Source organism: Vidua chalybeata, chromosome 29 (assembly GCF_026979565.1).
Source record: "Vidua chalybeata isolate OUT-0048 chromosome 29, bVidCha1 merged haplotype, whole genome shotgun sequence".
In the NCBI taxonomy this organism is placed as follows: Eukaryota; Metazoa; Chordata; class Aves; order Passeriformes; family Viduidae; genus Vidua; species Vidua chalybeata.
Window position 1 is genome coordinate 3,340,662 of NC_071558.1, and position 66,667 is coordinate 3,407,328.

The window sequence follows — 66,667 nt, forward strand, 5'->3', positions numbered from 1 at the left end:
ACAAAGAGTAATTTTAGATGATTGGCCCTAAAGCATTTACAACATAGTGTAGCTAAAGCTGATAAACCAAGAAACATTTTGAGTGTATTAGAATAAAAAAAATTAAAAGTTAACTTCTAATTAGAAATAAATTAGAATATTTAGTAATACTAAATTATATTTATTTAATACTAAATATAAATAAACACTAAATTATAATATTTATATAATACTAAATATAAATTATAAAATCTATATTGTCTCACTCTTCTCATAAAACTAAAAATAGAATAAAAATTTTAAACCACCTCCTAATTACCCCATCTCTGAGTAAAAAAAAAAAAATTAAATCCAACAATCTCCCATCACTGATGACTTCCACCCTGTAATTCCTGCAAGGAGTTTCCCCGGAACAGCTCCGTTTGCAATTCAATGTGAGAACACTTCATTATCACCACTGATGGAGCATCAGATGCTCCTCATTTGTGGGAATAACTCCAGCAAGAAGCATCCTCCTCACTGAGGAAGCGAATCTGCTGCTCCAGCTCTTTGAGCAGGAGAAAGGAACGTGCCAGGATATCCGAGAGAACAGGCTTTCACAATTCCTTTCATCATTTCCTTTAATAACTTCCCTGTTTCCCAACGGGCTCGGCAGCGTTGGGGGTGTCAGGGCGTAACCAAGATCCCTGACCTGTGTCCCAGGGAATTCCCAAGGGCGGGATGGAATCTTGCAGGTTTAATGGCCCTTGCTGCGTTTCTCCACGAATGTGCCCAGCTGCTTTTGGCCTCCTCCCAGCCTGGCACAGCCTCGTTGTCCTCAGCTGACCCCCCTGCCAAGGCAGCTCTTTCCTCCTGGTTGTTTACAAAACCAGGAGAACTTGGGAAACCCGAGCTCCATCTCTCCTCAGACCCCTGCCAGGAGGACAGGCCCTGGCACAGGTGCCCAGAGCAGCTGTGGCTGCCCCTGGATCCCTGCAAGTGCCCAGGACCAGGCTGGATGGGGCTCGGAGCCACCTGGGATCACGTGAGGTGTCCCCATGGGCAGGGCTGGGACTGGATGATCCTCAAGGTTCTTTCAGCCCAAACAATTCCGGGATTCTACGATTCCGTGATTCATTCCCAAATTGCTCAATTTAATGTTTTTAAGGCACTTCACTCCCCCTTGGCTCAGAATCTCACTCTGATTTAACTCCTTCCATATTCTCCCTGCCTCAGGCCATTCTCATTTCCTAGCCCAGCCCAGTTTGGTGGCTTCCATGGATGTGAAGACCCTTTACCACCCTCCCATCCCCAGTTCCCATCCATCAGCTTGGCAGTTCCTGGGAATGCTCCTGTCAGTTCCTTGGAACAAACAGCTGCAGGGGCACCTTCCTCTTCCCAGAACTGGGGAGGAGCACTCGTGGGGACGTGGCCAAGTGTCCTGGAGCCCGGGATGTGTCCAGGATGAGCCACTCCCCGCTCAGCCCCGGCAGCAGCTCCACGGAACGTTCCAGAGTGGAGCTGGGAGTGGGGCCCACCGAGGACACTGGACATTGTCCAAGGGACACCTGAAGCCACCCACAGGACACGAGCTCTCGGCGCTTCTCCTGGCTCCCAGCTCCATCTGGAGGATCCCATGGAGCCACTGCTGCCCCAGGATCTCACCTTGCTCTGTGACACGGGCACTGTCCCCACGCCTGGCACTGTCCCCACGCCTGGCACTGTCCAGCTGGGTGTCCCTATGCTGGGAATTCAATGCATCCAGAAATGTTCTCCTGCTGGAGGTCACCTGGTGTCACCCAGCTCCTGTCCAGGGATGGTCCCCAGCCTCCTGAGCAGGATGCCCATTGCAGGGTCCAGCAGTGTCCCTTGTCCCACCTATCCCAGCATGATCCCAAATCCTGGAGCTCCAGCTCTCCCCATTCCAAGCCTGTGGCAATTATGAGGTCCAGCAGTGCCTTTTGTCACACCAATCCCAAAATGTTCCCAAATCCTGGAGCTCCTGCTCCACCCATTCCAAACATGTATATATAGCATATGTAGAAATTAAATTATAATAAATTATAACAATATAAATGAGAATAAATATAAATTAAATAAATTTATATTTAATATAAAATCAGATTAAATCATTAAAATAGTTATTACATATATTATATTATTTTATTTATATTTAATGTGTTATATGAATTATGAAATATGAAAATATGTATTTTAAAATACACATAATAAAAATAGCAGCACAAGCTGGAAATTAATAGGATTTTAACCACCAGAGAAGCTGGTTCTGAAAACCCCAAGCCTTTCTTGCCAAGCCAGGCAAGAAACTCTCCCAATTCCAGGATGGATTTGCACCATTCCTGGTTCGTGGGAGGACAAGGACAGGAGTGGACGAGGCTTTAATGGCCAGAAATCCGTGTGTACAAACATCAAAAACAGAGCAAACAGGAGGGGCTCGAATTCTTCACACAAAGCAAAATTCTGATTTAATTGGCAGAACAGGCTCGTTGGAATTTCTGTCTGGAATATTAATATCTGACTGGATATTGTGAGGGAAGGGCAGGCAAGGAGAAAAAGGAGGATGTCAAGAGCAGAGGTGCACACTGAGCAGGGGGCTGAGGGGGGAGGAGGCATTTAATGAGAATTGAAGAGGGAAAAAATGGGAGTTGCTACAGCAGAGGCACCATGATTGGCTGGGAAGAGCCATTTGAAGCATTTAATTCTTAAAAAAACCCACGATTTGGTGGTAGCAAGGGATTTCTCTCCCAGGTGGAGTTTGGGATTTCTCCGGGAGCCTCCTTTCCCTTTCCCTTTCCTCTTCCCCTTCCCCTTTCCCTTTCCTCTTCCCCTTTCCCTTTCCTCTTCCCCTTTCCCTTCCCTTCCCTTCCCTTCCCTTCCCTTCCCTTCCCTTCCCTTCCCTTCCCTTCCCTTCCCTTCCCTTCCCTTCCCTTCCCTTCCCTTCCCTTCCCTTCCCTTCCCTTCCCTTCCCTTCCCTTCCCTTCCCTTCCCTTCCCTTCCCTTCCCTTCCCTTCCCTTCCCTTCCCTTCCCTTCCCTTTCCTTTTCCCTTCCCTTTCCCTTTCCTCTTTATCTTCCCTTCCCCTTCCATTTCCCATTTCCCTTTTACCCTTCCCTCTTTTCCTTTTCCTTTTCCTTTTCCTTTTCCTTTTCCTTTTCCTTTTCCTTTTCCTTTTCCTTTTCATTTTCTTCCTTTCCCTTCCCTTTTCCCTTTTCCCTTCCCTTTCCTTCTCCCCTCTCCTCCCTCCTCTCTCATCCTTCTCTCTCATCCTTCTCTCTCCTCTCATCCTTCATCCTCCTCTCTCATCCCTTCTCTCTTTCTCTCCTCTCCTCCTCCTCTCCACTCCCATTTTCCCAGGACTCAGCTCTGCCCACGGATAACTCCTGTGAAATCCCAACGCAAAGCTTCTTCTTTTTTTTTTTTTTTTTTTTTTTTTGGGGGGGGTGATTGGGAAGGAATTTGGGCTGTGAAATCGGGCTTAAAAACGAGCAAAAACGACCCCCTTAAGTGTGGAGTCCTGAGCCGGGCTTAAGAGGCTGCAAATCCCCGCCTGCCACGGCGGGGGATGACCCGGGAGGCTCGGGCTGGTCCCACCCCAGCTGCCAGGGCTGCCAGCCTGGAAATAATTTGCCTTTCCTCTAATTAATGACTCCCGTGTCTCACCCAAAGTGTCGGATCTGCTCCTTCACATGGAAAATTCCCCCTGTCCGTGCCCATCCCGGCTCTTCCTGGGAACAGCCAGGAGCTGGAACCGCTGCCTGAGGAGCCAAAAGGCCTCAAATCCCAGCTGGAAAAGGAGGTGGGAACCCGGGGGAGATGGGGCTGAGGTTTGTGACACCGCGAGGGGGTGAGGCAGAGCTGCCCTTCCCCCACAATTCCACAGAATTCCACAGAATTGCAGAGAATTCCACAGGTTCCCACAGAATTCCACAGAATTCCATAGGTTCCCAAAGAATTCCACAGAATCCCACGGATTTCCACAGAATTCCACCAAATCCCACAGACTTCCACAGAATTCCACAGATTCCCACAGATTCCCACCAAATCCCACAGAATTCCCACAGAATTCCCACAGAATTCCCACAGGAGCAGAACGGTGTACTCTCAAATCCAGGAGGAGAGGAATTTAAAGATGAGAAAATGAAGTGATGCTCATGCAGCAGGAAGAGAGGGGAGGGTTAGGTGGGATTTTGGGAAGAAATTGTTCCCTGTGGTTGTGGCGAGGGGCTGGGATGGATTTTCCAGGGAAGCAGGAGCTGACCCAGCCCTGGAAGTGTCCAAGGACTGGGCTTGGAGCAGCTTGGGATGGTGGAAAGTGTCCCTGCCATGGAAGAGGGGTGGGATGAGATGATATTTAAGATTCTTCCAACACAAACCATCCTGGGATTCTGGGGTTCCAAGGGAGAGTGAGGAGCTCGCTGCTGGGGCAGACAGAGGAAAATCCAGGGTGAGAAAAGCACTAGAAAATGGCAAAAATCCTTCAGCAGAACCTGCTGGCAGCACACAGGGACATCTCCAACATCCCTGACCCAACAACTCCCCAGTGTTCCTGCCCTGGCCCCACTCAGCAAAGCCAGGAATGTTTGGGATCCTGGGCTCTGCCATGAGCTGTTCCCTGACCCCAGGCTGAGGACAAATGTTGTTTTCTCGTAGGAGCAACGCAGCTGGAAGGCAGGAACCAAAATGTTTATCAGCGATTCAAGCTCTGGAGTCTCACTTTTTGGAAAGATGATTTTAAAGCTGCGTTTTTAGATGATAAACTCCTTTGGGAAAGTGAATCTTCAGGAGGGGCAGCTCCCTGTGAGCAGGTCAGCACCCCAGGATGCTGGGGACATGGCAGAGGGGCTTAGGAGGATTTCAGGATGGAGGTTTAGGAGGTTTAGGTTGGATTTTAGGGGAAGGTTCTTCCCCCAGAGGGTGGCAGAGCTCCCTCCCAGGTACAGGGTGGGAATTCTGGGGCTGTGCAGGGCCCGGGGGTGGATTCAGCCCTTGTGGGGCCCTTCCATCTCAGAATATTCCATTATTTTAGGAGGATAAAATCCTTTGGGAGAGCCAGGCACTTTTCTGAGCTGCTTTTTTGGGATGAGCTGCTCTGAGCATCCAAAACTCTTCCCTTTCCCCCCTCCCCTGAGCAGGAGCCGTGTCCGGCTCCTCCCGGACTCGGCAGCATGAGGACTTCCTCACTTCAAATTTCCATGAAATGTTGTCCTGGGTCAGGAAATTGGGATCTGAGTACATTAGACTCAGTGTATAAATATATAGAAAAAAAAAAAAAGAAAAAAGAAAAAAAAAAAGAAAAGAAGCATTTCTTTGATAGTGAAATATTGATCTAGGCCCTGTTTATTACCTGGAATAAATCAAAAGTTATTTCTCCCTGTAAGGACTTTGCCTGGATGCCTCACCAGTTGTCATTTACAGTGTTTAAAACTCATTTTCTGCCCCCACAGAAGCTCCTCCAACCTCGAATTTCACCCAGTTGTTCAAGGCATTTTCCCCAGAATAACAAAAATCTCATTTTGGAGCTGAGGACGGCAAATGTGGATCTATAAAATGTCAATGTTTCATGGATTAAACCAGAATTTCACTTAGGACACACTCGGGGAATAACCAGGAATTCCTCTAAACAAGGTTCTGAATTGTGCTCTGAAGTGGGAGAGTTACCAAGGAGAAAGTTCTGCTGCATTTATCTTTTTTTTCCTGTTAATTTTCCTGACAGCTTTTCAAAGCCCATTTTCTTTTGGCCTGTGGTTTTTTTTTTTTTTTTTGTTTTCTTTTTTTTTTTTTTTTTTTGTTTTGTTTTGTTTTGGGTTTTTTTTTGTTTTTTTTTTTTCTCCTTGGTTTGTAGTTCTCTTTTGACATCAGATGTGCTCATATTAAATACACATATAGCATTAAATATACAGTATTATTAATAATATATTAATTAAATACTATAATAATTCATATCATTAATTATCATTAATGATATAATATCAATTAAATAAATATAATATTAATATATTGCAGGATTTTCCCCATTCCCAGAGCAGATTTTTCCCGTTCCCAGAGCGGATTTTTCCCGTTCCCAGAGTGGATTTTTCCCATTCCCAGAGAGGGGAGGGAGGAGGGGAGGGAGGAAGGGAGGGAGGTGGCGATGGACCCAGCACCACAAATTCTGCTCCTCAATCTGAGAAGAATTATCTGCAGGAATTTGATTGAGGCCATTGGTGATGGAATGATGCCTGAGGATTTTAGCTTTTCTAATTGTCATACATTTGTAATCCTGCAGTTCTATAGTGTAGAACTCTAATAATATAATAATTCAAATATAATAATATATAATATAATATATATAGCTGTAATATATATAATATAAATATTTAATGTATCAGTATATAATATAATATAATATAATATAATATAATATAATATAATATAATATAATATAATATAAATTATGTTATGTTATATTTGCAATATAATATGTAAGAATATACTATATATAATGATATTATACAATATATAATATATAATGATATTATATAATATATAAGATATAATGAATAATACACTATATTACATATTATGTTATACATTTTAATGCATTATATTCTAATTTATAATATATAATATATATGATCGATAAATATATATAATAAAATGTTATCTATAATATAAATATATTATATATAACATATATTATAGAATATAGAATATAGAATATATATTTTATATTATATAAATAATATAATTCTTAGTGTATAAATCTAAACTCCGTATGAGGGTTTAGAGAAGAATTCTCTGCAAGAACTTGGGGCTCTGCAACCCCCCCGCTCTTCTCTGCTCTGCTGCTGCCAACCAGGAGTGAGTCCTGCAGGGTGGAAATGGGTTCAGGGGAGATGAGAAACCCCAGATGAGAAACCCCAAATAAGAAAACCCAAATGAGAAACCCCAAATGAGAAACCCCAGATGAGAAACCCCAGATGAGAAACCCCAAATGAGAAACCCCAAATGAGAAACCCCAAATGAGAAACCCCAGATGAGAAACCCCAGATGAGAAACCCCAAATGAGAAACCCCAAATGAGAAACCCCAGATGAGAAACCCCAAATGAGAGCCCAGCTCGGGGATTCCTCCCCGAGCACCAGCATCAGGTTCTGGCTCCTGACTCACAGCAACGTGACTCAGGAGGAGCTACCAAACCTCAAGAGAAGCAAGGCAAGGACAAGATATTTCTGTGCAGAATGATTCTGTGAAATCAGCTCGGCTGAGAGTTCAGCAGTTCCATAAGAGCCTGCACTGCTCTGGAACCAGCTCCAAAACCAGCCTGGCATGGTGCAAGGTGGGCTTGATAGGAAAGGAGGTGCAAGGGTGGAGTAAGCACCAAAATATCTGGCGGGCAGCTGCAGTGAGCAGCCAAAAAGCCAGATGGAATTGTGATTCCTAGATGGAATCACACTCCCTGCCCCCCAGGGCTGCCTGCTCAGGTGAGAGGGATCAAAATGCCACGAGGTGACAACAAGGACGGGAATCAGGGACAGGAACCGCCCCCACGCCAGCAGGGTGGGACACAGCTCGGAGCAGCTCCGTCCCACACACTCCTCGGAGCAAGGAGAGGAGCAGGGAGGCTCCCCTTGGCTCGGTTTTAGGTGGAATTTGGGAATTCAAGTGGCTGGATGCTGCCGAAGAGCAGCCCCTGCTCAGCTCAGCGTGGAGCAGGGAATCCAGGACTGAGGAGTGCCACCAGACAGGAGCAAACACTCCAACCCAGCGTGGGGCTAATGAAGGGCTTTTTCAAGAGCAAAATCAGCCAAGGTATAAAAACAAACAGGGCTGAGCGTGTCAAAGAGGCAGCAGGAACACACGAGGTGCGACAGAGGTTAAAGGAAGTGATTCTGGGCACCGAGGATCTCACAGGGATGCTGGAAGCATCTCCCACGGCTTCCCTGGAGATTTCTGTGCCTTTGCAGAGCCTCCAGGGAGATGCCATCCATGCCTGGGGTGGCATCAAACGTGGTTGCTTAAAGGGAAATGTGTTATGGAGCCCATTTGATGACTTGGAAGGATTCATTCCAACTTCCAGCCTCGATTCCAGAGACAGCAGGCACTGGAGGGACTGCAAAGGGAAGGCAGGAGCTTCTGGCCTGATCCTAAAAGTCAGGAGATGGGTGGCAAGCCAACAGATCATGAAACTCAGATGATCAGAGAGGAAATTCTCAGGAGCTGTGTGGAAAGAATGGTCAAACAGATCAGATTTTTGAAATCCGGGGGAGTAGAGGGGGAAGATCACACCTGGCATTGCCCAGGGATTTGGGAAAGTGTTTTATTTCCACATTCCAGCTGGGCCTGGGTGGAAAATGAACCTCGGGGTGGTAAATCCTTCCCCTGAGGGGCTGGGATGGTGTCACAGGTGCCCAGGGCTGCTGTTCCTCACACAGCCAGGTGTATCCCCACACCGGGCACAGCCCTTTCCACCGGGCTGAGGGATGCTCCAGACGCCTGGGAGGGTCTGGAGGGCTGGGACAGCTCCCAGAGAGCGAGAAGGTGACACAGCTTTGACTCCCGTGCTGTCACCCCGCGACACAACCAGAGACACTGAGAGCGGCTCGGGAAACGGGAGCTGAGGAGCTCCGTCCTCTCGGCTCCGTGCGGGGCAGCTCCCGTTGCCGGGGCTCCGGGACGCCTCGGCAGAGCGGCTGCGTGCCACCGGCTCCCCCGGCTCGTTCTCGCTCGCTGCCAGATGCTCCGGGGCTGAATCACAGCGATTTGTTGTGGCGAGCGTCGCCTCGGCACCTGCTGCACGCTGAACACCTCCTCTCCCTCCTCTTCCTCCCTCCTCTTCCTCCTCTGCCCTGCCCGAGTGATGCCGAGTGGGTGCTGCACCCACGCGGGTCGGGGACAGCCGCCCGCGGGCTCCTGCAGGAGGCAGGGAAAGGGTTAAAAGCCGTGCCTGGAGCCCCCGGGGTGTGACAGCGACAGGGGACAGCCTGGGGGGCTCCGGGAGGGGCTCCGAGCTCTGGCACAGCCGTAAGGACGCGGCTCGAGCACGGACATCCCAGGGAGGCTGGGGCATCCCAAAAAAAACCCCAGGAGAGCCAGCGCCACCCAAATCCCCCCTTTCCCATAGGGCTTTTTCTCAGAGCACTTTCCCCAGTGCTGCGTGCGGGGCCAGGAGCCACTCACACCCCCCAGACCTGCCCCAGCCCCCCCATCCCATCCCACGGGAGCCTCTCCGTGCTCCAGGAGCCGAGCTTGGCTTCTCTCTGCTGCTCCCACATCCCGGCGCTTCCCGAGCCCTTCTCCAACCGGACAAGGAGCGAAAACCTGGGAAAAGCCTCCCGTGGCCTCACCTGACCCCAGATCTGAGCCCAGATTTGCCCCACGACGCTGTGGCAGTGGCATTGTCACCTCCAGGGCCACGTCCGGACAGCCGGGATGGAGCTGGAGGCAGCGCGGGGATGGGCTGGGACCGGCACCGAGCTGTTCCTGCCTCCCACGGGCGCTTCCCGAGCCCTTCTCCAACCGGACAAGGAGCGAAAACATGGGAAAAGCCTCCCGTGGCCTCACCTGACCCCAAATTTGCCCCACCGGGCAATTTTAGGCACCTCCAGGGCCACGTCCGGACAGCCGGGATGGAGCCGGAGGCAGCGCGGGGGTGGGCTGGGACCGGCACCGAGCTGTTCCTGCCTCCCACGGGCGCTTCCCACGGGGATTGTGACTAACGGAGCCATCCCTGGCACAGCGCCGGTGCAGGAGCCTCGGAGCAGCTCCTCAGAGGAGCCCGTGAGGGGTCGGTGCCTGTGGGAAATGGATTTGTGGAGAGTTCTTAGGTTCATTAGAATAAAAGTTTCTAAAGCGCCTCTCGGTTGCCCCATCTCTGGGTCAGAAAAGGGAATTGTACGACAGGTGCCGACCTGGGGAAGGGCTGCACGTGAACACTCCCACAAGGAGTTAATTCTCCTTGGGAAACGAGCTGGGGATGTTCCCCCGGAGCCCTGAAATCCTGCAGAATTGGAAATGCCTGGGCTGGCATGAGCCAGAGCCCGGGGGTGATGGGTGAGACACGGCTGGGTGAGGGTGCAGAAAGGAGTTGCCAGGGAGATGGCAGGGGACAGCCAGGACTGGACTGGGACTTTTAGGAACTGGCACAGAACGGGCTCCAGCTGCGAGGAGCGTCGTGGGACTGGGTGGGACAAGCTGCAGGGACAGGGACGGTCTGGGCCACGCAGGTGACACCCCAGCACAGGTGACATCCCAGTGAGGGTGACAACCCAGCACAGGTGACATCCTAACATGGGTGACATCCTAACATGGGTGACATCCCAGTGAGAGTGACAGCCCAGCACAGGTGACATCCCAGTACAGGTGACACCCCAGCACAGGTGACATCCCAGTGAGGGTGACATCCCAGCACAGGTGACATCCTAACATGGGTGACATCCCAGTGAGAGTGACATCCCAGCACAGGTGACAGCCCAGCACAGGTGACACCACAGTGAGAGTGACACCTCGGTGATATTCCAGTTCAGGTGACTTCCCACTGAGAGCAACACCCCACCACGAGTGGCACCCTAGCATAGGTGACATCCCAGCACAGGTGACACCCCAGTGAGAGTGACATCCCAGCACGGGTGACACCCCAGCATCTCTGCTCCGGCCCCTCTCCCTGCCAAGGGGACCGTACCCCATCCACCCAGCTGGGTGACAGTGGCAGGGCCCATCCCGGGGACACCGCGAGCCCAGCGGGGACCCGACCCAGCGGCGCCCTGCGGTGGGACCGGTCCCGCTGCCGCCGCCAGACCGGCGAGACCCCCTGCCATGGCGGGGATCCCTGAGGCATCGGCGCTCCTCTCGGGGGCGGGATGGAGACCGCGGGGACCGAGCGGGGACCGAGCGGGACCGAGCGGGGCCGAGCGGGGACCGAGCGGGACCGAGCGGGGCCGAGCGGGGCCGAGCGGGACCGAGCGGGACCGAGGGGGGCCGAGCGGGACCGAGCGGGGCCGAGCGGGGCCGAGCGCGGCCCCGCTCCCGCCGCCGCCCCGCGCGCACCTGCCTCCCGCGGGGAGCCGCGCATGCGGCGCGCACCACCGCGCCCCAGCCCGCGGGGGGGGCCGGCGGCCGGAGCGGGCGTGTTTACACGGGGGCCGAGGGGGGCGGCATCGGCGCGGCCCCCCCCCCGCCCTTCCCCCCCCCCCGGCACGAATGGTCTCTTCCTCGCGCTCTATTTAATCCCCGCCGCTGCCGCACCGCCGGCTCCAGAGCGGAGGGAGCAGCGGAGAGAGCAGCGCCCGCCGCCCGCGCTGCGGCTCGGTCGCGCCGGCCCCGCGGGCTCCCGCCGCCGCCACCATGCAGCCGCCCGCCCTCGGCATCCTCCTGCTCATCGCCTGCTTCGGCAGCGCCCGCGGAAACCTCTCCCGCGACGGTGAGTGGCGGTACAGCGAGCGGGCGAAGCTCCCTCCCCGTCCCCGCCGCTCACGGCGGGGGGATGCGGGGAACCGAGCGACAGGTGCGGGGAGCGGCGGCGGCGCGAGCGGCGCCGTTATGTGGGTCAGGCAGGTGCCGCCCGCCCCGCCCCGCCCGGCCCTCGGGGCCCGCCCCGCCGCCGCCTGCGGGTGCGGCTCCCCGGGCGGCTGGCGGGGCTCAAGGTCACGGCGGCGCCGGTGCTGCCCGTCGTGTCCCCCCATGGCCGCGGCGGAAGGTTCCAGACAGGCCCCGGCGGGCGGCGGCGCTCGGCCCCCCCCGGCGCTGCCCGCGGAGAGGGGAGGGGGGCGGATGGAGAGTCCCCGGTGCGGCGGAGCCGCCCCGCCGCGAGGGTGCCGGAGCTCGGCAGAGACACACGGAGGGGGACAGACACCGCGGAGGGCCGGATGGAGCCCCCGGGGGAGCGGCGGTGACATCCCCGCCGCGGTGGGGCGGATCCCCGGTACCTCCGGTGGGAGCCGCCTCCCCGGGATGGGCGGGGGGCTCGGCAGCGGCGGCCGCTCCCCGTCCCGCCGGGATGTGCGGGGCGCGGCGGAGCGGGGCTCGCCAGACAAAGGGGGTTCACCGGCGAGGGTGATTTCTGTCGGGGCTCGCCGGTGGCAGCGCCGCGTCCCCCGTCGCTGCGGGTCCCTGCGGGGTGGCCCCGGTGGCTCGGACCCGCCATCCCTGTCTGACTGCTGGCGGCTCCGTTTACCGTGTCGGGAGTCGTCTGTGACAGGACCGATGCTGCTGCGTGTGTTTGGGTGGGGAGGTGCAGCCGCCGGCCGGGGGCTGGGCTGGACCCGCCGTGCTGTGTTCTGGGGGTGCTGGGGGGGCGGCTGGCGGTGCCTCCGGTCTCCATCCGCATCCCTGCGGCCCATCAGGAGCAGGGAGGGGGTTCTGGAGCAGCATGGAGGGTCCCGAGGGCTGCGTGGGTGGGAGGTGACACGGTGGGGACAAGGGCTGAGCCCGCAGCCCCCACGGCTCCCCCGCACCCATCTCTGTTGCTGTCACAGCCTCTGGGGGCTGGTGGCTGCGTTCCCATCCACGAATCCCAGGATTTGTTCTGGTTTTGGCCACGGTCCTCCCACGGGCACCTGAAAGAGTCACTTGGGTGTGGGTGATGCTCAGCCCCACGGTGTGGGGACACCCTGGCAGCCCCAGTGTGGGGGTGCTCAGCCTGTGGGGCTGGGGATGGCCGAGCATCCCAGGAGGGGAGGTGGCCATGACTCGGAGCTGTCCTGGGACAGGACGCAACCCGGATGGTGACACTGCAAGATTTCCTCCTGGGCTGGCCTCTGCTGTGGCCCAGCCCTGGCCACCAGTGGCAGGGTCCAGCACAGCTGGACAAACAGACCCCCAAAAAAATCCCTCAGGAGCAGAGGAGATGCTTGGAAAGAAGTTGTTGTGTTTTCGTGGTTGGTGCCTCATCCTGGAGCCCCTGAGCCATCCCAGCGTGACATCCCCTCCTTAGCACCTGTCCTGGGGAGGGATGGAGTCTCCTCCTTGGAGAACATTCCTCCAGAGCTGTGGATGGCTCCACTACAGCCATGGCAGGGTGTGGAGGAACCCCTGGAAGCCACCCAGGCCCTGCTCCTGCACAAGAGGGCCCTGTCTGAGCTCTTGGCTGCCGTTGTGCTGCTGTCGGCACATTCGGCTGTTTGGGCTGGTGCGTGGTTGTCCTTGTGTGAGGATCATTCTCTCTCTGCAGGGTTATTCCACTCATGAGTTGTGTAACCCTTTTGTTTGGACAATGCCCTGGGAGGCCACCACGGGGCCAAAACCAGATGACTTGGGGCTTTTTTTTTTTCCCCTGGGGCATTGGAGGACATAGGGAGGTTTGCAGAGAGGCAGGTTCAGGCCACTGTCCCTGTTCTGCAGGGTGGTTTTGTCTCTCTGGAGCTGCTGGAGCTCTCTGCTTGCCCAGGCCATCCAGAGAAGCTCCCTCTATCTTGGGGAGATGCCCTGCTGTCTGGGGAGCAGCCTCCCAGCCTGTCCTGCCCGTGTGGGATGGGGTCTGGCAGGCTGGGAGAGGCTGAGCTCCCACGGGGCTTTTGCCATGCCCAGCCTCTGAGCAGGTGACATCTGCAGGTCCTGCTGGAATGTGGGAGAGCCCAGGGGCACGGTGGGGTGGTGGGAGCCTAGTGCTGTCTGGAGCAGCAGAATTCTTTGCTTGGTGCTTTTCCCCAAGGAATGTGTACTTTTCCCCCTTCCCAGTGCCATTAGGGCTCTCCCTATGCTCCCAGTGCTTGTGCCAGCAGCAGCCCTTGGCTCCAGAGCTGAGGAAGCGGTGACAGCCCTGGTGAGGCACGAAAGGGAGGGAGGGCGACCTCTCTACATCACTCACTACCTGCTTGGCCTGATTTTGGATGACTTGGATCAGCTGCCTGGGGGAAAGGAGCTGTTCCAGGGCTGGGATCAACACTCAGCCGGAGGAGGGGAGGGAGCAGAGCATCCCTGTGCAGGCAGCCGGCTGGAGAGCATGGAATCCACCACTCAGCTGTCTGGCACAATGCGTTAGGCTCAACAGGCAAGGCTGGATTTTAGGACAAAGCCTGGGATCAGGCTCTGCGGAGGTGCCCAGACGGTGAGGGATGTGCTGGCACCACAGCCAGGACAGGAATTCTGCCGCTGGCCTGACAATGCCATGGGGTTTGGCATGGCCAAACCTCTGTTGGTGCTGTTTGCTGGGAGCCTGCCTGGCCTGCAGGCTGGAGGAGAAATCCCAAAGGAATGGGGCCATGGTGCCGGAGCACGAGCTGAGCAACCCCAGGTGTGGGTACCCATCCTCCTCTGGAGGGAAAAGCACCCTGTTTGCCCAGGGTTCCCTGCCTGGGAGGTCTCCTGCCTGCAAGATGCTGCCTCTTCTCCCTGTGCCTGATGTTCTCGCCTCTCCAGGGGTGTTGGGATCACCGCAGGAACCGGAGGCGGCTGCATCTGGGGAGTCACCTCGGCGCTGGCACGGCAGCCGTGCAGCCAGATGGAGGGAGATGCAGCAGAGCTGTTCCTGTTTGTTTTCCCTGCCTTGGTTCCTAACCTCGTTTTATGCCAATCCAGGCTGTCTCATGCCCATCCGGGTCCCTGCAGGAGAGGAGCAAGGCAGGATGTGGATGCGTGTCGTGGTGGTTTTGGTGGTGGGAGCTGGGAGCTTGGTGGGCTCTGCTTGTGGTGTTGGGCTTGTTCTCCTGTGCCAGTGTCTGGCCTGGCACTGCCTGGTCTCCACCTGAGCTGCTTTCCCAGCCCTGCTGATGCCTTGGCTGTGCAGGTGCCCCAGTGCTGGTTCTGCACAGATTGAGTGGAGTGGAGTCCTTGTTGCTTTGGCTCTTTGGTGGGCCCTGGAAGGTGCTGCCAGCTCTGTGACACCCCCACAGTCAGATGGATCTGCTCCTCCTCCTCCTCCCAGTTACTGGGTCAGCTCAGCTTGAACCATCTGGTCCAGTTCTGGCCCCTCTGCTCTTGGCTGGGTACTGGCAGCCAAGACCAGCAGAGCCTTCATCGGGTAGTGATGCTGGGGTGGGAGTGACCTCTCTGGTGCCCCAGCTCCTCCACCCACCTGTGAGGGGCTGCGATTCTCCATCCCCCTCCCAGAGAGCTTCTCTTCCTGCCGGGGCTGTCCCCGGGGGAGGATGGGGAGCCAAGGCAGCGTTGGAGGCAGGAACGCTCCGTGCTGTGTTTGGGCAGCCCCGGTGCCAACAACACCAACCCAGACAACCCAAAGGCAGCCGGGGACAGCGGAGGGAGGCGGGGAAGCCGAGGCTGTGAGGAGGGACGGGCATGGATGTGTTTAACCATTCCAGTCACCTGCCCAGTCACGCTCCGCCTGCGCCGGGATGCGGCCGAGGGCGCAGGACCGCGGGCAGGTGTTGGATGCTGCGGCTCCCGCGGAGCCTCTGCGGTGTCTGGACGTGCTGGAGGGTGGCAGGGCTGGCAGCAGCAGCATTTTCCAGGAGTTTGGCTGGGGAGCAGCTGAGCTGTGTCCCTGCAGCATCCCGGGAGCTGCCCCATCCTTGGGTGATGCTCCAGGCGGTGCTTGAGCTGCAGATGCTTTTCCTCACCTCCAACACCTCAAACGGCGTTTGCTGACAAGCTCAGCTTTTCCAGACTGCTGCTTTCAGGCTGGGATTTCCAGGGAAATGACTTCTCACACTGCTGGTCCCGAGTGGCCACTGGCAGGGAGAGCAGCAGGTCCCTGGGCCAGGTGCTGCTCAGAAGACAGGACTTGCTGGGACCCCCACAGACCCTGGGGAGATGTTCCAGAGCTGGGATGTGCTTTGGGGTGTCTGCACCGGTGTCCAGAGCTGCAGGTGCTCCTTCTCCCTCCTGCTGCCACCAGGATCCTGCTCTGCTACTCCTGCCCTGAAGCCACGAGGAGATGGATCCAGGAGTGCTCCCGAGGTGCTCCAGCCTCAGCTGCTGCTGCTCTGAGCTTCCCTGAACATCTGCACCCTCGTGGCACTCCTGGAGGCTCCATTTTGCCTCTCCAAATCTCACCAACTTTGGGTTCTGTTTTTTTTTTTTTTTTTTTTTTTGTCTCCCTGTGGTTCTGGGCGTTCCAAAAGGGACAGAACACTCTGCAGCAGAGGTGACCTGCTGGGCCACAGCTGGTGTGGAGCACATTCCTGGCCTTTGGGATGTGGGGAGTCTCCAGGACCTGCTGGAATGGCTGGAGCTGTCTTAGGGCAGGTTTAGGTTGGATATCAGGAAAATGTTCTTCCCCCAGAGGGTGGTGGAGCACTGAGCAGTCTCCTCAGGGAATTATCACATTCCCAAGGCTGCTGGAGCTTCAGGAGAGTTTGGACAACGTTCCCAGGCACAGGCTGGGCTTGTTGGGGTGTCTGTGGATCCTTTGCCACTCTGGCCATTCCACGATTTTATTTCTGGCAGGTCGGGAGGAGGCGTTGGCTGTGCTGTCCCCCAGGGGAGGAGCAGAGCTGTCAAGGCTTCCCCATCCCTCAGCTTTGTTTAAAAATAAATATACTCTCACACAACCCCCTGTGGTTCATCCTCGGGCACCGGGGGGTGCCAATTGCTCAGGACACCGGGGTCGAGGTGGCTTCAGGGCCACCAAACCCCGTGCCAGGGCATCCAGCTGGGCTGAGACACCTCGTTGGGCAGGGAGATCCTTAAAACAGAACTGTCAAAGCACGGAGCTCGTTCCCTTGGCAACAGTCATGTTGGAGATTGGCCTTAGGGTAGGAGCTAAAAACCCACTCAAAAATAAGAGTTCTCAGCTCCTGGCTGGCACACTGGGGGAGGGTGCTGGCACAGGGGTCACCCTGCCCCGTGCCCCGGGGTCTTGGGGGAATTCTCTCCTTTTGGGGCCCCTCGGGGAGCTGCGACATCGGGGAAGGCTGGCAGGGGATTTGGGGTGGCTCAGAACTGGGGGGGTTTTCCCTGTGCTCGGCCCCCTCTCAGCACTTAGGGTGTGACCAGCTGGCTCTTGGCTCTTCTGCGCAGCTCTGAGCCTTGGGGGGGTGGCAGGAGACCCCAGGAGCTGTGGGGTGGCCTTGGAAGGAGGTGATGCTGATGTCCTGGGATTTCCTGAGGATGCCACTGCCTTTTCCTGAGTGAAGAGAGCACCAGCCTGGTGTGAACGTGGAAATGGGGCCGTCCAAGGGGTTCCCCTGATCCCATCCCAGCTCCCCTCTGGCCCTGGGGGTGCTGGGAGAGCAGGTGGGGTTAGGAGGAGGAAGAGGAGAGGAGAAGCTGCAGTGAGGATGGAGCTGGAGTCACGCTGGGAATGTCGGCTCTGAGAGCATCCAGCCAGGGCTGGAGGAGGAAGATGAGGAGGAGAGGAGCATCCTGTGGTCCCAGAGCACTTGGAACCAGCCTCTCTGGAGCTGCTGATTAATGCTAATTGCTGGCTGTGTCTCAGCTGCTGAACCCTGGGCAGTGTCACCAGCAGCTCTTGGCTGTCCCCTGGGCAGGTGTGGCAGGAGGTGACAGTGTCCCCCTGGGCACAGAGGTTTGTGGGGTCACACCAGTGCCCCTCAGGCTAGGACCCTGCCCTGGGGGCTGCTGGGGACCATCCCCGTGCTGTGGGAGACCCCAGGGTTCAGAGCAGGTGGTGATGAGAAGCTGTGGTGTCTCTTGCTGTGTCCCTTCCCAGTAATGCTCATTTATTGGGAAATCCTCTGGAATTAGGGGTTTGGGGTGAGGGTATTTCATGTGGGAAGGTGTGCAGCCCCTGGAGTCAGGGAATGCTCATTTACAGGGAATTCCTCAGGATTTTGGGGTTTTGTGGTGATGGGGTTTCATGGGAACGTGGGAAGGTGTGAAGCCCCTGGAGTCAGGGAATGCTCATTTACAGGGAAATCCTCTGGAATTTGAGGTTTGGGGATTTCATGTGAGAAGCTGCATCCTCTTGTGGTTCCCCTTCCCAGAAATGTTCATTTACAGAGAAATCCTCTGGAATTTGGGGTTTGGGGTGAGGGGGTTTCATGTGGGAAGGTTTGAAGCCCCTGGAGTCAGGGAATGCTCATTTACTGGGAAATCCTCTGGAGTTTGGGGTTTGGATATTTCATGTGGGAAGGTTTGAAGCCCCTGGGGTCACAAGGAGTGGATCCCAACCTGCTGGAACACTGGGATCCCCGGTGAACCTCTGGCTCTCACAGGTCCCATCACCCCTGTCCGTGGCACAGCCAAGCACACACAGGGCTGGGTTTCCCAATTCCAGGGAATATTTTCATCCCTGTGCCAGTCCCTGTCACCAAACCCTTCACCCTGTGGGAGGGAGGGAGTGGCTGTGGGGGCTGGAGGTGTGAAAGGTGGGAGCTGCCAGAAGGAACCTGAGGCACCAGTGGAGTTTCTGGATGGATTTATCCCTGTGAGGAGAACAGGAACACCCTGAATTCTGCAGCTCCTGCGTCCTGCCCGTACCCACACACAGGGATGTCTGTTGGAGTCCTAAATGCTGAGAATTTCAACTTTCTGACCCCAAAGAGAACACTGTGTTTTACCTGATCCCACGTGGAGCCCTGTCCTGGATCAGCCTGGATCCCTCCCACCTCCGCCTTTCACTCCGAGCCTGCTCCAGCATCTTCTCCCTGCCTGGATCTGTATTTTGGGGATAGCCTGGGTGGATCCCAAGGGACATCTGGATGCCAGTGGACTGGGGAAGGAACCAGCCCTGGAGCTGTAGGAGGAGCTCCCAGAGGGATGGGATGTCACTGTCACAGCACCGAGGTGGAACGGAGGAGATGCACCCAAACAGGAGCAGGTTTCCCTCTCCTGGGAAATCTGGAGCTGCCCAGCTGCCTGGAATTTGAGCTCTGGCTATTCCAGACTGTGGATTCACACCCTGCAAAAATCAGCCTGCAAAAGGATGTGCACAGCAGATGTCTGAGGTTTCCTGATCCGTGAGTTCAAAATTCCCACCCTGCCAGGGCTGATTCCTGCAGGAAAAGTGGGGATGGAGCTAAGGAGGGAATTCCTGGAACACAAAGTCCTCGGAGAGGAGAAAAAGGAGCCTTGGAAAACATCTGTGCCCATGGGGATGAATTGGATCTTTGTGATGCTGAACCCGGAGTAAATGGGAAAGAAGGAGGGAAATGAGAAGGGGTTTTTTTTGGGGAAAGAAGGAGGGAAATTTTGGGAAAGAAGGAGGGAAATGAGAAGGGTTTTTTCTGGGAAAGAAGGATGGAAATGAGAAGGGGTTTTCTGGGAAAGAAGGAGAGAAATGAGAAGGGATTTTTTTGGGAAAGAAGGAGGGAAATGAGAAACATTTTTGGGCCGTGACTATGAACCAGAGGCGTTGGAGGGATTGAAGCAGTGGGTGGTTTTCCCTGGAGTTATTTCTGCCCCAGAGATGCTTTCCTAGCCTGGAAAAAAATCTGGGATGGGGTGGACACTCCTTGGAGAGGATCCTGCAGCTCCAACCTCGTCTCCCACATCTGCTGGGCCCTTGCCAGGCCTCTCTCCCTGCTTCCCTGAGGATGCTCTAGGTGAAGAAAAACTTCTCATTATTTATCTCTAGCAGGTGAAGCTGCTCCGGGCAGGCAGTCACTGTGGGATAGGGACACTCCTTGTTGGATGGGACAGTCCCTGCTGGATGGGGACAATCACTCCTGGATGGGAACACTTGTTGTTGGATGGGGACAGTCACGGCTACATGGGGACACTCCTTGTTGGATGGGAGCAGTCACTGCGGGATGGGGACAGTAATTTCTGGCTGGGGACAGTCCCTGCGGGATGGGGACAGTCCCTGCGGGATGGGGACAGTCCCTGCAGGATGGGGACAGTAATTTCTGAATGGGGACAGTCCCTGCGGGATGGGGACACTCACGCTGGGCTGCAGGAGCAGTAGAGATGTCAACATCATTTTTCTCCATCATTTTTCTCCATTATTTTTCCTCAATCGTTTTCCCCCACATAAATATGAGCGCAGCCCCTGTGTGAAAATGCCTGGCTCTAATTAATGAAATATTGATTTTTCTGGAGTTCCAGATTTTCCCTGGCTCCGCTGCACAAACCAACACGGGCAGCAGCTCTGGAGATTTTTTGGGGTGGTTTTGGGGTGGCTCTGACTGGTCCCGGAGCTGGGGCTGGATCTGAGCCCTCCTGTGCCAGGCCTGGTCCCTCTGGATGGTTCCAGGGAGGGGTGGCAGTGTCCCCAGGCTGCCAGGAGGCCTTGCTGGAAAGTTGTTCTCCCCTTATAAAAAAAACAAACAAACAAAAATATTTTAAAAATATAAAAAATTATATAAATATATATTTAAAATTATATAAAATATATATTAAAATTATAGAAATATATATAAATACACAAAAGTATCTAATATATAAAATATATTAAATATGTAAAATATATATTAAAATATATTGAAAATATAACATATCTATACATATAAAATATATTAAAAGAGAAAAAACATAAACTATATATAGTTTCTATACATATAAAATATATATTTATAGAAAAATATATATGAAATCTATATAAAATATTTTTAAAATATAATATATAAAATATCTATAAAAATATAATATATTAAAATATATATTATAAAATCTATATAAAATGATATATAAAATATTTTAAAATATATTACATATCTAATACAAATATAAAAATATATTTTATATATATATAAATCTTTACAAATATCTCTATATTTCCACTGAAAAGAACTTCTCCATCTCCCTGAGCAGGGGCTGGAGGGGGCCCTGAGGGGTCCCTGCAGCCCCCAGGCCGTGGCAGTGGCACGGAGGGGGCGAGGGGACAGTGCCAGCCTGGCAGGTGGCAGCAGCCTGAGCTGGCAGCGCTCGCTGGCACGGGCAGGGCGGATGCTCCCAGAGTGCCCAGCACCTGGCACAGCTCTTGGTGCCAGCACAGCCCCAGAGCTTGGCTGCAGAGGGGTGGCACCCAGGGGACAGTCCCTGCTCGAGGCCCCTGGGCTGGGCTCAGGCTGGTGCTGCTGCATTGGAATTATTTCTTTCTTTGGATTGATTTCTTATTATTTTTATTTATTTATTAGAATTATATTTTATATTTCAGTATATATATTATTCTATTTATGAAATCATTGTTATTGTTATTTGTTTTTATTATTAAATTTATTTTTATAGAGGTATTATTTCTTTTATATGTTATGTTTATATATTTATATATAAAGATATAGTTATATATTTATGTTTATTAAACACACACACTATATATATATATATAAAATTTTGATTGATTTATTTATTTACTCATTATTTATTTCTTTCTTTGGGAAGGAATTCCTCCTTTCCAAGAGTGGACAGGCCTTCCACTGTCCCAGGCTGCTCCAAGCCTGGCCTTGGGCACTGCCAGGGATGGAGCTGCTCTGGGCACCTGTGCCAGGGCCTGCCCACTCTCACAGTGGGGATTTCCTTCCTAAAAATTCCTTCCTCGGCTGCTTCCAGCACAGCCTTTCTGGATTTTAACAGGAAAGCTCAGCAGCCTTGTCCTGCCTCCTGCAAAAGCTCCTTCCTGAGCTTTGAGGAGTTTTTGATGGGAGCAAAAGGATAAATTTCCCTTCACCTCGTGTGTGGAAAATGAGGAAATTCAAATTCAGGTGCTTCCAGCCCTCTCCATATGCTGGGCCTGGCGATTGTGTCGTGTTCCCCTTGTCCCTCTGCAGCTCCACTCCCTGGCACGGCAGCTTCCCAAAAATATCTGTCCTTGGGCCGGTGGGGGGTTATCTGATCCTGGAGCTGCTCTTCCCTGCCCTTGGGCTGCTCCAGGAGCCCGAAGGAAGTGGAGGAGGATGAGGAGGAGCTGAGGGAGCACAGCCTGGGCAGGGACACGAGGAGTGGGGCACCCACAGGTGCCATGGGCTGGGGTGCCTTTGCCAGGTTGGAACTGGTGAGTGGAGCACCCCAGTGCCAGGAGCGCCTGGCAGGGAGCCCCAGGGCTGTGGGGCAGGGCCCGGTGCCTCCAGGCAGTGCCAGGCTGGGCAGGGCTTGGAGCAGCCCGGGACAGTGCAAGGTGTCCCTGCCATGGCAGCGGTGTGTGGCAAGCACATTTCTCTCTCTCAGGACTTTTCATAGAGGAGCACAGAGGAAAGAAAGAGAAAACAATTTCTATTTCTGCTCCTTGTTTTCCCATGTGGAATGTGTTTGGAGAATTGTTTACCTGGGGTGATTGCTTGATTGGATTCTGGTGAGGATTGTTTGAGCCTGGTGGCAAATCAGATCCACCTGTCTCTGGACTCCAGAGAGTGTCACAAGTTGTGAGTTGGTTAGAGATGGTAGTTAGAACAAGTAGGTTTGTGGTTTGAGTATCTCCTTTAAATAGTATATTAATGTATTATAGCATAGTTATAATAAAGAAATTCAGCCTTCTGAACTGGAGTTGGATATCAGTATTTCTTCCCACTGGGTTCACCTGCATTTTACAATAGGGGTGGCACCTTTAGATCCCTTCAACCCAAGCCATCCTGGCATTCCATGAGTCCTTCCCTGGACAGGATTTCCAGAGAAGCCTCAAACTGGGATTAAAACCATTCCCAGCATCCCTTCATCCCCATCACCACTTCCATCCATCCTTAAATGTGGGATGCTCTGCAGGGATCTGCTCCTGGCAGGATCCTCCAGCAGCTCTGGGGCCATGCCTCTGTCCCTGTGAGCTGCCCTGGGGACAGCAGTGTCCCCTGTCCCCGTGGGCGCTGCAGGTGGGGTGGCAGGAGCCATCCCAGGCCCACTCCCTGCTCAGGAATGGGGCAAAACCCCCCTGTTTTTGGGGACAGGGAAAAAATCCCATCACTGCAGAGGGACGGGGACAACACAGAGCTGTGCTCAGGTGGCTTTTGGGGACGCTGCTGGAGGGAGGTGACACCCAGGACCCCATTAATTCCCCTTTTCCGTGTGCAGAGAGCCAGCCCACAACGTCGGATGAGACCGTGGTGGCCGGGGGCACGGTGGTGCTCAAGTGCCAGGTGGAAGACCCCGATGACTCCTCGCTGCAGTGGTCCAACCCTGCCCAGCAGACCCTGTACTTCGGGGAAAAACGAGGTACAATCCCAATTCAAGGGAAAATCCCAATTCGAGGTAAAATCCCACAGCTGAAGAAAAAGGAGGTAAAATCCCAGAGCTGGGGAAAAAAGGAGGTAAAATCCCACAGTTGGGGAAAAAGGAGGTAAAACCCCACAATTTGGGGAAAAAGGAGGTAAAATCCCAGAGCTGGGGAAAAATGAAGTAAAAATCCCACATCTGGGAAAAAAATGAGGTAAAACCCCAAGTCAAGGTGACACCCCACAGCTGGGGAAAAAAGGAGGTAAAATTCCAACTCAAGGTAAAATCCCACAGTTTGGGAAAAAGGAGGTAAAACCCCACAGCTCCAGGATGGAGCCACGATGGGGTGGGAAATGGATTTGCAGAAAATTCTCAAAACCTAAAAGAAGGCTCACATAATGTGCATCTGTATGTAAACTTTGAGATAAAAAATGATGATTCAGAAATATTATAGAATGGGACAGACATTGCTGAGAGAGAAATGGAACTAGAAACAAGTTTTAAAGGGTGGTTTTGTAAATATTTAGAGAAATAGAATTATGAAAGTAATTTTAGATGATTGGCTTTAAGGTATTTACAGCATGGTGTGGCTAAAGCTGATAGGCCAAGAAGTGCTTATAGTGTATTCTTAATTAGGAAATAATTAGCTTCTGATTGTGATAATGTGAATTATAACATCTGTATGTCTCACCCTTCAAATGAGACTAAAAATAAGTTTTTAGAACACCTCTCAGTTGCCTCACCTCTGGGTCAAAAAAACAATTTAGCCCAACACAAGGGGACAGCAGAGCGGGTGACTCCCTGGTGCTGCCACCCCTGGGAGCTGGTGATGGGTGGGGTGGTGGCACTGAGCCCGTTGTCCCTTTGCCCCCAGCCCTGCGGGATAACAGGATCCAGCTGGAGAGATCCACCCCCAACGAGCTGACCATCAGCATCAGCGACGTGGTGCTGGCCGACGAGGGCGAGTACACCTGCTCCATCTTCACCATGCCCGTGAGGACGGCCAAGGCCCTGGTCACCGTGCTGGGTAGGACACGGGGACAGCCCTCAGCTGTGCCACTTTGGCTAAAAAGAGTTCCCTCTGTTCCTAAAGTCCAGGCTGTGCCACTTTGGCTAAAGGAGTTCCCTCTGTTCCTAAAGTCCAGACTGTGCCACCTTTGCTAAAAGATTTCCCAGTGCCAGGGGCAGGTTTTGGAGTACCAGGTGCAGAATTTGGGATACCAGGTGCAGAATTTGGGATGCCAGGTCAGGCTTTGTGGTTTCAGGGGCAGGATTTGGGGTTCCAGGAGCCAGGATTTGGGATGCCAGGTCAGGATTTGGAGTGCCAGGGGCAGGATTTGGGGTGCCAGGTACAGGATTTCCCCGAGAACAGAATTCCACAACCACCCCATCAACAGCTCCCAGATCCCATCCCTGTGTGCGTGTCACATTTTGGGGTGGCACTGCACGCCCAGCTCCCAAATTCGTGATTTTTGCCTCCTCCTCCTCCTGCAGGAATCCCCCAGAAGCCCCAAATCTTCGGCCACGAGCAGCCCATCGATGAGGAGAAGGTGGCCCGGCTGCTCTGCCGCTCGTCCGGCAGCAAACCCGCGGCGCAGCTGCGCTGGAGGAAGGGCAACAGGGACATCAAGGGTGGGTGGCGCTGTCCCGGGCGGGGACACCGCGGGGGTGGCATTGTCGCCGTTGGCAATGGAGGGTGGCGCTGCTCCCGGTTTGGGGATGGTGAGTGGTGGAGGTTGGGAGGATTTGGTTATGGAGCAAAGGTGATTGCAAGGTTCGTTGTTAGGAGATAATGTATGAATTTGTTATAATATATAACATAACATAATATAACATAACATAAAACATAACATAATATAACATGAAGTAATATAACATAACATAAAACATAACATAATATAACATGAAGTAATATAATATAACATAACATAATATAACATAACATAATGTGATATAACATAATGTAACATAACATAACATAATATATCATGTAATATAGTGTAATATAGTGTAATATAATATAGTGTCTTAAAATATTTTATAATATAATATAAATGTAATTATATAGATAATATATTATCATGTATTATATATATAATCTATAATATATTAATATAATATAGTACAAAATTATAATATAATATAATCATTCTAAAACTAGAATATATAGAATATATAATGGTATATATATAATATAATTATGTATTATATTATATATAATATATAATATTATATAGTAATATATAATAATATATTATATGTAATCCATAACTTTCTCAATTATTATATAACTTTCTAAACTAATACAACTTTCTAAACTAATAGACAGTTGCCACAGGATTTATTTTGCTTTTCTAACTTATCACCTTTACTTAACTCCTGCTGCACCGAGGATACTTTTATCCAATGGCTTCTGTCTCCCTTGTACACATATGCTTCTGTTATAACTTCTAAACTCCTAGTTTATTCCATACATTATGAACCCTTCACCCTCTTATCTATAGTTTCTCACTTATTTAAGGCATATTCTCACTCACTTACAACTCTAGAAATATAAATTCATTATTTTTCTTCGTAATGTCTGTGTATTGTATTTTTACAATTATAATAATACAGTTGTAATACAGTTGTAATACAATTATAATGGAGTTATAATGCAGTAATAATACAGTTATAATGCAATTATAATGCATTTGTAATGCAGTTATAATGCAGTAATAATACAATTATAATGCAGTTATAATGCATTTATAATGCAGTTATAAGGCAGTAATAATGCAATTGTAATGCAGTTATAATGGAGTAATAATGCAGTAATAATGCAGTAATAATGCAGTTATAATGCAGTTATAATGCAGTTATAATGCAGTTATAATGCAGTTATAATGCAGTTATAATGCAGTTATAATGCAGTTATAATGCAGTTATAATGCAGTTAAAATGCAGTTAAAATGCAGTTATAATACAATTATAATGCAGTTATAATACAATTATAATGCGGTTAAAATGCAGTAATAATGCAGTTAAAATGCAGTTATAATGCATTTATAATGCAGTTATAATACAATTATAATATAAGTATAATACAATTATAATTCAATTACAATACAATGACAATAATATTTTTACAATATTTCCATCAATCCCAGCTTCTCGTGCAGCTGCAGCTCAAACCCTTCCATGTCTCTGGAAGTTTCCATTTTTCCCTATGCCCACAGACCCAGGGCTGTCCCTGCTCCATGTGACACATTCCATGTGTCCCTGCTCCAGCTGTGACTGTCCCCTGTCCCCACAGACTCGGGCACCGAGGTGGTGGAGGACCCCAATGGCAAGACCTTCACAGTGACCAGCAGGGTGGAGTTCCGTGTCACCAAGGAGGACAACGAGGTCGAGGTCACCTGCACGGTGGACCATGAGTCCCTGCAGAACTCGGAGAGGTCGACCACGCAGAAGCTGCAGGTCCACTGTACGTGGGAGGGGACATTTGGGGTGGGATGGACCTTCAGGAGACGCCACACCGGTGGTCTGGTGTGCTCAGGGACATGCAGCCATCGTGGTCTTGTCCCCCTCGGGGCACAGTGACACTTCCCCTGCATGGTGACACACACACACCCTCAGCTTCCCACCCCTGTCCCCAAATCCTGCTTGTCCCCATCTCCAGGGGTTTCCCTGCTCCACGTCCCCCCTCCTGTCCCCATTCGCCTGTCCCTGTTCCGTGTGCTGGTGATGGAGTGGGGGACATGGCAGCACCCCCCAGGTGCTGTCCCCACCCCTGGGTGTTGTCACCCTCAGCCCTGCACACCCAGAACCGGCCCAGGGGTGGGATTTGGGGTTCCAGGTGTGAGATTTGGGGTGCCTGGGGAAGGTTTTGGGGGTCCAGGGACAGGATTTGGGGTTCCAGGGGCAGGATTTGAAGTGCCAGGTGTGGGATTTGGGATGCCAGGTGCAGGATTTGGAGTACCAGGTGCAAGATTTGGGGTGCCAGGATAGGATTTGCGGTGCCAGGGCAGGATTTGGAGTACCAGGTGCAAGATTTGGAATTTGAGGTGCAAGATTTGTAGTGCCAGGACAGGATTTGGGGTGCCAGGCCCTCACCCCACTGTTTTTCTCCCCCATTCCAGACAAGCCCACGGCGAAGATCGAGCCACACCCGCAGTACCCACGGGAGGGGGAGAAGCTGCAGCTGCAATGTGACGGGCAGGGCAACCCCATGTAAGGCCTTCCTCCCCTCCCTCCTCCTCCTCAGGCCTCCCCTCCCTCTGCCAGGTCCCACATCCCACGCCAGGAGGTGCTGGCTGGGTTTGGGGTGTCCCTGTCCCCGGGGGGTTCCATGAGAGCAGACAAAGCTGCCTGTCCTCTCCTGGAGCAGCGGATCCACCCTGGCTCGTCCCTAAATTAAACATTTCCCCCTCTGTGTCCCCGGGTGATGCCCCAAGGAGCTGGAAACAGATGGATTTAAGAGGAATAAGGTGAATTTTTCTTGAAATGCCATCAAAAACCACAGCCTGGCAGTGCCCAGATGGCTCCAAGATGGCAGCAAAAGAGGGCTTGGTCACGAGATCTCACATTTTGATAAGTTTTAGTCTAGTTTGTAAGTTTTAGTCTAGTTTGTAAGTTTTAGTTTAGTTTATAAGTTTTATTTTGGTTTATTTGCATATAGGAGTTAATTGTCCAATTAATAGCTTCAAATGATGAAGTTTCATCCTCCTTGCTTGCTTGCGCTCCTCTTTTCATGTTGTTTATGCTTTGGAACTGAAGTTTTGAAGAGATTGTCCTTGAGTCTCCAGTTTTTGAGTTTTATTTTGGTTTATTTGCATATAGGAGTTAATTGTCCAATTAATAGAAAAACCCCAAGGAATCAGCTGACCCCATCCCGTTCCTATAGGATTTTATCTTCCCCATCCTGTGAAAAGATCCCAGTAACATTAATAGAAAGCTAAACAGAAAAATAGAAAAATTTAAAACCCAGGGTATTAGTTTATGCCCATCCCATTCCTATGGGATTGTTTTACCTTGTTTTACCTTGTTTTATCACCATCCTGTGAAAAGATCCCAGTAACTTTAATACAAAGCTAAACAGAAAAACAGAACAGAAACCCTAAAACCCCAAGGAGCCAGAACATAAATCCTGAAACCCCAAGGAGCCAGAACAGAAACCTTGGAATCCCAAGGAATCATTTTATGCCCATCCCATTCCTATGGGATTTTTTCTTCCCCACCCTATGAAAAGATCCCAGTAACTTTAATACAAAGCTAAACAGAAAAACAGAGCAGAAAACCTGAAACCCCAAGGGGCCAGAATAGAAACCTGAAAGCCCAAGGAGTCATTTTGTGCCTGTGCCGTGTCTCAGCCCGCAGGAATTCCTCTGGGAGAAGGAGGGCAGCGACGCTCCCCTACAGCTCAGCTCCGACAGCGTCCTCATCTTCCCCTTCCTCAACAAGAGTGACAGTGGCACCTACGTGTGCACGGCCACCAGCTCCATGGGCAGCGTGGTGGCCAAGTACAACCTGGACGTCAGCGGTGAGTGTGGCTGCAGTGGCCGCAGTGGCCAGCTGAAGGGGCACGGGGGGCACTGCATCCTGTGTGCCCAAAAAGTGTCACCCTGACACCTGTGGATGAGGGCACAGGGGGCACTGCATCCTGTGTGCCCAAAAAGTGTCACCCTGACACCTGTGGATGAGGGCACAGGGGGCACTGCATCCTGTGTGCCCAAAAGTGTCACCCTGACACCTGTCCTGGGGTGGGAAGGGGCACATGGTGCTGTCCCCTGACTGTGCTCTGCTTGTCCCCATGTCCCTGTGCCATGTGTCACTCATGGACCAGGGCTGTGTGTGTGTGTCCCCATGTCCTGTGTCACATGTGGTTCAGGGCCGTGTGTGTGTCCTCATGTCCCCATGCTGTGTCACAGGTGGGACAGGGCTGTGTGTGTCCCCATGTCCCCATGCCATATGTCACACATGGAGCAGGGCTGTGTGTGTGTGTGTCCCCATGTCCTGCTGTGTCATACGTGGGACACGTGGTTCAGGGCTCTCTGTGTGTCCCCATGCCGTGTCACACGTGGTTCAGGGCTCTCTCTGTGTCCCCATGCTGTGTCACACGTGGCTCAGGGCTCTGTGTGTGTTCCCATGCTGTGTCACACGTGGCTCAGGGCTCTCTGTGTGTTCCCATGCCGTGTCACACGTGGCTCAGGGCTCTCTCTGTGTCCCCATGCCATGTCACACGTGGTTCAGGGCCGTGTGTGCTGTGTGGTGCTGCCAGTGCCCACCCCTGGCTGCCATCCCGGCTCCCTGTGCCCATCCCAGCCCTTTCCCACACCACGTGATCCCATTTCCCTGGGATTTTCCCTTGCATTTGGAAAATCCAAAAGGTTCCTGCTGTCCTCCCTCCTCTCTCCATCTCTTTCTCCCAGCCTTGGACTTTCCCTGTTCCACCTCTTCCCTTTCCTGCCTCCTTCCCCTGCAGTGGCACTTTGTCCCCTGTGTCCCCTCCCTCAGCCTGCCCGGAACAAGCCCCCAAATGCCCCCAACACTGTGCAGTCACTCCTGTGTCACCCTTGTGTGTCCCCAGAGCTCTCTGCACCCATCCAGGAGCTCACCCCGGGTGCCTTGTGCTGTCCTTGAGAGGTGCCACCCACTGTCCCTTGCCCACCTGGTGGCACCACCCCTGTCACAGCAGATGAGCTCCATATCCAGGCTTGGTGGAATTCCCACTTTTGTCCCTAAAGCCACTCATGTCTCAGGGACTGGGAGCCACCTCCATGCCCAGCTGAGCCCTCCAACCTTGCCCCCCTTGGTGCCACCCCTGCCCTACACCCTGTGGTCCCCAAGGATGTGCACAGGTGACACCACGAGGGTCCCTCAGGAGGTAACCAGGGCCTGGCAGGAGAGCAGATGGGAGAGGATGGTCACAGTGTCCCAAAGGTTGGTGGCAAAAGCAGAGGGACCTGTGGTGTCCCTAAAGCCACTCACATCTCAGGGACTGGGAGCCACCTCCATGCCCAGCTGAGCCCTCCAGTTTGCCCACCTTGGTGCCACCCCTGCCCAGCACCCTGTGGTCCCCAAGGACATGCACAGCAGAGTGCAGGTGACACCTCATGGGTGACACCACGAGGCTCACTCAGGAGGTAACCAGGGACACACAGGAGATGGGAGAAGATGGTCACAGCATCCCAAAGGTTGGTGGCAGAAGCAGAGGGACCCGTGGGGTCACAGATGGACCCGCTGAGGGTCGCTCAGGGCTCTGTCACCTCGCTGGCCCTTTGTAGCATTGATTCGTGTCCTGTGTTTTTGTTGTCCTCCCCAGATGTTCCCCAGCTCCCCACCCCACACGTTCACTCCACTCGGGGCCCTTCCCAGCCCATCTCTCATGCTTCCATGGCCTCCGCTCCATCCTTCACTCCAGCTCCCATCCAAGGTACCGTAAGCTCCTTTTCTGTCTCTTTGTGGACCCGCTGCTCCCCAGCCCGGCCAGAGAAGCTCCACAGGAGGACGGTGGCCCCGCCTGGCCTGGGGACAGCCCTGCCAGGTGGCTCCAGTCCCTCGGTGTGTGTGGATTTTGGCGTTTTCCACGAGGAACTCTGAGCAGTAGCTCCCTGAGCTGTCCCTTGTCCTGTGTGTCCGTGTGCCGTGTTGTCCCTCTGTGCTGCTGCCTCCCCTGTGTCTCCCCTGCCTTGTCCTTCCCAAATGTGGCTCTGTCCCCACCCTGAGCTGATGGGGCACAGCGAGAGGAGGATTTGCTGTCGTGCCCCAGGGCTGGCACGGGATTCCAGCTGGAAATGGAATGTCTTTTCAGTGCATTCCCCATCCAGGACAGGATGTGGCTGACTCGGGACCACCTCTGGGGTCCTGCTGTCCTTGGGGTGCCATCACCTCTCGGGGTGCAGCCTGTGGCTGTGCCAGCCTGCATGTCCCCTCCCACCCAAAGCTCATCCTTCCTTTTTGGGGCCAAAACCCCACTGTGGAGGATGGGATTTCCCCTTTGCTTCCCCTGTTCTCGCTGCCAGGACCCACAGCAGGACGAAGCTGCTGGCACAGAATGGAGCTCCTGGTGGGGAGCAGCAGCTTCTGCTGCCCTGCAGGGTCTCACTCAGCTCCTTCTTGTCTCTTTTCTCTCCCCCTGCTTGGGCAGATGCCAGCCCAGTGCCCTCGACCTCCAGCACCTACCACGCGATGATCGGCGGCGTGGTGGCCGTCATCGTCTTCCTCCTGCTCAGCCTCCTCATCGTGCTGGGACATTACCTGATCAGGCACAAAGGTATGGCCTGGGGGGGTGCAGGGGGGGCTCGAGGAGCCCTCAGGGGTCTCAGGGCAGAGGTGGGGGGGGAGGGAGGCAGCTCCTGGTCCTGCCTGTGGTGTGGGGATGTTAGGAATGTCCCAGGGAATGTGGGGGGAGGCAGCTCCCACCCCTGTTCTCTATCTCTGCTCCGCACCCACTGTCCCAGGATTGTCCCTGTCCCCATGTCCCCCATACCTCCTCCCTTTTCCTGCTGCTCCCTCTGCCTTCCTCCTCCCCCTCCACCTGCCCTTTTCATACCCAGCAGGTTTGTGCCCATGCCCTGGGGACACAGTGACACCCTGCCATCGGCCACCCCCGGTGCTGATGTGTGAGTAGAGCCCCCCACCCTGCTCTGGGGGGCAGCTAGGAAGGGTTTGGGGGGGGTGGTCAGGAGCCTGACTGGCACTGGTCACTCCACTTAGGACACTGCCCAAAAACCTGGAGCACCCCAGTGAGTCTGCATCCCATCCCATCCCATCCCATCCCATCCCATCCCATTCCCATCCCAGTGACTTCTCCATTGCAGCCAAGCACAGCGGAGCCCTCCAGGCACCCTGGTTGTGTGGGAGGGGGCGCTGGCAGAGCCCCCTGTGACCCCAAACCCTGTCCCATCCTCTCCAGGCACGTACCTGACCCACGAGGCCAAAGGCTCGGACGATGCTCCGGACGCCGACACCGCCATCATCAATGCTGAGGGCGGCCAGGCCGGCGGAGACGACAAGAAGGAATATTTCATCTAAAGGTGTCAGAGAGAGAGAGAGAGAGAGAGAGAGAGAGAAATGGAGCCAAGAGAACCCCGATGGCAACGGCAACCAGACCACAAACCCCACAAAACCCAACAGATTTTCTCTGGCGCCCGGCACGGGCGGACAGACGGACGGACAGAGGGATGGCGGGACAGAGAGCAGGGAGAGCCACCGGCCTCGAGGCGCTGCTGACGCTTCTTGAACTTGTACAAATCCTTCACTCCAACAGCGAGAGCCCCGGCCCCGTTTGCTTGCTTGCACCTCCATCCCCATGCCCCGACCCCACAGACCAACCCGTGAGTGAGCGACTTCTTCCTTCTTCCTTTGGACCTTTTTTTGCTTTGGTTTCGTGGCTGCTCTTTGCTTCGGGCCCTTGGTTGGGGTGTTGGGCTGGGGTCAATGTAGCTCTTCCCTTTGTTTCTCTCCATTTTGGTTTCTTTGATATCCAAGGATAAAATCAGCTCTGGGTTCCCGGGGCGAGCTTGGGACCCTGGGTGTCCCCGTTTGTCGCCTCCCATGGTGGGGGGTGACTCCAGCTGGGAGCAGAGCGAGACCCTGCCCCAATTTTATCCTTGGTGGTTCTTGTGGAGCAGTGTCCATGCGGGAGCAGAGCTGTCCTCGTGCAGTCAGTGTGTGAAAGGGAGTGAAAGTCCTGGGTGGGACCCCCAGAGAGACCAGGAGCCCCCACAGCTCCCTGGTCCCACCCCAGCGGGAGGGGGGAGGGCTGAGATTTATTTTGAGGGGGCAAATCTAGAGGAAAAGCCCCCGATTTTTAAAATTTTTCTTAAATTCTCTGATTGGAAATGCCAATTTTAACCATCTATTGAGATGTTCAGTGCAGGAGGCAGCGCCCTCGGGGCTGGGGCTGCTTCCCTGGGACCCCTGGAGCAGGGGTGGGGCTCTGCCAGGGTCTTTCTGCCCCTCTTCCCTCCCCAGCCCCTTCCCAGGGCAGGGATGAGCTTGGAAAGGGCTGATTTTTCTTCTTGGCTCTGAGAACCCCAACCAAAACACCTGGATTTGGGGTCTGGGGAGTTTGGGGTCGCCATGGAGGCTTGGTGGGGGGTTCACCCTTCCTCCTTGCCCTTCTTCCTGCCTCTTTCACCTTCACTTCCAAGACAAAACCAAACACCTTTCCCCACCTCTCCAGCACAGCCCCAGCTCGCCCCCTCCCCAAACCAGGCACCCGCGGGATGGGGCTGCTCCCCCTGGCATCCTTTGGGCACCCCCAGCCTTGGCATGAAGTTTCCTGGGATCTCACATCCCAGTCTGGGCACGAGAGGGGTTGCAGGAGATGCCCTTGGGCTTGGAACCCCATGGATTTGGGGTTGTGTGGAGGAGGGGAGCCCTTTGGGAGGGGTAACCTCAGCTGGGAGGTCACCCCAAGGATTTGGGGTCGTTTGGAGGATGAGGGGGCCCTTTAGGAAGGAGGTGGGGTGGGGAACCTCACCTGGGAGGTGCAGGAAGAATTTTATCACCTCTTCCACAGGGCTGGAAGTGTCACCCCCCCAAACCCTGCCAACACCTGGCACCTGTGTCACCTGTGGGAGCACGAGGGGGGCTCAGGTGAGGCAGAGGAGGCCCAGCTCGGTGCCACACACAGGTGGCAGCGAGGGATGTGACACTGGGGACACTGCAGAGGTGACCAGGCTGCCGTGGCTCAGCTGTGTCAGGAGCAGTGCTGGCACTGGGAAGGAGCAGGACATGGAGTTTTTGAGGTTTCCTTTGCTGGGTACAGCCGTTTTTGGGGTGGTTTTCCTCCTTCCCAACCTCTCAGAGTGGGGGATGCCCCCAGGGCAGCTCTGAGCTCGGGCTGGGGGATGAATCCCGGGGCTGCCAACACCCGAGGTCCCCAGGACTGAGTAATTCCTGCAAATAAAAACACCCAGATGTGTTCTCAAGCAGAATTCCATCTCCTGGGGGGGCTGGAGGGATCCCACGCAGAGCCAGGCGCAGGGATGGCAGTGGGGTGGGTGGTCCCTGGGGCAGGGAGGTGGGAGCTGCCAGGGACAGGGAGGCTTTTCCCTCTTGGAATTCAGTTCCTGGCTGGTTCTGCCGCTCCAGAGCTGCTCCAAGGGCTGGTGCCTGGGAGAACAGGCTGGATGGGTGATTTTGAGGTGGTTTTGGTGGTTTTGAGGTAGTTTTGAGGTGCCACGTGCTCTGAGGTGTGGCAGGGCAGCCCGGGGAGCTGGCAGGGACATGTGGAGGTGTCACCTGGCCCAGTGTCACCTGGAGGTCACAGAGAGGGGCTGGGAGGGCTCAGAGGTTCCATCTGAGGCCACTTCTGGCAACGGGAGCCAAAGGGTTTGGTGGAGGTGGGAGCAGTGGAGGAGATTTGTGTCACACCTAGGGGTGACAGCGACACCGGGTCACACCAGTGTGGCCGTGGGGTGACAGGGACCCTCCTGACCTAGGAGGATTCTGGGTGGAAGCTGTGACAAGGACATTCCATGGTGAAGCCACCTGGTGACAGCAAATCCCTGGCCCTTTTGGGGTCACTGTGTGGATTCCTTGGGGGTAACGGACACCCCATGTCACAGAGGAGCAGGGGCTGGGTGGCCGGGGGATGACAGGGTGGGGGTGGCCCCGTCCTTGTCCCCTTGGCGGTCGGTGACACCGTGTTACAGCTACGAGAGGTGTGAAACCGCACACGGGGGAGGGTGGCACCGTGTCTGGGAGAGCCCAGGCCACCACCCCGTCCTCAGGGGGTCCTGTTGGTGGCCCCACATCCACCCAGTCACGGGGTTGGGTCACGAGGAGGATTTGGGACCCCCTGGGAGGCTGCGGCCGCTTCCCGGCCGGCACTGAACTCTCAATAGACACGAAAGCCATATTTGGGGAGCTCTGGAGAGGCCGGGCGGGGGGCAGAGGCTGGGCTGTGTTGTTGTGCTGTGTTTTTTTTGTCTGTACATAAAGGGAGCCAACGACCGTCGATGTGACTTTATAACCTTTCTAATATCCTGTGCTAATCTCGGAAAATAATCCTATAAATATATCTGGATTACACACGTTACCTGCCTGGTTCTCTGCATTTGGGGATTGGGGGGGTCGGGGAGAGCTGGCGGGGGGGGGGGGGGGTATGGGACAGGGTGACAGAGCTCAGCCCCCCTCAAACATCTCCTGAGCCCCCAAACCTCCCATGCAGCCCCCAGACCCACCAGAGTCACCCTGATCCTGACCCGCAGCACGTCTCCCCAAAAAGCAGTAACCCCAATCTCAACCCCTGGGGATCCCCAGGCCTTTCACCCCCAAATCTGCCCCTTAATCCCCCTCAAATTCCCAATTCCCAGATTCCTCCTCAGCCCTCCCCAAACTGCCAATTCCCAGATTCCCCCCAACCTTTTTACTCCCAAATGTCCTCAGACCCAACAGAGCCTCCCCAGCCCTGACCCTCAGCCCCTCCCAAATTCCCAGTTCCCCCCAAAGAGCAGTAAATCCCCAATCCCAAACCCTGGAGGTTCCCAGCCCTTTCACCCCCAAATCTGCTCCTCAGAGACACCCAAATCCTGGCCCCCAGCCCTCCCCAAACAGCAGCGACCCCAATTCCCAACCCCTGGAGCTCCCCAGGCCTTTCACCCCTAAATATGCTCCACATCCCCTCACAAACTGTCACTTCCCAGCACTTTCACCCCCAAACATCCTCCTAGCCCCTCCCAAATTATCACCAGCAACCCTAATTCCCAACCCTGGAGCCCCCCAGCCCTGCTCCTCTCCAGGAATGTTCCTATAAGGATGTCCCTGAAGGCCATCAAGGCCACCAGCCCTGTCACCAAGCTAGTCCAATGCCACAGGATGACCCCAGGAGCCCTTCCTTCCAAGCCCTCCTTCCTCCCGAGGAAAAACCGGGAAATTCCAGGATCCGGGGGGGGGGGGGGGTCCCCTGAGTGCCCACCCCCATCCTGCACCCCAAACCCCTCCCTGGAGCTGGCACACCCCACCATCATCCCCTGTGCCAGCCCCGGGAGCATCTCCGGAGCGCCTGGAAAGACAATTCTTAATTAATTTCAGTTGTCCTGCCAAGAACTGATTGTTTCCTGCTCGAGAAATTGTGGCTTTCCCGGCAGCGCCATTCCCTGTTTTCCGCCGGGTGCCAGGGTGAGAAAGGGCAGGGCGGCTCTGGGGCAGCTCTTATCTCCTGCCCGCAGTCCTCGGCTCCCTTTTGGAGCGGGAGGAGCGGTGCCGAGGCAGAGAGAGCAGAGAAGTCACCCCCGGACACCTCCTGGCACGTGGGTGCCTGTCCGAGTGGCCACCCCTGAGCCACGGGTGCCTGTCCGAGTGGCCACTCCTGAGCCACGGGTGCCTGTCCGAGTGGCCACCCTTTAGTGGCCACCCCTGAGTCCCAGGTGCCACCCCCAGCACCCAAGAGAGCCCCCAGACTCGGAGGAGCATCGCAGGAAACCCATCATGGGCAATTGTATCCCCGTGGTGAGTGACCCCCCCCAAATTCCTGTCCCTGGTGATGTCCCATCCCCATGGAGGGGAGGGCTGGGGGTCACGGGAATCTCCAGTGGGATTTAGGGGAGTTGAGTGGGGCTTAGGGGATCCCTGGTGCTGATTCCATGGGAATCCCCAGAACTCAGTGGGATTTAGGGGAGTTTAGGGGTTTAGGAGTCCCCAGCACTGAGCAGAGCCCTGAGAGTCCCCAGTTCTGAGCAGGATCATGAGGGTCCCCGGTTCTGAGCAGGACCACAGAATCCCCAGTGCTCAGTGGGGTTTAGGGGAGTTTAAGGGTTTAGGAGTCCCCAGTTCTGAGCAGGAACATGAGGGTCCCCAATTCTGAGCAGGATCATGGGGGTCCGTGTCCCCACACAGGGTCTGTGTCCACCCTCCGGGCTCTATATCCTCCCCGTGTCTCTCCTGTGAAAAAACGGCCCCATCCCGCAGCCCGGCTGTCCCAGCCGTGCCCCCCGTGTGTCCCTCCCTGATAACCCGCCCTGCCCTGCCCAGCCCGCCCCGGGGCTGCCCGCGATCCCCGCACCGGCAGCGGGGCAGCCCCAGGGCCGGAATCAGGGGGATGTGGCACCTGCCCGATGCCCATGACCCTCACCCGCAGACCCCCGGCATCCTGGAGACCCCGGGCACCCTGGACCTGGAGGAAATCATGGGCGACCTCTCCTCCTACAACGACACTTACAGCAACGACACCTTCCTGGACTACGACGCCACACCCTGCCACAACCGCTTCTGTCCCCTCTTCCAGCGCGTGGCTCCCCCTTTCCTGGCCGCCACCTGCGCCGCGGCCGCGCTGGCCACCGGCGCCTTGCTGGTGGCCCTGGCCAAGCGTCCCCAGGCGTGGCGGTGGCCGCAGAGCCGCGCGTTGGTGGCACAGCTGGCGCTGGGCACGGCGCTGTTTGCGGCGCTGCTGCCGGAGCTGGCCGCGGGCGTGGCGTGGGGCTGGCACCTTGGCACGGGGCTGTGTCGCCTCACGCACTTCCTGTGGCACTGGAGCGTCTTCGCCCAGGCGCTGCTGGTGGCCAGCAGCTCTTGCGGCACCGCCTGGGCTCGCTGGGATCCCCGGAGCCGCCGCCTGGCCGTGGTCCTGTGGGCAGTGGCGCTGCTCTTGGCCACGCCGGCCGCTCTGGTCAGCGGCGTGGCGGCGGGCACCGCCTGCGTCCAGCGCAGCGTGGGCATCCTGGCACCGGCGTACCTACTGCACCTGGCCCTCTGCCTCTGCCTGCTGCTGCTGCTGCCCGCGGGGCTGCTGCTGGCCGCGCTGGCCGTGCCGCGCCTCAGGGCGAGCTGGGCGACCGGAGCCGGGCTCACGTGGCTCTTCCTGGGGCTCTGGGGGCCCTACGGAGCGGGGCTGGCCGCGGAGTTCCTGCTGCAGGCCGGGCTGCTGGAGCCCACCTGCGGCTCCTTCGAGCACTTCGACCTCGCGCTGGGGCTGAGCGAGGGGCTGGGGGTGCTGCACTGCGGCCTCGGGCCCCTGGCGCAGCTGCTCGCCCGGCGCTGCCGCCGCGATGCCGGTGCTGCCGGGGGCTGCTGAGCTCCGGGACTGCCGAGCTCCGGGACTGCTGAGCTCTAGGACTCTCGAGCTCCGGGATTGCCGAGCTCCGGGGGCTGCACCGCAGAACCAAACGGACCCATGGCACCGGACTTGGACCCCCGGCACTGAGCCCCGGCCCCCTGACACCAGACTTGGCACTCTGAATCCTGGCCCCCCCGCAACAGCCTCAGATGCCCCAGCACCAACCCCTGTGCTCCCACCACTGACCCCCAGCCTGGCCTGGGCCACCCAGCACTGACCCCTGGCCACCTGGCACAAGCCTTGGCACCCTGGCACCTGTCTCTGGGCACTGACCCCTGGCCCCACAGTGCCCCCCCAGCCCCACAGCCTCTGTCCCACACCCAACACTCCCCCAGGACCCCCCGTTCTGTGCCCTCTGTCCCCTCCCTTGGGGTCTCAGCCCCTTCATTGGGACCAGACTCTCCAACTGCCCAACACAGACAGCCCTGGCGTGCTTCAGGCTGCCCGGGGGGGTCACCCTAGACTCCCGGGGGATCCCCAGGGCTCAGCCCCGGCCCGCCCCCCCCAGCTCCAGGGGGAGATTTCAGAAGTGATGGGATTTTTGCCGTCTCTCCTGACAAGCCTAGAGGATCCAGTGGGAATTCCACACAATAAACACAACTGCCAGAGGCACTCATCCAGCCCAGTTAATGGACTGGATCGGACTGGGCAGTGATGGGGGGACAGGAAATGGGGGGGTGTGCGCTCCTCGTGCCTCCAAATTGGCAGGAAAAGTTCCTAAGGAAGCTGTGCAGCCTGCCAAGGGGGAGTGGGGGCATTTATACCCAGAGCCCACGAGGGTTGGGCGCGTGCAGTCACGGGTGTGACACGGGCACAAGAGTGAGGACAAGGGGGCTGCTCTGCCTGAGCCAAGTCCTGGAGGAGCTGGGGGTTCATCCCCACTAAACTGGGGGACTGATCAGTGGGGAATGAGCCCACATTGTCCCCAAAATTGGGGATCCATCAAATCCCTGCAGGAAGTCTACACCCCCAGCCCAGATTCCGGCTCCTCTGCCTGGCACCATCATCTGGGGCAGGCAAAACCTTCCCCCTTCCCATCTGCCTGTCCCCTTGGGTCACCATGGTCACTCCAGGACACTCGGACACCCAGTGTCCACGGCTCCATCTCTGTTCCCTCGGGCAGGACAGGGAGAACAGAGCCCAGGATGTGCCTCTGAACTGTGGCTCAGGGCAGGGGGGCCAGGGGAACCTTTCCCTGCACCCCTCTGATGATCCCAAATCAAACCACCCTCCAATGGGGGTTTGCCCAGAGCAGGCACACCTGGGGAAGGAGTGTCCGGGGTGTCCCCACCCCACCACCCGGGTAGACACACGGCTGGGGTGTCCCTGTCCCCTGCGGGGGGAAGAACACACCCAGAGCCAAGCTCAAAGGGGAGCCCTGTGCAGGCAGGTGACCCCAGATCTTGTGGCTTGGCCGCGTGATGGCATGAAGTCACCCATCCTGGGCATGAAATCGCCCTCCTGGGCACGCCAGGCTGCTGAGGATGGGATTGGGGACATCCCCCCGCAGTCCCCTCCCCTCCTCGGGCACATAAACCCGGCCGCAGCGCCGTGCCCGCCCGGCTCTAGCACCGACCATGGGCCACCTGCAGCTCTGGCTGCCCATCCTGGCCGGGCTCGTGGGGATCGTGACCCAGGAAGGTAGGGGGGACACCACTGTGGGGGGACAGAAGCCAGCACGGGGCAGGGCAGGTCCAGAGGGGACGTGGCAGCAGCTCTTGGATCACTCTTGGTCAGCAGGGCTGTAGGATGCTGGAGCAGGGGACAGAGGAAGGCTCAGGGACAGTCAGAGAGGACTGTGGGACACCCCAGCCTCCCAGCAGGTCCCCTCTGCTGTCCCCAGACCTGTACCGAAAGGTGTTCGTGTTCCGGAAGGATCCCAGCGATGCTTTCGTGGTGCTGCGGGCGCGGCTGGAGCAGCCCCTGCACAACTTCACCGTGTGCCTGCGCTCCTACACCGACCTCACACGGCCCCACAGCCTCTTCTCCTACGCCACCAAAGCCCAGGACAACGAGATCCTGCTCTTCAAACCCAAACCCGAGGAGTACCGCTTCTACGTGGGGGGGAAGTTTGTCACCTTCCGCGTCCCCGAGGGCCGCAGGGACTGGGAGCACGTGTGTGCCAGCTGGGAATCCGCCACCGGCGTCGTCGAGTTCTGGTTCAACGGGAAGCCCTGGCCAAGGAAGGGGCTGCAGAGGGGCTACACGGTGGGGGCCACGGCTGCCATCCTGCTGGGGCAGGAGCAGGACAGCTTCGGTGGTGGCTTTGACCTCTACAACTCCTTCTCAGGGGAGCTGACCGATGTCTACCTGTGGGACACGGGGCTGTCGCCGGACAAGATGCGCGCAGCCTTCCTGTCCCTGCGCCTGCCGCCCGCGCTGCTGGCCTGGAACAGCCTCAGCTACGAGGTGAAGGGAGATGTGGTGGTGAAACCCCGGCTCCGGGAGGCACTGCAGGCCTGAGGGCTGCAGGGTCTGGGGCAGGGGTGGCCTCGGTCCCCACTGTCCCCTCCTCATCCTCATTTCTCACACCCATCTCCCCAGCACCCAGCACCCCTTCACCTCTACAACCCACCATGAAGAAGGTTCCCCAGCTGGGAACAGGGTCCCCCTGACTGACACCAACACCTGGGGCACCCATTCCCTTCCCACTTCCCCTGAGCTGTCCCATGGCCGTCCTTGCACGGGCAGGATTCGGATCCAGCGGCTCCAGCACTGCCCAGCCCCACGTGGAGTCAGGAATGGGAAGGGCCCTCTCTTGGGGACAGGGGGACTGTACTCAAAGCCAGTTCCCGCACTCACACGCCATCCCCGGGCTGATTTCCCAACAGCCCTGGGGCTTGGGGACGAAGGTCAGTGTCACCACGAAAGTCACTGTCACTCTTGGGTGTCCTCGGAGCAGCCTCTGAGCAGCTCCGGGTGGCTCCAAGGTCCTCTCTTCTTACGGTGGTGACAGTGGCTGGGTTCGACGACGCCATGGGGCTGCTGTGGCTTTGCCTCCTCATCCTCGCTGCGCTCTTTGGTCCCACGGCCCCACAAGGTTGGACACCGGGACCCCCTGCAGGACATGGGGATAGGGGGGTGCAGAGGGGGGCATGGGGACATGCCAGGGGGGGTTATGGGGGCAGTGGGGCACCCTGAGTGCCAAAAGGGTGTGGGGTGGGGACAAAGGGGGTATAGGGGAGCCCACAGTAACCATGCAGTGAAAGGGGCACCCCGAGCTCTGCAAGGAGGGGCCATGCAGGGCACAGCAAGGGGTCTTGGCAAGGGTGGCAGGAGGGGACATGATGGCAAAGGGGTACCCTGAGGACCGAAATGGGGGGACAGCAGTGGAGAGCGGCAGGGACTCTACACCCTGTGCCACAGCTGGTGGTGGTGGCAGCTGCCCTGGGGGCTAATGCTGGAGGTCACCTCTGGCAATGGCAGGAGCAGCCACCTCTGTCTCACCTCTCCCAGACCTGGGCAGCTCCGTGTTCGTGTTCCCCCAAGAGTCCCAAAGCGCCCACGTGCAGGTGACGGCGAAGCTGGAGCAGCCCCTGAACAACTTCACCGTGTGCCTGAGGTCCTACACTGACCTCACACGGCCCTACAGCCTCTTCTCCTACGCCACCAAAGAACAGAGCAACGAGATCCTCCTCTTCAAGCCCAAACCTGGCCAATATGAGCTCTACGTGGGGAACAAGTTCTTGTCCTTCACGGTGCCTGAAATTCTTGGGAGGAGCGAGCACGTCTGCGTCAGCTGGGAATCCTCCACGGGCATCGTGGGATTCTGGTTCAACGGGAAGCCCTGGCCGAGGAAGGGGCTGCAGAAGGGATACACGGTGGGAGTGCCAGCGTCCATCCTGCTGGGGCAGGACCAGGATAGCTTCGGAGGTGGTTTCGATGCCAAGCAGTCCTTTGTGGGGGAGATTTCGTCCGTGTACATGTGGGACACAGGAATCTCCGACTTGGGGGTGTTGTTGGCCATAGATGACACACCTAGCCAAACTCCCATTTTTGGCTGGAGGAATTTCCCCTACAAGATTGTGGACGAGGTGTACCTGAAGCCCTGAGGCTGTGGGGGGTGTCCCCGATCCCTGCTGTGTAACCCCCTCCCCCAAAGCCACCCAACATCGCATAAATGGAGAAATAGGTTTCTAGGGTGCTGGTGGTGTTTAGGGGTGGGGGAATGGGTTGAAGCCCACCAAGGCACTGCGGGCCTCAGGTGATGGATCCAGGCTCAGATGCTCCCTAGGGTGAGGGGGGAAGGGGGGAAAGGGCTCCCAGCCCAGGGCTTTGCTCTGGTTTGGGGACATGGGGCTGAGCTGGGGACAGGGTAGTCCTGGGGGGTATGTGCACCCCTGGCAGCCCCTAGGCAGAACTCAGGGGCCAGGACTGTTGGGGGGCAGCCCTGGGACAGCTCAGTGTCCTCAAGCTTGGGGAGGTTCAGTCCCACATCCCAGAGCCCTGGGGGTGCAGTCCTGGAGCTCTTGCGGGGGGGTCTAGCCCCATGTCCTGGTGGGGCACAGTCCCATATTCTGGGGGATTCAGACACAGAGCTCTGGGGGTGCAGTCCTGGAGCCCTTGGGGGGGTTCAGCCCTGGAGTCCCAGGGGGTGCAGCTCTGCATTCCGGGGATTCCGCCCTACAGCCCCTGTCCCACACACATCTGAAGGGTCCAGCCTTGTGTCCCGCTGGTGCAGTCCCAGAGTCTCGAGGTGTTCAGTCCTGGAGCCTCTGAGGGTCAGTCCCAGCGCCCCGGAGTGGCAATCCCATATCCCGCGGGCCTCAGTCCCAGAACCCTGAGGGGCTCAGCCCCCTGTCCTGGGGGATTCAGCCCCCCAGTCCTGCAGACCCCTGTCCCAGGAGTTCTAGCTCGCTGTCGCGGAGGTTCAGCCCCGTGTCCCACGGCCCCGTGTCCCACAGCCCCGTGTCCCGGCGCGGCCTCGCAGCCGCGGGTCCCCTCCTTGTCCCCCCGACACCCACCCGACCTCCCCGTGTCCCCATTGTCCCCTGTGTCACCCCCGCGCCGTCTCCGTCGCTCGCTGCGGCCTCTCCCGGCCCTCTCCCCTTCAGCTCCGCCTCAGCTCGTGCCCAGCTTCCCCCCAGCTCCGGCCCGGCTCCGCCTCAGCTGGGCCCGGCTCCGCCTCAGCTCCGGCCCGGCTCCGCCTCAGCTCGGGCCCGGCTCCGCCTCAGCTCGGGCCCGGCTCCGCCTCAGCTGGGCCCGGCTCCGCCTCAGCTCGGGCCCGGCTCCGCCTCAGCTGGGCCCGGCTCCGCCTCAGCTGGGCCCGGCTCCGCCTCAGCTCCGGCCCGGCTCCGCCTCAGCTGGGCCCGGCTCCGCCTCAGCTCCGGCCCGGCTCCGCCTCAGCTCGGGCCCGGCTCCGCCTCAGCTGGGCCCGGCGCGCTCTCGCTCCGCCCCGCGCGGCCTCCCCGGTACGGCGGGGCCGGGGGGACACGGGGGCTGGGGGGAACGGAGCAAGGCCGGGCCAGCGGGGCCCGGCCCCGGAGCTGCGGCCTGCGGGGACCGGGGGGCCCGGAGCTGGGCCCGGGGCGCTGAACGGGGGTCTCGGAGGCTGATTGGGGGGGGGGGGGGGCTGAATTAGGGGAGCCGGTTAAACTCTCCTTAGGGGTGGGTATGGGGGTCCTGACATGAGGGGTGTCAGTTGAGGGGTCTGAATTTGGACTTTATTTGGGACTCCTGGCAAGGGGGTGCAGGGGAGTTTGGGGTACCCTGGCCACGATCTCCAGGCTGTGGTTTTGGGGGGCCCGGGGGTCCTGACATGAGGGGTCTCAATTGAGGGGTCTGGGGGCTTTATTTGGTGGTCCCACGTGTCCTGGCAAGGGGCTGTAGGGGAGTTTGGGGGACCCTGGCCACATTCTCCAGGGTGTGGTTTTGGGGGTCTTGACTTGGGGGGTCTGAACTGGGGAGTCTGGGGGTCTTGACCTGGGGGTCCTGGGGATCTGGGCAGGTTCTCCAGGGGGTTGGTTTTGGGGGACCAGGGGTCCTGATGGGCAGGGTCTAAGCTGGGGGTCTGGGGGCTTTATTTAGGGGTCCCAAGGGTGCTGGCCAGGGGGTTTTGGGGGTGGTATTGGGGTTTTTGGAGGCATGCCGGGTTCTCCAGGGGGATGGTGTTGGGGGGTCTGGAGGCCTGAGCTGGAGGTCCCAGGGGCCTGAATTGGGGCTTGACCATGTTCTCCAGGGGTTGGAATTGGGGGTCTCAGGGGTCCTTGCTGGGATCCCTGGGGAGGTGGTAACGGGGTCTGAGGTCCTGACGTTGGGGGTCATGGAGACCTGGTCGGGAGGTCCCAGAGGACTGAACTGGGGGTCCCAGGGGGCCTGGCCATGTTCTTGGGGAGGACGGGGTGATATTGGGGTCCTGGGGATCCTGGAGGCTTGGCCATGTTTACTGGGGAGGGGGTCTTGGGGGCCTGAACTGCGGGTCCTGGGGGTTTCTGGGGACCTGATTTGAGGACCTGGCCACATTCTCCTGAGGGTGATATTGGGGATCCTAGAGGTGCTGACCTGGGGGTCCTGTCCAGGGGATCCCAGGGGATCTTTGCTGGGGTCCCGGCATTCGAAATAGGGGTTCCAGGGGTCCTGACCTGGGGACTCTGACCTGGGACTCCTGTGGGTCCTGACCTGGGGGATCCGAGGGGATCTGCCCCGGGGGTCCCCAGAGCAGCAGTGTCCCCTGTCCCCACAGGCGATGGGTGCATGCAAGCCCCCCAACTTCTCATGGGTGGTCGAGGGGCGGCTGGCGGGGCTGGCGATGCCACGGGAGCCGGGGCACTACCGGTACCTGCGGGAGCGCGGCGTGCGACACCTGGTGTCCCTGACCGAGCGGGCCCCGCCCCACCACGGCTGCTGTCCCCAAATCCAGCTCCACCGGCTCCGCGTGGCCGACTTCACCCCCCCGAGCCCCGAGCAGATCCAGAGTTTCCTGCAGATCGTGGAGGAGGCCAATGGCCGCGGGGAGGTATGGCCGGGGACACCTCGGGGACAGCTGGGGGGTGATACTTGGGGGACAACTGTGAGAAGACACTGGGGGGGCACCTGGGGAAGGCAGCTGGGGGAGATTGGAGGGGACAGTTGGGGTGGTGACACCGGAGGGGGGGAAATCTAGGGGGGAATACCTGGGAGAAGACACCCAGGTATTCCCTGGAGAGACACCAGGGGAGGGAACACTAGGGAAGACATCTGGGGGAACACTTAGGGGACACCTTGGGGAAGTGGCATTTCAGGGTGGGGAATACCTCGAGGGTTGGGGGTGACATCAGCAGGGTGACACCTTGAGGGGGCAATACCTTGGGTGGGGGGGTGACACCTCAGGGGGGAGGGTCACCTTGAGGAGGGACGTTTGGGAGGATGACACCTTGGTGGTGGGGGACACTTTGGAGGGGGTGGAGGGACATGCCATCTCGGGAGAATGGCACCTTAGTGGGGGAGATACCTTGGGAGATGACTTGAGGAATGACACCTTGGGAGAGTGACACCTGGAGGGGAACACACACCTGTGGTAAGGCTGTGACACCTGGTGGCTGTGACATCTCAGGGGGTTGACACTTCGAGAGGGGACACCTGGGAAGATGAGGGGAGGGGGTGAGAGAAGGTGACACCAGGCAGAACTTCCATAAGGGCAGCGCCAAAGAGGGCATCACCTGTCACCCAGGGGGGCATGTGAGTGTCCGGCAGTGCCACCCACCTGCCGTGTCCCTGTGCCCAGGCCGTGGCAGTGCACTGCATGCTGGGCCATGGCCGGACGGGCACGCTGCTGGCCTGTTACCTGTGCAAGGAGCAGCACCTGGCTGCCGGTGATGCCATCCGCGAGATCCGGCGCCTCCGGCCCGGCTCCATCGAGACTGCAGAGCAGGAGCAGGCCGTGCTCCGCTTCTGCCAGTGCCTGTGGTAGGTGCCACCCTCCCCAGGGTGTCACCACGGGGGTCCCATCCCCCACCTGTGGCTCCCAAATGTCCTGGCTCACCGGTGGCATTTGCCCCTCCACAGCACTGGCGAGGAGACCTGAGCACGTGGATGGCATCCGTGGAATTGGGCACCTCAAAGTGCCAGGCATGCCCAGCCCCGACTGTCCCTTCCTGCATTAAAGGACTGGCCTGTGGCTTGGCTTCTCTCCAGGTCTGGTTTTGGGGTACACATTGGGGGGATGCCTGGCCATGGCTCTGCTGAGCACCCCCAGACCTGGCTTGGTTGGCAGCTGCATCCTGGGATTTGGGGTCCTGGCTCTGGAGTCCTGGGTTTGGGGTTCCTCAGGGTTCTGGTTCTGGATCCTGGCTTTGAGCTCCCTCAGGGCCCTGGTTTTGGGGTCATTTAAAGTCCTGGTTGTGGGGTTATTTGGGATCTTGGCTCTGGGGTCCCTTGGGGTCCCAGCTCTTGGCTTCTGGCTCTGTATACTGGCTTTGGAGTCCTGGTTTGAGGTCCCAGCTCTCTGTCCTGTCTCAGGGATCCCTCAGGGTCCTGGTTCCAGGATCTTGAGTCTGGGGTCTCTCAGGGTTGTGGTTCTGGGATACCTTGGTGTCCCAGATCGGGGGGCCTCTGGGTTCTGGCTCTGGGATCCTTTGGGCTACTTGTTCTGGGGTCTCTCAAGCTCCTGGTTCTGGGGCCCTCTGGAGTCCCAGCTCTGGGTACCGGCTCTGGGTTCTGGCTTTGGAGTCCTGGCTTTGGGGCCTTGGCTTTGGGGTTCCAAATCTGGGTCGTGGCTCTGGGTCCTGGCTCTAGGGTCCCTCAGAGTGCTGTTTCTGGGGTCCCATGGGATCCCAGCTCTGGGGTGGTTCTGGCTCTGGGGTCCTTCAGGGACCACAAACAGCCCCCACAGAGCACCCCCAGAGCTGTCACCCGCCAGCGCCCCGATGCCACGTGGAGGGTGATAACCGTGTCAGTGCCTGGAGGCTGACCCGGGACATTGATGCTTAAAGTGTAGCTTAGCCGGAATTGAGGCATCTCCATCCAAAAATCCAATCCTGGAAATCTCTTCTCAGCTGCTCCTAACCTTGGTGGCATTTAAATCCTGGTTGGAAGCAGTGTCACCGTCCCCGTTTCCGGGCGGGTGGCACATGTCTGGGAGCGCCCCAGGCACAACTGGGGCCAGCACCTCAACCGGCAGCTCCACAGTCCCCCAAAAGTTCCTTTGGAATGCCACAATGTCACCATCCTCCCTGGGGGACGAGGTGCCAGGGTGGTGACACCGGGGTGGTGACACCAGCATGGTGACACCGGGCACCGCTGGCAATCCAGCTGTGCCCTGCCCAGATGTGACCAGAATTGGGAAGGGGTCTCACCACGGGGTGTGGGGTCACCCCAAAACCCCGGGGCCACACAGCTGCCCCTGGTGCCCCGTGGTGGGGTTTGGGGACACCTGTGTCCCCCAAGCGATGCCACAGCGAGGCCATACCAGCACACAGGGCCGTGTGGAGGGCACATGCCCGGGGCACAGCCAGTTTGGGGTGCCCAGCCCTATGTGGGGGCAGCACGGGGACAATGGGGACACAGTGGAGACGATGTGGCTGTGGTGGGGACGCCGTGGCCGTGGTGGCAGTGCTGGACAGTGATGTCCAGCCTAAGCTCACATGGGTCAGAGCAGCCAAAAGCTGCTTACGGCAGAATTATTGCCCTTAACCCCGCTGACTCCGCACTGTCCTCAGAGTCCCCCGGGCTCAGGGGGCCAGGCCGGGCCGGGGGGGGGCTCCACGGACCCCCCACCCCCTCCAAGGGGGGCTGCGCTGGGGGGGCATCGCCCCAGCGCTGCTCTCGGGGCTCCCGTGTGGCCGGGCTGGTGTCACATGTGCGGGGTTTGCTCGTCCCTCGAGCCTGGCTCTGCGCCTGGGACGCACCCAGGATGTCCCCGCTGTGTCCCCTCCTGTCCCCCCAGGCTGGCGAGTGGCCCAGCTCCGGCTCAGGCCGTGGGATGGGGACATAGCACTGGTGGCTGTCCCCGTGTGGGGACACATTTAGGATGGGATTAGAGAGCAGGATCTGGGATGGGGAAGGGCAAGTGGGGAGTGCTGGCACAGAGGGACACACAGAGGGGACAGAGGGGCCGTAGGGCTGGACTGCTTGTCACAGCTCCCAGTGCCACCCGCCTGTCCCTGTGTCCCACGGGGGGATCGCACACCCAAACCCCACCCACGTGTCCCGTCCATGTCCCATCCATGTGTCCCATCCATGTCCCACCCGTGTGTCCCCTCTTTGACCCACCACAGTCCCACCCCTGTGTCCCCTGTGTGCCACCTGTGTTTTCCAGGAGTGTTTTGCCTGTGTGTCCTGCCCGTGTGTCCCACTCGTGTCCCATCTGTGTCCCCTCCACGGTCCCACCTCTGTGTCCCACTCGTGTGTCCCATCCATGTGGCACCCCTGTGTCCTATTCATGATCCCCCGTGTCCCCCCGTGTCCCACCCTATGTTCCACGTGTGTCCCACCCGTGTGTCCCACTCGTGTCCTCCCTCTAGATGCCCCTCCCGCAGCCCCCCGTGCCTGCCCCGGTCCCATCTGTGCTCCCCGCTGTGTCCCCCCATGTCCCTCTCGCTTTCCCCCGATATTCCCCTCCGTGTCACCCCACATGCCCCCCGGAGCCCTGCCCCATTCCGAGTACTACATTTCCCAGCATCCCTCGCTCCCCGCTGCCTCGCTCCGCCATTGGCCGCCTGGGGAAGCGTTCAGCGGCGTCTCCTGATTGGCTGTCGCCGCGGCAACAGGCGGCGGGGGGCGTGGCCGGGGCGGCCCCTCCCGCCATCGCGGGTTTGTTTGCGGCCGCCCGGTGGCGGCGGCGGCCGGAGCCGAGTGGACCCGGACGGACCCGAACCGAGTCGGAAAGAGCCGAAAGCAGCCGGGAAGAGCCGAGCGCAGCCGAGCGCGGCCGGCCGGGCATGAGGAGCGGCGGGACGCGGAGCCCCCCGCGCCCCCCGCCCGGGGCCGGTGCCGGTGCCGGTGCCGGTGCCCCCGGGGCTGCCCGGCCGAGCCCGCCGGTCCGCGGGCCCCGGTGACGCCGCGGGAGCCGCCGCAAAGGGGGCCTGGGCTATGCGGTGGTGGCTGCGCGCCGCCGTCCTCAGCCTGCTCGCCGGAGCTGGGGGTGAGGGGCCGCCCCGGGAAGTGGGGGGTTGGCGGCGGGGCCGGTCTGGCCGGTGCCGGGCCGCGGGGCTCGGGGGCGGGGAAAGGGTTCCGGTGTGTTCCGGTGTGTCCCGGTGGGGCCGGTCCTGCCAGTGCCGGGGAAGCGTGAGGAGGCGGGGGACAGCTGGGGGCAGCGGGGGCGGGGTGCTCCGGGGGCGGGAGGAAGGTCCCGGCGTGTCCCGGTCTGTCGCGGCGGGATCGGTTTGGCCAGCGCCGCGTCCCAGAGAGCCCGGGGCGGGGGCTTCCGTGGGCAGGGGAAGGGTCCCGGTGTGTCCCGGTGTGCCCCGTGCCGTCCCGCCCCCATTCCGCTTCATCCCGGCGTGTCCCGTCTCACCCGTGGCCCGGTGCCGGTCCCTCAGGCAGCGGCCGGAGCGAGCCCCGGGCCGTGGTGGGGCGCGTCGGGGGCAGCGCGGTGCTGGGCTGCGGGCTCCTGGGCGCACACGAGGCGCGCCCGCCGCTCTACGTGATCGAGTGGGTCCGCTTCGGCTTCGTCCTCCCCATCTTCATCAAGTTCGGGCTCTACTCGCCGCGCGTGGACCCCGAGTACGCGGGTGAGTCGCGGGGACGGGGCGGGCGGGGGTTCCCGTGGGGTGTCCCGCGTCTCCACTCGCTGTGGTGGGGTCAAACCGGGTGCTGCTGGTGTTTCACCACATTAATCCCACTCCCGGGGAAGTGGGGGGCTCTTCTGGGGGTCTCGGGAGGCGGGAGGGGACGGTGAGGGGCCGGGGAGGTCCCTGCAGCAGGTGAGTGCCAATCCCCATCCCCAGGGATGGCAGGAGGGATGGGGGTGCCCAGCTGGTAGAGGGGATGCAGATCCCTGCCCAGCCTGGCAGCGGGAGGGATCGCCACAGGGTGAAATCTGGGAAGAGCCCCCAGCCCACCCCCGTGGCTGTTGGGGCATCTCCTGCAGGGTGGAATGGCCGAGCCCTGCCGTGTCACCGTGGGCCACTGCTACCGGGGTGCCCCGTGCCGGGGGCTGTGGGCACTGCCTCGGCCCGTGCGGGTTGCCTGAAGGTTGAGGCTGGGAAGGGGATTTCGGGGGCGCTGCTAATTGGAGCAAAGCTGGGCCGGGGACGGGCTGGGCGTGGGAGGGGGATATTGGCTGCTTTAGCGGGTATTTAAAGTGAGCGGTGGCAGAGCCAGAGGAATCCCAGCGAGCGGATCCCTGCAAGCACGAGGGGAAAGCCACAGGAGTGTCCTCTGGGCATGGGGAGTGCTGGCAGCCCATGGGTGATTTGGGCTGAGCCCAGCCCCGACGTTGTGTGCCAGCCACGCACCTAAATCCATGCTCTGACCCTTGCTCGGGGGGCCGTATCACAACCCAAACCTTACTGCCAAAATTGTCCCCTGCCTAAAAATCACCTCGGTTGGGATGCCCACTCTCCACCCTGGCCGAACGGGAGGGTACAGATTTTGGGAGACGCCTGAGGACGCTTTCAGCAGCTCCGACTTGGCTCTGCGGGACCAGCGGTGACAACGAACCCCCGGGCAGGACAAGGCACCTGCTCTCTCGAGAGACCTGGGCTGGGCTCCTGTTACCTGAGCGCCGAGGGGCCCCGGGGCTGCCGCGGCTCCGGTTACCCAGGAAGGGGCTGGCAGCGCCCTGCCTGGGCTGCCCGCAGCCCCCCTCCCCCGTTGTCCCCTAGTCTCCGCCGCTAGCGCGGCCCCCGGGCTGCGGGAGCAGATTGGGATCAGCGCTGGTGGCTGGAATGAGGGCGAGCTGGGTGGGCAGGGGGGCTGGCGGCCGTCGCCATGGCAGCGGGGTGGCTTGTTTTCTATCGGCTGGGAAGGGATGGGCGCTGGGAAGGGCAGGGGCGGTGGGTGCAGGGCGATGCCAACCCCCTCTCTCCGGCTCTTCCCAGGTGGATCGGATCAGGTGTCACCACTGCTGTCACCAGTGTCACTCCTGGGGAGATCGGGGTGTCCTGGGGACAGGGTGGGCTGCAGCTGCCTCTGTCACAGCGCTTGGTGGGATGGGGTCGGCTCTCCCCTGGGTGCCACCACCACCCACGGTGTCACGGGCCACTGTCCCCTGCCCTAGAAGAGGGTCGGTGGTCTTTGGCCTGGCTCAGACCCCCTCTCCCTGGCTCTGGCCGCGTGGCGGGGGCTGTAGCCCCCTTTGTGTCCCCCCCCCCCTTTGTGTCCCGCTGAATGTCGGTTGCCAGGCGCGGGGGGATGCTGGGCCACAGGGTTTTGTTTTTGCAGGGCGGTGGAGGAGGAGGAGGGGTCTGGGGCCAGCACAGGGGGATTAGGGGGAGGCTGAGGGGCGTCCCCAGGCCGCTCTGATCCCTTCTAAAGGGACCTTTGTTCAGGAGCCGGTTGCTCCTGCCGCGCCTGGGGCTGGGGGCTGGCAGCTGCTGGGGCTTCCCACAGCTTCCCAGAGCTGTCCCACTTCCCAGGTCTGGCGGACCCCTCGTCTCACAGCTGTGGGGTGAAGGCAGAGGGGTGGGAGACAGCTCTGGGCGCTGTGGGAAAGGTTTGCACGTGTTTGTGTGCAGGATTCGCACGGCTCAGGGTGGATCTCGGTGCCCAAACCCGCCTGCCCGGCTCCTGCCACTCCTCCTCCTCCTCATCCTTGCCGGGCTTGTCTGGCGGGACACGGAATCCGGCAGGACACGGAATGCCAATCCCGCTGCCAGCGGCGCCCGTGCGGTGCCAGCCAGGACTCCGGTGCCTCGGGCACTGTGTGGGGACTGCCTGTGACATCGGGTGGAGCTGGCAGCGGGGTTCCCCAAAACTTCCCGTGTTGGGAACCCCTCGGAAAGCTGCAGGTCCTGGGATGCTGATGGAGCATCGTGGGCTGCTCTGGTGCTTCCGGTGCTGGTGCCATGTCCCTACCGAGCTGTGCCGGGACCAAAATCACCTGGCATGGCCTGGGGGTGCCCGGGGTGGCAGTGCTGGCCCGGGGGTGCCGAGGTGGCAGGGAAAGAATGGATGCCCAGGATGGATGCCCACGGAAGGGGGTGCTCAGGGCAGTGTTGCCCGGGGAAGGGGATGCTCGGGGCAGTGGGTGCCCGAGGAGGGGGATGCCCGGGATGGTGGGTGCCCGGGACAGGGAGTGCCGGTGCGTTCGTTGGGGGCCGCTGCCCGCGCACCCCGGCCTAGGCTGAGCCAATTGCCCGCTGCACTGTGAGCCGATTATGGCTCTGATAATAGCCCGGAAGATTAACGGACTGCGCCCGGTCTCGCTTCGGCCCTTATCCCTCTCCTCATCAAAGAGGCCGCGGGGCGTGGGGCTGGCACGGGGCGAGGACCCCACGGCCTGGGGGAGCTCCGGTCGCCATGTCCCCCCGGGGAGCTGCAGAGCTCGTTCCTGCGAGGCGGGCGGGGGTTCACTGTGACCCCCCCGTGCTGCGGGGAGCCGGGCCGCTGCGGGGGTGCCGGGACTTAGAGGGCTCCTCAGGGTGAGAGCGCCGGGGGGGCTGCCAGGGGAAGGGAGAGTCCTCGGGAAGGGGGAAAAGGGGTCGGGGGAGGGGTGGGCAGCTGGAGGGATGCTGGGACCAGTCCTGCCCGACCGATGGGAGCGATGCTCGAAGTACGTGGACCCGCCATGCTGGGGGGACCCCGCCGAGGCCACCCTGCGCGAGGGCGGGTGACAGAGCCATTGTCGCCTCCTCTCCGTGTCACCCATGTAGTGTACTGCTGGATGTCGCTGTGACCAACTTCTGGCACCGTCGTTCCCAGCCCCCCGCGGTGCCAGCGTGGGCGGACACCCTGGGGAGGGGGTGACCCGGGAGAGGGGTGGCCCCAGGGAGGGCGTGACCCGGGGGAGGGGGTGGCCCGGGGACGTGGCTGTCCCTGAGCCGCTGCCGCGCAGGTCGTGTGCGGCTGGAGGAAGGTGCCTCGCTACGCCTGGACCTGCTGCGTGCCGAGGACCAGGGCTGGTACGAGTGCCGGGTGCTCTTCCTCGACCGACACAGCAGCGACGCTGACTTCCAGAACGGCACCTGGATCCACCTCACCGTCAACGGTACCGGTACCACCCTCAGCTGCTCTGCCCACATCTCCCAGGGCTGGCACTGGAAACGCTGGGCTTCCACACTGAGTTGAGCCAGATCTGGGGGTGAGGGTTTGGATCTGGATTTGCCTTCCAGCACCCCCCACATTCCTGGAGACCCCCCCTGCGTTTGTAGAGGTGCGGGACCAGGCTGCACTGAGCCTGACCTGCAGAGCTGTCGGCAACCCCCAGCCTGTTGTCACCTGGAAGAGGAGTGACCTGCCTGTCCAGAGCGGGGACACGGTGCAGGTGAGGGTGACAAACCCTTGGTCACCCCTCTGTGGGGTGTGGCCAGACGCTGGTGCCCATCCCCACTGTGGTGGCACCTGCCTGCTGTGACCACCCAGTTCACAGGGCATGTTGCTGTCCCTTGGCCGTGCCACAGCTGGTGCCATTGCAGGTGAGGAATGGGACGCTGAGCATCGCCGCCGTGGAACGTGCCAGCGCGGGCACCTACACGTGCCACGCGTCCAGCAAGGAGGGCACCGTCACCCACACCACCCGTGTGCTCGTGCAGGGTAAGGACAGGTGATCTCTCAGCCCTGCCCATGGGCTGGGGACATAGAGGGAGCCATGGCATGGTCGGTTTTGGGAGCAGCTGGGGCCATCCCCTGTGCCCAGCCCTCACTGCCCCTCTGGCCCGCACCCCAGGGCCACCCATCATCGTGGTGCCACCCCAGAACATCACCGTCAACATCTCCCAAGATGCCTTTCTGGCATGCCAGGCTGAGGCGTATCCAGGGAACCTCACCTACACCTGGTTCCAGGGCAGCAGCAACGTCTTCCACCTCAGGTACGGCAGCCACGGGGATGGCACCAGGGCTGCTGTGCCCCCAAACCTGGCCCTGAGTGCCAGGGCCAGGCTGGGTGTGTGGCAGGGGCAAATCCATCACCCCAGGGTGGCAGGCACAGTCCCAACTGTGCCACTCATGGCTGTGCCATCCCTTCCCAGCCACCTCCAGGCTCGGGTCCGTGTCCTGGTGGATGGGAGCCTCCTGCTGCAGCGAACGACCCCGGACGACGCTGGGAAATACACCTGCACCCCCAGCAACGGGCTCTGGAAGCCGCCTTCTGCCTCAGCCTTCGTCACAGTGCTCTGTAAGACCCCCTCCTGCACCCCCAAGCCCTAGGGGGCCCTGCTGTGGGGGCTGTGGTGGGAACAGGGGTGCCCCATGGGGACCCCAGCCCCGTGTGTCCCCGCAGACCCAGCACAGGTGACCACCATGCTCCCGGAGACCCACCTGCCCAAGGGCATGCGGGGCGTGATCCGCTGCCCCTCCAGGGCCAACCCCCCCCTGCTCTCCGTCACCTGGACGAGGGACGGACGCCCGCTGGAGCTAGACAAGGTAGAACCACTCCCAGCACCCTTCCCAAATGTCTCCTCCTCACCCATTCCCCTCTCCCAGCTCCTTCCCACCTTCCCAAATCCCTCCTGCTCACCCATTCCCCTCTCCCAGCTCCCTGGCTGGTCCGTTCGGCCCGATGGCTCCATCGTCATCGCCACGGGCAACGACGACGCGCTGGGGCTGTACCGCTGCACGCCCTACAACAGCTACGGCACCGCCGGCGAGTCCCGGCCCACGCGCGTCCTGCTGAAGGTGAGGAGCCCCTCGGGGTCCCCTCCTGGCTCTGCACCCCCTGCCAAGCCCCCCCAAACTGCCCCTCTGCCTTGCAGGACCCTCCTGCCTTCACGGTGCGGCCCAAGGAGGAATATTTCCAGGAGGTGGGCCGGGAGCTGGTGATCCCCTGCACGGCTCACGGGGATCCCCCACCCACCATCACCTGGGTGAAGGTAGGGGCTGCTGTTTTGGGGGTCAGCTGGGCCCCCCCGGGGATAGAGATTGCTTTTGGCCTCCAGGGCATCACTCCTGGGGCAGTATTCTTGTCCCTACATCACTCCTGGGGCTATGTTCCTGTCCCCACTGGGTCCCATCCCAAACTGGGGTCCCATCACATGGTTCCTGAATGGCCTGAGGTCACTTTGCTTGGCTGTCCTCTAAAAAACTGACAAAACTCTGCCCCTTGCCCTCCAAACCAGCCCCATCATGGTGGGCCATGTCCCCCTTTTCAAATCCCCTTGTCCCCAGTGTGGCAGTGTCACAGTCCCAGCCCTGCGTGGGGTGGGGTTGGTGGTAGCCCCCCCATCAGCATGTCCATGCCCCATAGGTGGGCAGCATGGGGAAGAGCAGTGCCCAGGTGGATGGGAACAGCAGCCTTGTCCTCCACCCCCTCATCAAGGAGCAGCACGGAGTCTGGGAATGCACAGCCACCAACCAGGTGGCCAGTGTCACCACTGCCACCTCTGTCCACGTACTGGGTGAGCTGCCCATCACTGGTGGGCTGGGATGGTCCCGGGGTGGGCACGTGCTGGAAGGGATGGTCCAAGCCCCCCAGTGTGACACTGCTTCCTGCCAGGTACCAGTCCCCACGCTGTCACCAACGTCTCTGTGCTCCCACTGCTGCTGGCAGCCAACATCTCCTGGGAGCCAGGCTTTGATGGAGGCTACTTCCAGAGGTTCAGCGTCTGGTACACCCCGCTGTGAGTGCCCACCCCTGCCGTGTCCCCGCAGGGGCCTCAGCTCCGGGCTCACGGGTCCCTCCTGTCCCCAGGGTGAGGTACCCACCGCGGGCACACCATGACTGGGTGTCACTGTCAGTGCCAGCGGGGGCTCAACACCTTCTGGTGGAGAACCTGCAACCAGACACCAGTTACCAGTTCAGCGTCCTGGCCCAGAACAAGCTGGGCAGTGGCCCCTTCAGCCAGATTGTCACCTCCATGCCCAGGGGTAAGTGGAGCTCCCCAAAACACCTCCGGTGCCCCCAAGCACTCAGGATGCTCCTGTTCCCACCTCGTGCCAACCTCTGCATTCTCCCCAGGCTTCCCAGTGACCACAGTGTCTCCGGAGCCACCAGCCATGACTGTGCATGTTTTCCTGTCCCCGCCCCGGGCTCTGACGGCCAATGAGACCATGCGGGGGGTTCTGCTGCGCTGGGACCCCCCTGCCCATGCCTCGGTGGCCCTGAGCGGGTACGCGCTGGAGCTGCGGCAGGACAAGGGCGGCTGGGAGGTGCTGGAGCGCTCCATCCCCGGCACTGACACCCAGGTGCTGGTGCCAGGGCTCATCAAGGTAAGGTCTGGCCGGGTGCTGGGGTGGGTTAGGGCTTGGTGGCCACTGTGGCCACGTGGCTCATGGCCCTGTGTCCTCCCCAGGACACCTTCTATGAGTTCCGACTGGTGGCCTTTGCTGGCAGCTACATCAGCGACCCCAGCAACACGGTGAACGTCTCCACGGCAGGTAAGGCTGGGCTGCCATGCTGGGGACAGAAACCAGAGGTGGGAAACATCCAAATTCCCGAAGGAGAGCCCCCTTCATGCTGCTCCCACCCCCCTGGCCCTGCTGCTAAACTGGGGGCATGGACAGAGCAGGACCCCCAAGGCTAAAGCTAGGGTAACAGCTATCAGGACTGCTGGCTTCAGCCTCAGGGAGCAGAGCATCCCTTCTCCTGGTGCCCATGGTGGGGGGCACAGTCCCCCCAAGGGCAGAGCAGCTCTGATGGGGCAAGAGCTGAGCCTTTGCTATGTCCCCATGATGCTAGTGACACATGGTGGGGGGCTGTGCCTGCCTGATGGGGTGCCCTGTGTGTGGCAGGGATGGAGGTGTACCCGTCCCGCACGCAGCTGCCGGAGCTGCTGCCACAGCCGGTGCTGGCGGGGGTCATTGGGGGGATCTGCTTCCTCAGCGTGGCCGTCATCTTCAGCACCATGGCTGCCTGCATCATGAACCGGCGCCGCGCTGCACGCGTCCGCAAACGCCACCAAGGTACCAGGGGACAGGGGGCAGGGGACAGGCCAGCCTGGGTGGGGACTGAGTGGGGGCTGCCGTCTCATCCTCATCATGTTTTGAGTTGCTCGCCGTGTGATCCCTCTGTGTTCTCATGGCCTTCCAGATCCACCACTCGTCTTCTCCCCCAGCAAGAAGCTTCCACCTCCACAGTAAGTCACGCCACTCCATTGCCACGCTCCCTGCCTGTCCTGCCATGTCACTGCCGTGATCCCTCCATCCCACTCCCTTCCTGTCCTGCTCCCACCATGCCATGTTCCCTCCCTGTCCTGCCATGCCATGCCATGCCATTCCATACTCCCTCCCTGTCCCTCTCTTGCCATACCATACCACATCTCATTCCCTCCCTGTTCCACTCCTGCCATGTCACACCTCTGGCTTTCACTCCCCCAAATCCTGCTGCCTCTCACCCCACTCCTGGCCATGCCACACTCCCCTCCCTCTCCCACTCTCTCCATGTCATTCTCCCTTCCATCCCTCTCCCTCCCTGTCCCACTCCTGGCCATGCCATGTTCCCATCCCTGTCCCTCTCTCTGTCCCATCCCACTGCACTCCTCATCATCCCTCTGCCACCGGCTGAGGGCACATGGACAGCCTGGAGACAGCCAACCCTTGCTGCCACTGCCCAAGGGTGTTAGGAGCGGGGTGCTGGCGCCGGGGCTCCTCCCGTGTGCTCCCTCCAGGCAGTTTTGGCTGAAGAGAAGATAAGGAAGTGCAGGAGCAGGGCCTGGCAGCACGGCTGGGGGTGCTGCAGCTGCTGCCTCTCCCTTGCAGCAATGCTCGTGGCCCTGGTAGCCCCGACAGCACGGTGAAGCTGAAGCTGCAGCCGTCGTCGTGCCGGAGCCTGCACCGGACGCTGCTGTGGGGTGAGAAGGCTGGCACCAGCCTGGGGCTGAGCATTGCCGGCTCCCGCTACCCCGGCTACGAGAGCCACGGCCGGGAGCACATCCCGCTGGAGCGCATCTGCCGCGGCCCCGATGGGCGCTTTGTGGTGGAGACCGACCCGCGCCCGGAGCCAGAGCCTCCGCGGGACCCCCTGCAGCCCTACCGCCAGCTGCCCGCCAAGGAGGAGGAAGATGAGGAGGAAGAGGAGGAAGATGACAAGCCTGTGTGGCACAGGGGGGTCTCACTGCGCCCCCGGCCTGCAGGGCTGCCCCGCCGGGGTGTCCAGGCCTCCGGCCACCGCCACGGCTGCTACTTTGGCTACAGCAGCAGCAGCCCCGTGGCCGAGGCCGTGGCGTTGAGCATCACCGACGTCAGCCCCGTGGCTTCTGCCACCGCCACCCTGCCTTACAGCGCCGTCCAGGAGCCCCCCGGGACCCAACACGGCCCCCCCTGGGACTCACCGCCCCGCCAGGGCTCCCCCCGGCCGGACGCCAGCCTCCCGGTCTCCCCTGGCCCCCCGGCTATCAGCGGGATCCTGCAGTACCTCAGCCTGCCCTTCTTCAAGGAGATGTGTGTGGATGGCGACTGGCCCCCCCCAGAGGAGCCGGGGGAGCCCTGCAGTGCCGGCGCCCGGCCGGAGCCCCCCGCCAGCCCCCCACACACGGAGCGGACGCTGTGCCCGGACTGCATTGAAACAAGTGCCAACGCCACCTCCCCCCCCGCCACCGCCGTGTTCCTTGAGCCCCCGCGGCTGCCCGTGGGCCCTGCCAAGGCCTCGCTGCCCGGCTCCCCCTCCTGGCCCCGCTCCCCCAGCCCCGGGCCTCCCCCCCAGCCAGCTCCACATCTCCGGACTGAGGCCTCGGGGCGGCCGCCGGACACTGCAGCCCCGGAGAAGCTCCCGCGGGGCAGCCTGACCAGCCAGAGCAGCGGCCGGGGCAGCGGCTCCTTTCTGCGGCCCCCCTCGCTGGCACCGTCCCTGGGGGGTGCCTTTCTGGGCACCCCAGTCGGGGACGGGGGCAGCTGGCACAGTGGGGGCTCGGCAGTGGAGGAGGGACGGGGCAGGACGGATGCTGGCGCCGGGAAGAGGTGAGCCGTGGGCAGGGCACTGGGATGAGCTCCTGCAGCGTGTTGGGGCAGCTCTGGGCCTGTCCCACGGAGCTGGCATGGGGTGTCCTGGCATGGAGCCACCTCGCTGTCTCACAGCCCTGCAGTGCCCTTGGGACACCCCCTCCTCTCTGTCCTTGTCACGAGAGACCACTCCAGTTCTCCCCCAGCATCCCTGCCAGCTCCCCACATCCCTCGGGGCAGTGCCCCTGACGCTCATCCCTGGGCACCTGTGGCTTGGGGTCTCTCCTGACATTCATCCTTGGGGTCTCATGCCCATCCCTGGGCTCTGACACCTCAGGGTCTGCCCTGACCTCCATCCCTGGGCTCTCCTATCCATCCTCAGGGTTTCACACCCATCTCCTGGGGTTTCACTTTTTTGGGGTCTCCCCTGGAGCCCATCCCCGTGGTCCCACACCCATCCCCGGGGTCTCACGCGCTCGGGGGCCGTGTCCCTCGCCCCCTCCCCGCAGGAGAAACACCTCGGTGGACGAGAACTACGAGTGGGATGCAGAGTTCGCGCTGGAGTCGGAGCTCCTGGAGGCGCTGCAGCTTTACCGGGGCGCGGCCCCGGCCCGGCCCGGCTCCTCCATCGCCCTGCGGGACCTGCAGCGGCACAGTGAGTGCGGCCCCCCCGCGCCCCCCACCCCCGTGCCCAGGGCCCCGTGGCCGCCCCGGCGGGTGCCGCGGCGGGGCCGGACGCTGCCTATCTCCCCGCAGAGCCCGGCTCGGCCCCGGTGAGCTCGGTGTCGGCGGAGGCGTTGGGGACGGGGAGTCCCCCGGAGCGCGGCCAGACCCCCCGCTCCGAGGGGTTGGGGGCGCGGCGCCGCAGGGAGGGGGCCCAGCAGCGGCGGCAGCGGGTGGGCGCCCGCGGGTGCTGCTCCGAGCGCTTCGAGGTGGCCACGCTGCTCTAGGGACCCCCCGGGACCCCCCGGGTCAAAGGATGGGCGGGGGGGGAATAAAGAGGCGTGAGAGCAGCTCTGGCTCCTGTTGGCAGGGGGATCCCCAAGGCATCCAGGGTTCTGCCACGTCCCCCCTCCTTCTAAACCCCCTCTTCCACTCCATCCTACGCCCCCCTCCATCTTCTCAGTTGTTCCCCATCTTCTCGGTGTTCCCCTCCCACGTCGTCCTGCTCTCTGTGCCTTGTGCAGGCTCCCCCATTCTCCCGTGTCCCCATCTTCACCATTCCCCACTCGCATCTTCCTGACCTCCCCCTATCAATCCCACTCCCCCTCATCTTCCTGGTACCCCCAATCTTCTCGTGTCCCTCTGCGAATTGCTCTGTCCCCCCGTTTTCCTCATAATCCCATTTTCCTCATGTCTCCCCTCATCTTCTTCCCTTGGGGTGTCCCCCCATCTTCTCGCTACCTCTCCCCATTTCCTCAGTGTCCCCCATCGGGTTTTCCCCCCATCCTGTCGTGTCCTCCCCATCTTATCTGGGTGGCCGCCATTCCTGTCCCCTCTCCAATGTCCCTGTCCCCTCCCGCTTTCCTCAGTTCCCCCCCCGCTCCGGGTTCCGGTGTCCCTCCTTCGGTTCTCCCCCTCTCTCGGGAGGGCGTGGCCCGCGCGCTCATGCCCTTATATGGCCACGGCGCGGGAGCGCGCCACCGAGGGGCGGGGACAGGCGATGACATCACCGGGGGGTCGCGCGTGGGCTCCGGCGCGGGTCGCGTCGGGTCACGGACGTTGGTCACCCCCCCATGCCCCCATCGTGTCCCACTTTGTCCCCCTGCCACACCCACCCCTGTCTCCGTGTGTCCCTCTGTTTCTTCCTCCTGTGTCCCCCTGCCATGCTCACCTCTCCCCTTGTGTCCCCCTGCCACGCACATCCCATGTCCCCCATTATGTCCTCTTGTGTCGCCCTGCCACGCCCACCCCATGTGCCCTTTTAGTTCCTCCTGTGTCCCCTTGCTCCGCCCACTTCATGTCCCCCCCGTATTCCCATCGTGTCACCCTGTCACATCCACCCCTGTCCCTCGGTGTCCCCCCATCATGTCCCCCTGCGATGTCCACCCCATGTCCCCCTGCCTGCTGCCCATTGTCCCCTGGCCCTGCCCCACATCACACCGTCTCTGCCCTTGTGTGCCCCTCATCCTGCCCTCTGTCCCTGCCTGAGTTTGTCCCCAAGGACCCCTCCCCCCTTCCCCCACTGTGCCCTTTGGGTGACCCTCACATCGTCCCCACCTGTGTCGCCCCAGAACGGTGCCCTGTGACATCCCATCACCTCCCTGTGGTCCCCAGCCTTGTCCCCCCCCCCCCCCCACCCCGGCTCCTTCCCTGTGCCACCACTGGGGTCCTGTCCCCAAACCATCCCCTGTGTCCCCTGGCTGAGCCCTCCCGGGGTCCTGCCCCAGTGTCACTGTTCATATCACCCAGATCCCTTGGGACCTTCCCGCTCCTGTTCTGTGTCACCCTGGGCCACCCCCCCTGTGGATCCTTCCCCCTGTGTCACCCCTCAATCTCCTGCTTTGTCACCCCTAAGTTCTGCCCCTGTGTCACCCCTACCCCTACCCCTGTTCCTGCACCTCTCTGTCACCCCCTGACCTTGTTCCCCCCATGTCACCCCTGTCCCATGGATCACCCAGTGCCACTTCCTGCCCTGCTCCCCTCCTCCACATGTCCCCCACCTATGTCCCCAAAGCCACAGGAAACACCACCCGAAATCCCCAGGGGACACCCACAACCCTTAGAGTGTTAAAGTCACCCCACCCTGTGGCACCTGTGGGTGCATGGAGGGCAAGGGGACACTTCTGGGCTGGTCCACAGTGTGACAGTGCCATAACAACCGAGCTCTGGTGGTAGGACAGTGTGACAGTGCCATCACAGCTGAGCTCTCGTGGCACTCCAGCCGAGCTCTGGGTGGGCTGGGCATGGCGGGTGCTGAGCTGGGTGCTGAGGGGTGGGTGGCGTGACGGGGACACTGCAGCAGTGGCCCTGCCACCGGTTCTGGAGGCGGCCGGTGGCCTCTAGCCGAGGTTTTGTTTGTTGTTTTGGTGGCGCTTGCCATGGAGACGGGACTTGTGCAAACGCCATCATCTCTGCCGCGCCACCAGGGACACTGCGGGTGCTGCGGAGGCCACGTCCTCCCCCCGACCTTCAGCTGTCCCCTTGCCACCAGAGCCAGGCCCTGGTTGTCCCCATCATCATCACAGCAGGGTTCTGGGACCCACCACGTGCCACTATGGGCATTGTCCCCATCACAGCCTCACTCCTTGCTGCCACCATGAGAGGTTTTGTCACCACAGCCCCCACCAAAATCCTCAGGGGGTTACGCCCAGCCTGTCCCCATCATGGTCACTCTGTCCCTGCTACTGCAGCCACGCTATCCCCACCACAGCCACTGTCCCTGTGTCCCTCTGCCACCACAGCCACTGGCCCCTGTCCTCACTGCAGTCATTCAGGCCGCACCCCAGCCATCCCATCCTCATCTCAGCCACCACAGCCACACTGTCCCCACACAGCCCTGTGTCTTTCTGTCACCACTGTGTCCCTGCAACAGCCACCCCATCGTCACCTCAGCCACTACAGTCACCCTGTGTGGCACTGTCACCACAGTCAGGCTCTCTTCACCTCAGCCACCACAGCCAGCTGCCGTGTGTGACACTGATCACCGCAGTTCCCCCCATCCTGACCTCAGCCACCACAGCCACCCTGTCCCCCTGCAGCCCCTGTGTCCCCCTGCCACCACAGCCACTCTGTCCCTGCCACAATCTCTGTCCCCACCACAGTCACTCACGTTGGCCATCAGAGCCACCCCGTCCCCTACCACAGCTACATTGTCCTCACCACAGCCACCCTGTCCCCACCACGACAACCCTGTCCCTGCCACGGCCACCCTGTCCCCGTGCTCCCCCCCCCCCGTGTCCCCTTCCCGGGGCGGGGCTGCCCCGGGGCGCGGTGCCGGCTCGGTCCCAGCCCTGGCCGCGGCCCCGGCGGATCCCGCCCCGGGGGCGGGCGGTGCCGGGCGGTCCCGCTGACATCAGCCGTAAAAGGGCGCGGGCGGCGGCATCCGGCACTGCCGCCCCGGGAGCGCGGGACTGGCGCCGCAGGTAGGGAGGGGCTGGCACCGGGCACCGGGCGCAGGTGGGCACGTGATGGATGGGGATGTGGCACCGGGTACCGGGAGCGACACGGGCACCGGGAAGGAGATGCGGACCTGGACAGCGACAGGGCGGAGATGGGAACCGGCTCGGGACCGGCCACCAGTCCCCGGGGCGCGCCGAGTGTCTTCTGGGTGTCCCCCCCGCCCCGCCAGCCCCGGTAGCGGTTGCGGCCGGACCGCGCCCGCGGAGCCGCCGGGACACGCGGCCGCGCCCGGGAAACGGGACCCGGGTGCGGCTTCCGGCCCCGCCGTGCCGGGAGCCCTGGGGCGCGCCCGCAGGGCTGGCTCCGGTCCTCTCCCCGCCGCCGCCGGGGTGGCTGTGTCCCCCCGGTGTCCCCTCCTCGCTGCCCCCGGGGGGCTCTGGGCACCCTAGGGTGGTCGAGCCCTGATACAGTCTCTCGCTGCTGTCCCCGGGGTGTGTCAGGTTTCCCCAGGGTGGCCTTGTGCTGGTTGGGGTCCCCTTCCTGTCGGCACTGGAGGGTCTCGGGGGTCCCCAGGGTGGCTCGGTCCCAGCGGGGCTGGGTACAGCCCTTTCCCTGCCAGTCCTAGGAGAGAACTCGGGGGTGCCCAGGCTGTCCCTCGGGTGGCTGCCCCATAACTGGGACCTTCTCTGCCCTCACGATGGCCGGAGGGTCACCAGCCCTGGGTGCAGCCCCTCCCGCGGAGTCCGGAGGTCGCCGGGGCAGCGGGGCTGGGTCCGGGTGTGTCCCCATCCCGCCTGGGCAAGCTCCGGCTGGGTCGGGAAATGATCCCAGTTCCAGCTCCTCTTTGTTTCCCAACACCTTGGCCCCCGGCCGGCCGCTCCCCACGCCACCCCCCGCGGGGTCCCCGTTTGCCAGGCCTGGTCCTGGAGACCTCCACGGTGGCCCAAGGCTTTGGCTCTGGGGGCACACCTGGCTGGGGTCCGTTTTCTGACTGTCCCTGAGAGCAGCACGTCCTGGGGCTGCTCCTGGTTACAGGACCCCCGAGCCTGAAGCCCGGTGTGTGACAGGGGTGAACTCTGCCCCGAGCTGAGCCTGGCATCTCCGGGTGTGGGCTGCGCAACCCCCGGGCAGCAACTGCCACATGTGCCCAACTGGGACAGGGCCACCGGGCGGGCAGGGCCACCTGCACGTGTTCTGGCTTCTCGGTGCCCCCAAATGCCAGCGGGGCAGGACAGGGCGTGGGGGTGATGCACGAGTGGGCAGCCTCATGTGCCCACCACGGCACTGGTGGGCAGATGGGATGGAGAGACCCCGGGGGCTCGGGACACCCTGGCTGTACAGGCAGGGCCACTCTGCTCACGTCCCCCATGGGCATTATCTCCAGCACGGGTGGCACTGCTCCAGTGGCACCTTGCCATAGCACCTGGCCAGGGGTGGGGTCTGGCTGCCCCGCCGGGGTGGGGACACCGCTGCCATCAGCCCTGGCCTCACGCTCCTGCGCCAGTCCCGGATCTGGCTCCGGGCCCAAGCAAACGGGCGAGATCCACAAACAAGCTCCAACCAGCCCCCGGCGCCTGCAAAGTTCACGCGTGCAGTGGGGCTGGGCCACGGGATGGGGATGCTCAGGGTGGCACAGAGGGGTCACAGTGCTGCCCACCCTGCCCGGGGACAGCTGCCCCTCGGGTGGGCACAGACCCAGCGCCTGCTTCCAGCCAGCTGGGCAGGAAGAGGGCAGAACCTGGGCAGTGCCTGGCATGGGTGATAAGGCTCCACACCAGACATCCAGGCAGGATGGGGCTCTGCCACACCGAGGGCGGGTGCTCCAGTGTCACCAGAGCCACTGATGGGTGCCATCCCCGCAGACCCCCCTGCTGTCAGCATGGCGAACCGGGGCCCATCGTATGGGCTGAGCCGGGAGGTGCAACAGAAGATCGACCGGCAGTACGACCCTGAGCTGGAGCAGGTGCTGGTGCGCTGGATCCTGGCGCAGTGCGGCGGCGACGGCGGCAGCGCGGTGGCACAGCCGGCGCCCGGCAGGGATGGCTTCCAGCAGTGGCTGAAAGATGGCACGGTGAGTAGCCCTGGGGCCAGCCAGGATGGGGGCTGCACACCTGACCCTAACCCTAACCCTGTCCCTGCCTGCAGGTGCTGTGCCGGCTCATCAACAGCCTCCACCCGCGGGGGCAGGCGCCCGTGGCCAAAATCCAGGCGTCGGCCATGGCCTTCAAGCAGATGGAGCAGATCTCGCAGTTCCTGCAGGCGGCTGAGCGCTACGGCATCGCAGCCACCGACATCTTCCAGACTGTGGATCTCTGGGAAGGTGAGTGACCCGGAGGCTGTGGGGTGGAACGGGATGGAGACGGAGCTGAGCCTGCTGTGGGTCTTCCAGGAAAGAACATGGCGTGCGTGCAGAGGACCCTGATGAACCTGGGCAGCCTGGCTGTGGCCAAGGGTGACGGGCTCTTCGTGGGAGACCCCAACTGGTTCCCCAAGTAGGTGGGGGTGCTGGAGAGGGAGGAGGCGGGGCTGTGGGGTCCCTTGGGGATGCTGACACCCCCTGTGCCCGCAGGAAGTCGCAGGAGAACCGGCGCGTCTTCTCCGAGGACAAGCTGAAGGAGGGGCAGAGCGTCATCGGGCTGCAGATGGGCACCAACCGGGGCGCCTCGCAGGCTGGCATGACGGGCTACGGGATGCCCCGCCAGATCCTCTGAGCCCCTCCGGACCCCCCAGGCCTCTGCCTGCCAGGGGCCCCCCCCCAAACTGCCTTAACCCCTTGCCGTGGACCAGCCGGGTGCCCCCCGGCCCGGGCAGCTGCCCCCTCGCCACTTTTGTCAGGACCAAAGTCATTTTTTATTATTATTATTTGGCTGGGTGGGGGTGGTGCTGCTGTGCCCACCCCACCGCCCCACAGTGCCTTGGGGGCTGCTGGAGGGCCCCCCCAGCGTGTTGGGGAGCAACCCCTGTGCCCCAATAAATGGATCCTCTTCTTTCCGGGCCTGAATAGTCGTGATTTGGGGCTGGGGGGAGGGCAGCGGGCTCCTTGCAAGGGGGGACCCCGGTCTGGGGGTGCAGGGACCCCACGGCCATGTGGAGGGGCGGGGCCATGGCCAAGGGGCGTGGCTTGGGGCGGGGTCAGGGGGGACTGGGTGGGGCAAGAGCAAAGAGGATGAACGGACGGGGCAATGAGGGAGGGTTTTGTTGCTGCTGTATCGCAGCGCCCCCTGCTGGTCGGGATCGCTCCCTGCAGCGCCCCCTGCTGGCCGGGCGTGCTCTATGCAGTGCCCCCTGCCGGCCATGGTTATAACTGCACCAAAGATGAAAAGACATCTTTTTTCCCCCTGAGCAGTTGAGAAAGTTCTGGTTTTCTGTTGTTTGTTCTGTTCTACTTATTTTCTAGTAAAGAGCTGTAATTCCCTTTTCTACATTTTTCATCAGAAAGCCCCATATTTTTAAAGTTATAATGATCTGGAGCGAGGGGGTCTTCTTTTCCATTCCTGCCCTCCTTGGCAGACATTTGTTTTTCAAACCAAGATGCGCAGTAAGGAAAGTATTCCACTCCCATTTCTCGGGGGCAGCCGAGATCTGGCCCCCGGGAGTCCGAGGGCAGCCAGAGCCATTTTGTCTGGGAGCAATCCTCGGATATTTGTTATTGATTACGAGGGACTGGGAAAACGAGCAAAACTCGCCAGCTGTGGCTTGACTAGATTGACCTAAAACTTTCAGAACACTAAATAAATATGAAAGATGGGAGAGTCCTGGGTGTCATCTCCGGTGTCAGG

At 59.6% G+C, this 66,667-nt stretch overlaps 6 protein-coding genes and 1 long non-coding RNA gene across 13 annotated transcripts; 6 read left to right on the forward strand and 1 right to left on the reverse strand.

The window, feature by feature from the left end:
• The first annotated feature begins 11,168 nt into the window (after positions 1-11,168).
• On the forward strand, positions 11,169-34,922 carry CADM3 (cell adhesion molecule 3). 2 transcript variants are annotated; one of them, XM_053967275.1, is made up of 10 exons: positions 11,169-11,375; positions 22,751-22,891; positions 23,766-23,918; positions 24,386-24,523; positions 26,187-26,357; positions 27,013-27,103; positions 28,243-28,412; positions 30,195-30,305; positions 31,020-31,145; positions 31,788-34,922. In XM_053967275.1, exons 1-10 carry the CDS (start codon positions 11,300-11,302, stop codon positions 31,904-31,906), a joined length of 1,296 nt encoding a protein of 431 aa, XP_053823250.1. In that variant the 5' UTR covers positions 11,169-11,299; the 3' UTR covers positions 31,907-34,922. The 2 variants fall into 2 exon arrangements, with proteins under 2 accessions (XP_053823250.1, XP_053823251.1); XM_053967276.1 differs by lacking the exon at positions 30,195-30,305 and having other exon boundaries at positions 11,174-11,375.
• A 1,163-nt stretch (positions 34,923-36,085) lies between these two features.
• LOC128801408 (atypical chemokine receptor 1-like) lies at positions 36,086-38,358 on the forward strand. Its single transcript, XM_053967277.1, has 2 exons — positions 36,086-36,334; positions 36,963-38,358. Exons 1-2 carry the CDS (start codon positions 36,314-36,316, stop codon positions 37,893-37,895), a joined length of 954 nt encoding a protein of 317 aa, XP_053823252.1. The 5' UTR covers positions 36,086-36,313; the 3' UTR covers positions 37,896-38,358.
• Positions 38,359-39,486: 1,128 nt separating this feature from the next.
• Positions 39,487-40,415, forward strand: LOC128801409 (serum amyloid P-component-like). Its single transcript, XM_053967278.1, has 2 exons — positions 39,487-39,578; positions 39,781-40,415. The coding sequence occupies exons 1-2, from the start codon at positions 39,515-39,517 to the stop codon at positions 40,398-40,400; spliced, it is 684 nt and encodes a 227-aa protein (XP_053823253.1). The 5' UTR covers positions 39,487-39,514; the 3' UTR covers positions 40,401-40,415.
• Positions 40,073-41,474, reverse strand: LOC128801412 (uncharacterized). The gene is made up of 4 exons (XR_008435184.1): positions 41,385-41,474; positions 40,740-40,995; positions 40,248-40,339; positions 40,073-40,166 (listed from the first exon to the last, which is right to left on the reverse strand). It is a non-coding gene; the product is annotated as an uncharacterized LOC128801412 (long non-coding RNA).
• Positions 40,894-42,070, forward strand: LOC128801410 (serum amyloid P-component-like). The gene is made up of 2 exons (XM_053967279.1): positions 40,894-40,977; positions 41,394-42,070. Exons 1-2 carry the CDS (start codon positions 40,914-40,916, stop codon positions 41,987-41,989), a joined length of 660 nt encoding a protein of 219 aa, XP_053823254.1. The 5' UTR covers positions 40,894-40,913; the 3' UTR covers positions 41,990-42,070.
• A 1,190-nt stretch (positions 42,071-43,260) lies between these two features.
• Positions 43,261-46,032, forward strand: DUSP23 (dual specificity phosphatase 23). The gene is made up of 4 exons (XM_053967280.1): positions 43,261-43,348; positions 44,620-44,892; positions 45,640-45,821; positions 45,921-46,032. Exons 2-4 carry the CDS (start codon positions 44,623-44,625, stop codon positions 45,937-45,939), a joined length of 471 nt encoding a protein of 156 aa, XP_053823255.1. The 5' UTR covers positions 43,261-43,348; positions 44,620-44,622; the 3' UTR covers positions 45,940-46,032.
• Positions 46,033-48,640: 2,608 nt separating this feature from the next.
• On the forward strand, positions 48,641-65,877 carry LOC128801406 (transgelin-2-like). Of its 6 annotated transcripts, none has more exons than XM_053967269.1 (23): positions 48,641-48,996; positions 49,394-49,585; positions 52,852-53,004; positions 53,129-53,280; positions 53,417-53,549; positions 53,683-53,824; positions 53,984-54,129; positions 54,235-54,377; positions 54,489-54,629; positions 54,707-54,823; positions 55,198-55,348; positions 55,447-55,570; positions 55,642-55,817; positions 55,909-56,159; positions 56,243-56,327; positions 56,682-56,852; positions 56,980-57,025; positions 57,648-58,844; positions 59,336-59,481; positions 64,751-64,959; positions 65,034-65,208; positions 65,278-65,380; positions 65,458-65,877. In XM_053967269.1, exons 1-23 carry the CDS (start codon positions 48,945-48,947, stop codon positions 65,597-65,599), a joined length of 4,347 nt encoding a protein of 1,448 aa, XP_053823244.1. In that variant the 5' UTR covers positions 48,641-48,944; the 3' UTR covers positions 65,600-65,877. The 6 variants fall into 6 exon arrangements, with proteins under 6 accessions (XP_053823244.1, XP_053823245.1, XP_053823246.1 ...); XM_053967270.1 differs by having other exon boundaries at positions 53,432-53,549; XM_053967271.1 differs by lacking the exon at positions 49,394-49,585.
• The last annotated feature ends 790 nt before the right edge of the window (positions 65,878-66,667 follow it).

Coding starts and splice junctions, on each gene's coding strand:
- CADM3 (XM_053967275.1), top strand. CDS start 11,300: ATGCAGCCGCCCGCCCTCGGCATCCTCCTGCTCATCGCCTGCTTCGGC. Junction 26,358..27,012: donor GCAGAAGCTGCAGGTCCACT/GTACGTGGGAGG, acceptor CCCCCATTCCAG/ACAAGCCCACGGCGAAGATC. Junction 31,146..31,787: donor TTACCTGATCAGGCACAAAG/GTATGGCCTGGG, acceptor CATCCTCTCCAG/GCACGTACCTGACCCACGAG.
- LOC128801408 (XM_053967277.1), top strand. CDS start 36,314: ATGGGCAATTGTATCCCCGTG. Junction 36,335..36,962: donor TGGGCAATTGTATCCCCGTG/GTGAGTGACCCC, acceptor CCTCACCCGCAG/ACCCCCGGCATCCTGGAGAC.
- LOC128801409 (XM_053967278.1), top strand. CDS start 39,515: ATGGGCCACCTGCAGCTCTGGCTGCCCATCCTGGCCGGGCTCGTGGGG. Junction 39,579..39,780: donor GGGGATCGTGACCCAGGAAG/GTAGGGGGGACA, acceptor TGCTGTCCCCAG/ACCTGTACCGAAAGGTGTTC.
- LOC128801410 (XM_053967279.1), top strand. CDS start 40,914: ATGGGGCTGCTGTGGCTTTGCCTCCTCATCCTCGCTGCGCTCTTTGGT. Junction 40,978..41,393: donor TGGTCCCACGGCCCCACAAG/GTTGGACACCGG, acceptor CACCTCTCCCAG/ACCTGGGCAGCTCCGTGTTC.
- DUSP23 (XM_053967280.1), top strand. CDS start 44,623: ATGGGTGCATGCAAGCCCCCCAACTTCTCATGGGTGGTCGAGGGGCGG. Junction 44,893..45,639: donor AGGCCAATGGCCGCGGGGAG/GTATGGCCGGGG, acceptor CCCTGTGCCCAG/GCCGTGGCAGTGCACTGCAT.
- LOC128801406 (XM_053967269.1), top strand. CDS start 48,945: ATGCGGTGGTGGCTGCGCGCCGCCGTCCTCAGCCTGCTCGCCGGAGCT. Junction 54,824..55,197: donor CCACCATCACCTGGGTGAAG/GTAGGGGCTGCT, acceptor CATGCCCCATAG/GTGGGCAGCATGGGGAAGAG. Junction 65,381..65,457: donor GACCCCAACTGGTTCCCCAA/GTAGGTGGGGGT, acceptor CTGTGCCCGCAG/GAAGTCGCAGGAGAACCGGC.